Genomic DNA, 72,089 nt, shown 5'->3' with positions numbered 1-72,089 from the left:
CGCCTAGGGGTGTAAGACAATGGGCTACGGCGCAGCGATCACTTACGAGGCGCCCCGCATCGGACGCGGTGAGCGTCGAGCAACGCAACGTTCGGCGCGGCAAGGAAACGTGCGCCTGAGCAAGCGGCGCAAGCCTGAAACTTAGAAATAGCTCGTTTCTAAGGCAACACGGCATTCACTAAAGGCGCTTTTGTACCGCTCTGAAGCATCGAACTCGTGGCTGAGTGGTAGCATCTCCGTCTCACACTCCGTGGACTCTGGTTCGATTCCCACCCAGCCCATCTTGCAAGTTGTTTTTCATTCATGAAGTGCCTGCCGGGATTTATCGCTCACGGCCAATGCCGCCGACGCCGAAGACACCGGCTTTTCTGTGACACGAGCTCCTTAACGCTATCGCGTTAATACAATTCTGTGGCGCCGGAAACTCAAACGCAAATGCCTTTTCCAGCTGCCATTTCAGGTCTGTCTTAGGAGTCGCACGCCCTAGAAAACTCGCCTTCATGCATAGCGTTCGCCGCCAGCATTTCCACGGAAACATTACAGAAGCATAAGCTGCAGCTGCCTGGAAGCGTGAGAAGCAACCAGGGATCTTTTAATGCTATCATGTTCAACTCTTAAAGGAGCAGCTTAAGTGTTCCCCAATCTTTTTTTTTCGCTGTTTGGGGACTGCCTTCTTGAAGGTGTTACTATGTTTCCTTTCTGCTGGAGGGCGAATGCAATATCTTCTTTGAACAACAGCAAAGCCACATTTTGATAGCACTTGATGCTGGCTGCACTAGCGTGGCATCTCTCCTGAACACTATTTAACAGCTCACTATGATGTTATCACTGAAATAGAATACACAGGACACCTTCGTGTACCACTTCATCTACCTGGAAGTAATATCCTTAACGTCTACTTTCTTGGATTCATTGCAGATAGCTCGAATGTACAGAGCTAAGAAAGCTCGGAAGCGCTTGCACTCTTTGGAGAATTTTGTATGAGCATTTTCAGGCTGTTCTGGTGACACTAAAAAATACTGGCTCTCCTGTAATCCAGAGTAGATGTAAGCATGAAATGGCTGCTGACAAAGCAGATTGATTGTAGATGATACTAGCCATAATCTTAAAATGGGCGTAGCGCATATTCGCAATGGCACACCCCATCACACCGCACCACGCATACTGTACACTGGTCCATATGGAAGCAAGTTTCCTGCCAAAGACAGAACCCCATTGCAAGTCTTGTCTCGATCTACCAGACGCACCGTGGACCTCACAGACTGCTGGCATTGAAAGGAGCACAAGCAACTGTGTCTCAGTGCCAAAAAATGACAATCAAGTGTACAGTGTCTTGTATCTGCCTCTGAACGTCGCTATTACAAGTGACAAATAAAAGTTCAGCGTACTAGAAGTTACAGCTTGAGTGATATTGTGAGCAAATATTTAGGAGAACTCGGAAGCAATATTTTTTGTAACATGTTTGGGAAGTAACTAGCGTATGTATTGCAGTCTTGACTGTTTGCCCGGTTGATCTGGTTTGAGTGCCAGGATAATGTCTCTGGCTTTTGGTTCATTGAAGGTGGCTGACAACAGGAGCTAAAATCATTTCATGCTTAAAATGTCTGCAACAGTGGCACTGTTCGGTTATTCAAGGACCTCATTCCATGGCCCTCATTCTTCGAACACTTTCGAACACTGTTTCTGCCTTTGTAGCACTTCATAGAATTTATCCTTCAAATTCTGATGTGAACGAACCATGCATCAATTGTGGCATATTTCTCAAACTGTACGAGCAGAATTGCTGCTATTTTCATAAATCCAACCTGTATGTCAACACAGCAGAATTGTTAGTTGAAATATGTAATCCAAATCAAGGCGCCATTCTCAAGACGATGTTCCCGCTGGCACTGATGCGTGGCATTTCTGGCGTTGGTGATATCTTTATTCTACATTATAAAGCATGAAACGTTCGCACATGCTCTTCTTTCCTTCTTTTTTGGGCTTTCCTGTTTCAAAGAGCTTTGCCTTTTGAGTGGCAGCAGCCTGATTGGCATAACTTCTGACTCGCATGTTTTTCATTTTTGCACAGTTTGGTCAAGGAGTACCAGATTTTGAGAAGTGCATCTTTAGCAGAGTCTATAGGTGCTGGCTTTTTGTGTGAAGAGACAAGCAGCTTCATAGCTTCCCTCCTGTCTGTTGTCACTATGTCAGAAACTCAAATCAAATATCCTAAGCAGTATATTTGTTAATGAGGAATCTTTGCAAGGCACATTGTGAAGCACATGTCGATGAATTGCTTCAACCTTTTACATTAACCTAATTATCTCATGTGCTGTCGTGAGGCAAAGAAAGCTGTTCGCTTTAAAAATCAGCAATAATCTGCTGAATTTGTGAAGTGATTGAGATATTGTTACCCAGTGCCTTCAACAAAGATGTTATGGGAAACAGTGCCAGGAACTAGCATACTTACATTAATTGCAGGTATTTGGCGGAGTTTTTCAGGTAGCGGATAAAGAATGTGTGGCAACATGAAATGGCCTTTGAAGACACAGGGGAGTAGTGGATGCCACACTTCAGTTCCAATTAAAGTTACATCAGCACAGAGCATGTATGCTACGACGAAGTTGGGTCCATACATTGGATTATACTTTGGAAGCCCGCTGAGTTACGTAAAGTGTCAACTTCGCAGAAAGGGAGTAAAACATTAGCAAGCAGCAAAATTCAAAATAACTTTTGGTTTGGTCCCTGTGTTTATTATGCCAAAATGAGTGCACTGTGTCCGCTAAGAACTCCCTGTGCACATATGATGGCATCTGCAGCAAAAATGTTTTTGTAATCAGGACAAATGCTACACTAATCGCTAAGTTCTTCTGAGTGACTTGGCGGCACAATGGTACTCTTTCATTATACATGCCCAACAATCCTGGACTGCCCGAGCTTGTGTTTTTAGCCAATGAGCATCGTATATGCAGTTTTTCGGACGGTCCTGAACATTTCAAGATGACAAATTGAAAAGGCCTCGTGAGTACCTGAGAAACTGGTAAATATTTGCAACATTCATCAGCATCTATCCCATTGATCCTACAATTGCATACATTCCTGATATTCTATAACTACAAAGACAGAAATATTCAGGTCGTAGTATAACTTCATTGGAACACATCTGGTTGCAACATATATTAGGATATAACATACTAAATTGCACTGCTCGTTTGGTATTCCTATCTCTGTGGTTGATTAGGCTTTATTCTTAGTACGTTCTGGTACAAGATGCATTCATTCATAATGGACTGAATTGGAAGGCTAATAACAGTTTGCCATCTTGTTCAGTGAGTTTTTGTCAACAGATGCCTCAGTTTCAAACATAATAAGGCATACATTCATGATGGCAAAAACACCAATAGAAATAAAAGATGGTGGCTACGTTTAGTATCATGAATACATAATTAAGTCTCTCTGTATATGTAGTCATATGCATGACTTGTGAGGAACATCAGATGTATAACTGACTTGCACTCTTGTGAACAGGTCAATATCTTTGGTAATAGCACTTCAACCCTGCATACTTCTTTTATGGTACACTGAAATATTGGTCATAATTAGGGTCTGCCTTAGCAATTTATTTCACATTTCAATGATTCACTCAGCTTTACCAAAAATTATCCATTTGGTGATCCAACTTACTCTTGCATCAAATCAGCAAGCGAGCCTCATGTGTCACAAACGAGTTTAACATGGCCTAACGCACCACAACTCACAGTTATGTGCCAAAGCCTGGTGATTCAGCTACCTTATATAAGTTGATCCCAGTCTGCCCTAGGCAACCTTTCTTAAGTTGGCTTTACCAGGCACATGAACGTAGCTCAATTTTACAAAAGTAAATCCCAGAATAAATCAATATAACGTCGCTTAACCACAGATCAGCTAGTGCTAGTGAGACCTGGCATCACTCATGATGAGCTAGCCTAAACCAGCTAGAGCTGATATACGGTAACTGTAACTAAGGTAAGCTGCTGAAACATTTTACAAACATTGATTATAACCGCATAAACTCAACCTTGCGCAATGTACAGTGGGCCCACCTAACTGAATCAACTTGAAATGATTAATAATTAACTAAAAAAATTTGGTCACATCAGGATGCCTTACTTTATGTATGTGTGCACATTAGACTTACCATAATGAGATTTTAGCTTTAGAGAATTCATGCAGAATGATAAGTGACAATGTTTGGCCTCCAAAATAAGCACTATAGGCAGGTTGCGAACGTAGTTCCCGCGCCTACTAGGGCGCCCCTCGCGGCGGCGATCGCGAAACCGGCAGAATACGACCGGCCCGCTTGCGTTCGGAAAGCCTGTATGTGCACTGTTTCGCGCGTAGCTGTTGCCTTTTCTGAGCAATGCCGAAGTGCAATCCGAGCTATTGAGTAGTGGGCTGCAACAGCATGTACACCAACTCACGAGGAACAAAGTTTTATAGGTTTCCAAGTCGAACCGTATGAAGTCGAAGGGCGTCAACACTGGATAGCGCTCGTCCGACGGCATAAGCTGTTTTATGTTCCGGCGTTATGCCAAGTGCGTTATAACGCTGAATTCTTTGCTTTTACAGCAATGATGGCAGCAACGGACACCTACAGTCAGTGGCGTAGCTAGGTCGTCTGGCACCCGGGGCCCATAGGTCTTCTGCCCGCCCCTCCCCTTCCCCCGAGCTCTAGTTTATTGGAGGAAGGCGAGGATATCAACAAATTCCGTGTGTCTCCAGATGTATATGACATCCCCGCCCCCCACTGGCCCCTTGCACCCGGAGCCCACGCGCCCCCCCCCCCCTTCCTACGCCACTACCTGAAGTGCGTACCAGGATATGCATCAAACAAAATAGTTTGTTCCTACACTGTACCGCAGTAAAGCTGTGGAACTCTTTCCCAATCCTCTCCCATACAAACAGTGCTAGGGCATGCTGAGAGATTTGAGGAGCGGTTGCAGCCGGCTGAGCTGGCATACACCCTTCTGCGCCCAGCATATCAACGAAGGGGCAGATGAGATCACCAAAATTTTTGACAACGTGGTTTATTGGAACCTCCTTTGCACGTACTGAAAAATTGCAACATAAAAGTATCGCACTTCCTGTAGCTAGGGCGAAAATATTTTCCCAGCATAGTCTAACACAACTGGTAAGTTCATCCCCTTTTTTTGTGTTTGGGGAGAGCAACGTTAGAATACCTCTGGTAGGTCTTACGAGTCGTTCATACGCCCGACGTTCTTGAATGAGATGTTTTGGTTTCGTATTTGCCGTCCTGTATGTACAGGGAAACTACCGCGGCGTCCTTGCACTTCCCTGTGATGCCAGCACGGCAATCGCAGCTCCCCGCTAGGATTTGTCTGCTGTCGCCAATCTTCAAGAATCAATTTGACCTACAATTTCATGCGTCCACACCGTAGATAATCAAGTAACTTACGCTGAGCTTCACGCATCTCGCTGGTGCATTATTTTTCGTTTGCGAAATAAACCTAGCAGTCACTTCCGATCAGTCCGAGTTCAACACTTCCCTCACGTCGTAGACGTGCCCCACTTCAAATAGACGACTTCCTTTCTTTAAATTCTTTTCACGAAAAAAGCTATGAAGATCTTGTAGTTTCCGAAACTCGGTTAAAATTATTATGGGCACGCTGTTTCGCGCCATCGCTACCGTTTGACAGGACGCCAAACACGCAGCGCGGGCTGCTGACGCCGTGAGTAACCCTACCACATTCGCGCAACTATTCGTCAGATGGCGCTAAGGGTCGGAAAGACAGGGCGCCGCCTAGCACTTGCAATGTGCCCATGTCCATAAGGGGGGCCCAAGTGCGCGGCTGTGGAATAATTATGGTAACCTGTTGTTCGTTAATGCTTAGTGTACCTGAATATAAGCATGTCAGCATTCTTGCATTACGTCTTTATCGAAATGCAACTGCTGTTTAGATTTGATTGCATGGCCTCATACTAAGCAGCAGAATTTCATGACGACAGAGTTACTGTGGTGGTTAAATTCGTGCATAAAAGTAGCAAACAATGTGCAGAGCTATTTTCTAGTAACCATAATTATGAGCAGCACTGTACATTGTTTCTCTTCAGAAGAAGCAAATTGTGTGAGTTTTTTTCCCTGCAGTGTTCAGTATAAAGAGGGCAATATGCAGCATTGATTATATCCGTTTCAGTGAATTTGACTTTGCTGCCCAACTGAATGGATGCTGTAAGTGAAATCTTCATCAAACCACATGCTATATAGAGGTAAAAAAATTGTGTTCATAGAAACAAGGAACTGCAACTAGCTTTATCAGCTGTATGTTTGACTGTAGGTTGAATATGCATAATCCATATGGCATTCACCTTAATCCTATCTCAGTTTCGTTATAGGAGACAAACAAAAATGTGCAGCATGTTTTATATAAATCCTGTCAGTATTCTAGACATGTGAGTATTACTGAACTGAAACAGACCCCCTTCCTCCCAACACTTGAATCCTGTCGCATAAAAAATAGCCTGTCTCTGCCTGCTTCATTCTTTCTTCTAGTAACTCAGACACCAGTCACACACTACTAAACCTGCCACTGAGGCTGTCCTTTCAATTATCACACAACTGATCCCTTCCACATATACAAGCTCAAAGGCAGCTATGAGTAACATTGTTTACGTAATAGTTCTGCGGAAACCCATCAGCGCTTAGCACTTGTAGCGCTTAGGTACGTTTGGGTGGATGTCTCATTTTCCCTGTATTATTTACTTCTCTCCACCTTGCGGGTTTCCGCTGAACTATTACGTCAAACTCTTCCCTTTGCTTGCGCGTTGTTGATAAATTCGACCTCGCCTGCCGTATACTAGCCGCCTGGTTAGCTCAGATGGTAGACCGGCTGCCCCAGAAAGGCGGTGGTCGCGGATTCGCGTACAGGATCAGGACACTCTTTTCTACAACTGCGAAGCCTTTCTTTTGGGGGACCCGTATGGGTTTCCTTTGTAGCACTTAGCTGCATTTGAGTGGATGTCTCATTTTCCCTTCAATGTAACTTTATTTACAAAAATGATAACAATCTAGAACGTTTCTCCACAACATAGTTTCGTGATCAAATTGAGTGAAATTTGTAGAGAAACTAACCAGCCATTTCATACCGCAAGAAACACCACAGTATCTGTATTTGTACCTTTTCAACACCTACAGGAAGAGCAGTGAAAATTCAACATGGCCGGGATTTGCAAACTGATTTTGCTGATTTAGCAATGGTGGGTTATTTGGTTAATTATCAAAAGTTAATAAATGAGAAAAGAAGGTCAAAGTTGATTTTTTTGAAAATTTTTCGCTGAAAGCTTAGCGACAGCATGTCAGCGTCAGGTCACGGATCTCAAAGTATTGTTTTTGCAAGCTTCAGGAACTTTACCAAGCCATCCTCGATTTTTGGCTCCTTTATAACACAATGTAATGCAGTTCTACCGATTAGCATTTAACTCAACTAGGTCCAAGAAGGCACTGTCAAAATCTATGACTTCATGGTGAACTGGTGCAAGAACTTCAAGGCTGCATTGCCATCCATCTTGCCTTTTTGCATCTTCTCTAGCTTGCCAAGTCCCTTCTCATAGTAATATTGGCAGTTTCGGAATTGTAGACAGGTAGTTTACTAATGCACGTGGAATTACTTTTGTCGACAATTGCAATGCTGGTGAGCAAGAGGCCATGTGTTCTCTCGCAACTGCGGCAGCCATATTTCCTTTTTTGGGGGAGGAGGCATGCAAACACTTGTGGATTCGTGCTTTAGATTCATGTTTAGGCGACGCCAGGAGGTCAAAACTAATCCGGAGCCTACTCGTAAGGCATCTCTCATACTCCACTGGACGGTTTCAATATGTTAAAACACCATAATTTAGTACTTTAACTATCGATCATCATCATGCAAACGCACAAGACACACATTATTATATAATTCACTATAAGCAGTAACATTACTGCACCCGATACCTGCAACATGTTTTCTGCATAATAGCATAATGATTGTGCCATAAAAGTGTGCCTAACAAAATTACAAACAGGAAAGTTGGTTGCTTTACTTTGGATCCATGACGTCTGCTATGAAAGACAATTGAGCGGATCAGGTTTTGTGCATTCCCTGTAACGAGATGCAAGCCGGTCAAACAAAAAGAAGTCGATCGCTCCCAGAGAATGCTCTTTAAAAGTAACACCTGATTTTATTCCCTGATTTTTAAGATATATAAAACCCACAAATAAAGGACTCTGCTTATAACACAATGTTAAGACATGACCAAGGGTGGAAAGAAGTTCAGGACAAAAAAGAGCACCACTTGCAGCTAAGTTTATTGGAAGCAGATGGCATCTCTACTCATAACTTCATAAGATCTCTGCTCATAAGAGGACTCTACTCATAAGTGAATAGAATGCTGCAGTATTAATGAAGTCACAAGTTTGTCACCAAGTTTCCCATTTGGGGACCAGTTCACCATTTCCACAGACGTCCAGCAGGTATGGCTCGTATATCTCACTAGCCTCTTGAATTTTCTGTTCATCTGATCTCTGGGTACAATAGCAGTACCTGTGCCTGTCAAAGTACTCCGCAACCAGTGTTCTCGTGAGTGTATAGAGCACTCCTCTTGCCACAAGTAGTCGCTCAATCTCATAAAACTCTGGACTATCCTCCGTTTTCATGACTAGAACACTACCAGCCTTGTAAGTGCGTCGATCAAACATTGCACTTCTGACTTCATGGACTGTCGTTGGCAGAACTGCTCTGGCACAAGTTGGGAGTGTGCTCCATTCAATAGGCCTGCTTCCTGCTGTTTCGAGTTCTTGGTATAATCGAAATGTGTGCAGTTTACAGCTCTGTTTTATCTGGTGCCTTTAGGCTAGAGTATGCATCAAATTTCCAAAATTCTTGACAGTTGCTGCCTGTCTCTTGAAGCTCTGGTGCTTAGCGTCAAATCTCATTGACCAGAAGTTTTTCAGAGGCCAACCTCACGCACAAACCTGGCATAGTGCACGATGTAATGCAGCTTGGGGATGAGCACTTCAGGGCCATACTTTTCTACAAACTCAACCAAAAAGCTTTGTACAAGGACATCCAAATATGCAAGGCGTGAAGATGAGATTTCTGAGGCAAAGATGATATCAATGATCTCACGAAACTTCAAAAGTACCTCCCAAGCTTCATTTCCTTCCGGGACTCTTGCTCCAGAGATCAGTGGGAAAAATCTCAAACAGCATTTGCTCAATGCAGCTCCTGCCAAGACAGAATTAGGTTTAAGAAATGAGGTGTTTATCGGTGGAGGTTTGTTTTTTGCGTCATTTTGCCCATACTCAAATGACGACACTTCATCAAGATCTTGCTTAGACAGCAATTTACAAAATAAGAGTGATTTTAGGACTTGTCGAAGGATACATTCTGCTCCACTTTCCAAGACATCGTGCATGATATCCGGGGGTAACTGCCGAGTCACATCAAAGTACGGAAGCTGAAGTAGAGGAGAGGCCTCATTGACACCATAAAGCCGTCTGTTGGTTATGTTTACAGCAACAGCTGCTAGGTGCAACTCATGCCTGCCCAATGTGCGTGCTTGACACATTACTTTGCAGGTCTTTTCTGCTAGGTGCTTTGCTGATATCATGCAGTAACGACAAACTCGTCCGTTGCTGAAGCAGCAGGCGAAACCACCTAGGCGGTTCAACGACAGATTGTCTCCACAAAAGGCAAACACAACTACTCTGGCACTTATGTCATATCCTGCAACACTTAATGTGAGGCCCTCCTCGTGCATCTTCTTCAATTCATCCAAGAGTGGCTGCAGTATGCTGCCCAGACCATGAATCTTGACATGCACATAGCGCACAAGCCTGATCAAATAGATATTGTCAAGCTGGGATCTATACTTGACGTGCAGGTTCAACACGCCACAGTATACAGCAAGGAGCTTGTGCTTGCCTCGTTTTGCTCCGAGGGGATTTACTACTTCTATCTCATCTGTGTAAAATAAAAGAATAATACTGTGTGTGCTGGTCTCCAGAATGACAGATCGCAGGTGGTCCCTGTACACCAGGCTATCTGTGTAATCTTTGTACACTGAGGGTGCATGCCTCTCAATATTTGGCGTCGTCAAATGAGCTGCAAGGTGAGGGAGCTGACAAATTACGGTCAGGAACGTTTGCAATGGGACGTAATGATACTCTGCAGCATTTCCTACGTAGTGCTCTTCAGCTGGCACAAATGTAAAATTCTGCATTACATATTTTTCCTGTTTCCATTTGCTGTCAATTCCATCAAACAGTTCAGGCAGAAATGAGCAGTCAAGAAGACTCTGTAATTCAGGGCCCATTGCTACTGCCTTCATTGCGTGCACAAGCTCTTTGCCATATGCCTTCAGCACAAGCTCAAACACTACTTTCAATTCAGTAAATATCTTCCCAGCTGCAACATGCGGCAAGCTATGTTGTGCTGTAACGGAAAAGAAGAAATTCCATATGGCAGATTTCGCTTGTTGCAGAAAGCACTCAAAGTTATTTCGAGCTGTCCTCTGCTGTGATGGCAAATTTTTCGCGGAGGCTTCTTTCTGCGGATTACCGCTGTCATTGTCTGACATGTCAGCTCTGTCCATTTCTTGCAGAAACTCTTCGCTTGATGGCACTTCAGCGCCACATCCAACACTTGGAAGCTCGAAGGACCGCTGATGACAATTGCTGCCATTGTCTTCAAGCACGGCTGTGTGGCGGCGATATAGGTAGGTGTGACCTATACGAGGAAAAGTTTCTGTACGTGTTGGTACAGCCTTCAATGCCGCACAACATGCTGAAGTTTGGCTCTCCACTGTGCACTAAACCTATGTGCCCTATAACTATTGTTAGCTGGTAAGAGAAGAATGGGCACCTCGGGCAGTACTTCACATTCATCGTTGTATTTACACACCCCCAGACCGTTTCCGTGCGTTAGAAACGTGCTCCGTTGCTCTCGAGAAAGCCACGTGTCCTTGCTGTTCATCCAAATAACGGGCGAGAGCCCTCAGGAGCGTGAACAAGTTCTTGATAATCGGAGACTTCACACACATCCACAAGCAATACGAGTATTACCATTTGGCACGGAAGATACGAGCACGCCGCAACGCCGCTGAAAGCATGGCTGAGTAGCTTCACCTTTCGCTGTAGGCTTCGTGAACAAAACAAACAAACAACGGACAAGCACGGGCCGCTAACATGTCATTTAATAGCGCGTTTTGTAACACGACGGGGTTGGTTAGAAATTTTCAAAAGCAAATCATGGCAGAAAAATCGTTTTAGTTACAGTATTCTTCATTATTTACGTACCACAGAGTTAAAAAAAAACTATTATTTTGTCTGTTTGGTCCGTCTGGCCACGCGAGGTCGCTGTCACTGAGCGGACTGGGCGAAAACTAGTTTAAGGCGAAGGGGATAAGAAAAAAAAGGAGGGGGAGCAAAAGGCCAGGTGGCGCCAGCCGCCGCCTGTTTCAAAGGATGTAGCTTCTATGGTGCAGCCGCCATCTATCCATCCACCAAATCCACGTGTGTATATTGACACGTGTACTTATCTTTATCGGGCGACCACGTTTCGCCGCTTAAGAAATGTAATCGCATACCGCCGCATGCACCTGCATGTATCCGAAGTTTCTGGAAGGTTATCGAGGCTTCTACCCGGCTGTCTGTTGTCGCCGAACCTTGTGTTATCTATTTTCATCGCGTGACGCGAATGGTGTAGAACTTTGTGGAAGGCACGCGGGCCCGAACGATTAGTCTGGAACATTCGACGACTGCTGTATAAAAGCCGACGCGCTTTGCCCGCTGATCAGATTTTCGACGATTGCCGACTGTGTTCGCCGCTCTCGTTGTGCTGTAAGTGTAGCCTGTTTTGTGGGCACAGGTTCGCCCAATAAAAGCTAATTTTGTATTCCACCGTACTGCTTCTTTCTTCACCGTCACTACCACATGACATCTGGTGGAGCTGCTTTTCGTTCATGTACGGGACGCCCCCCACAAGCCGTGATCCCAGCCCAGAGCGCAAACAGAACACCAACGTAGTCCCGGACCACTGAGCAAGCCGCCGTCTTCAACAGCTGCCCCCGGAGCACGGACTTCTACCTGAGAAGACCAAGAAGATTGTGGCCAAGGCAACCCCAATGGCGGCTCCAGCGTCTCCCATCGTGCTGCAGCAGCCCAGGGAACCACCGACGTTCCGCGGTTCCACATTTGAGGACCCGGAAACCTGCCTGGAAACGTATGAGAGGGTCGCTACATTTAACAACTGGGCTAGCGACGACAAGCTACGACATGTCTATTTCGCATTGGAGGACGCCGCCAAGACGTGGTTCGAGAATCGAAAAGCCACCTTGACGACGTGGGACCTGTTCCGAAGCGGCTTTCTGCAAACGTTTACAAGCGTCGTGCGAAAAGAGCGAGCCCAAGCTCTACTGGAGACAAGAGCGCAGCTGCCGAATGAGACGATCGCGATCTTCACTGAGGAAATGAGCCGTCTGTTCCGCCACGCCGACCCCGAAATGTCCGAGGAAAAGAAAGTACGTCTACTGATGCGTGGTGTAAAAGAGGAACTTTTCGCCGGTATGGTAAGAAGCCCACCGAAGACGGTCGACGAGTTTCTTCGTGAGGCGACGAGCATCGAGAAGACACTGGAATTGCGGAACCGGCAATTCGACCGACGCAGCAAGCCAACAAGCTACTCCGGAATTCAATCACTGGCCACGTACGATCTATGCGAGACCATCAGGGCCATTGTGCGCGAAGAACTGCGCAAAGTCTTGCCATCGTCGCAGCCTCAAGTGGCCTTGATCGCCGACATCGCGAAAGAGGCGCACCAATCGCTAGGAGTTCCTGAGCTGCAACCACAATCGCCGCAGCCCCAGCCAGAAGCGATGACATACGCCGCCGTCGCACGCCGTTCAGGTCCCCCTCCGCGACCACGCCAGGGCCCTGCAACGACGCAATTCCCTCGTCCACCGCCGCCGCCGCCAGCACGCCCACCCGTCGCCCAGCGCACCTACGCGAGGAAGACGGACATTCGGCGCGCCCCCGACCACCGCCCGCTCTGTTACCACTGCGGCGAAGCCGGCCACGTGTACCGCCGATGCCCATACCGCGACCTGGGATTGCGAGGCTTCGCCGTCAACGCACAACGCCCCAAGGAAGGTGAACGACCTCGTGACATCGCCGACTACCTCGGCGCTACTTAGTGGAGCCCTCGACGACCGTCGCGTTCGCCATCACTAGGCCGCTACCTGTCGCCGCAGCGCCGACCCTACACTGGCCCAGCCCGGGGCCGGTCAGCGAGCCCATATCCGGAAAACTAAAAGCAGCAACCGATGAAGGTGCGGTTGCTGTTCGTCGAACTGACGAAGATCCTCCGCCGCCGACGAAGACGACGAAGAAACAATCTCGACGACATAACAACGACACGCCGCCGTCCCGACGAAGTCAGGAAGGCAAGACTACACCGACGAACGACGACTTGACGACGCGACGTTCCAACTTCAGTTCAATACGACGCAGCCGTGATGCGACGCCACGACCTAACTGCAACGCCAGACAAGGAACCACCGACCTCGACGTGCTTCTCGACGGCCACGCAGTCACTGCCTTAGTCGACACAGGGGCCGATTACTCCGTAATCAGTGGACACATCGCCGCCCAGTTGAAGACGGTTAAGACTGCATGGGAGGGCCCCCAAATTCGGACCGCTGGAGGGCACCTCATTACGCCGAATAAAATCTGCACGGCAAGAATTACCATTCATGTCCGGACTTACCCTGCCACCTTCGTTCACGAGACGTCATTCTCGGCATGGACTTCCTGAATCAACATGGCGCAGTCATCGACCTGAAGTCGAAATCGATAACGCTGTGACAAGATCAAGCGATACCGCCGGAGAGCTGTCGTAGTCACCACGCCTTGAGTGTGCTCGAAGATCAAGTGAGCATCCCGCCGCGTTCCAGCATTATTATTTCCGTCGGCACTGAAACACCCGCTGACGTAGAAGGCGTCGTCGAGGGCGACCAACATCTACGGCTCGACCGTGAAATTTGCGTCGCAAGAGGGATCGCTCGACTCCACGGAGGGCCAGTGGAAGTTATGCTAACCAACTTCAGCCAAGAGTTCAAGCACATCAACAAGGGCACGACAATCTCATACATCGAGGAAATTGTGGAAACCAGCAATGCCTTTGTTCTCTCGGATTCAGCCGCATCTACCCCGATGAGCATTATCCCCGAACAAGACTTCGACGTGAATCCAAGTCTTCCTATGAGTAAGCAGCAACAGATCAGAAGTCTTCTCCGACGATACAAAGACTGCTTTTCAACGTCATCGAGGATTCGACAAACACCAGTTGCAAAGCATCGCATAATAACCGAAGAGAGCGCTCGACCACTCCGCCAGAGCCGTTACAGAGTTTCGACGCGAGAACGTGAAGCTATTAGGCAACAAGGCGACGAAATGCTGCGCGACGACATCATAAAGCCGTCGAAAAGCCCGTGGGCCTCTCCTGTAGTCCTGGTAAAGAAAAAGGACGGAACCCTACGCTCTGCGTCGATTATCGTCGACTGACGAAGACCACGAAGAAGGATGTATACCCCCTTCCACGGATAGATGACGCATTGGATCGGCTCTGCAACGCGAAGTACTTCTCGTCGATGGACCTCAAGTCTGGCTACTGGGAAATAGAAGTCGACGAGAGAGATCGCGAAAAGACTGCCTTGATCACGCCAGACGGCCTCTACGAGTTCAAGGTCATGCCATTCGGACTGTGCTCGGCGCCTGCAACGTTTCAGCGCGTCATGGACACGGTGTTAGCCGGACTGAAGGGGCAAACGTGCCTTGTTTACCTGGATGACGTCGTTGTCTTCGCCGGAAGTTTCGACGATCACCTTAGGCGGCTTGCGACAGTGTTAGAAGCCATCAAGTCATCAGGGCTCACTCTGAAGCCGGAAAAGTGCCATTTCGCTTACGATGAGCTGTTGTTCCTAGGCCACGTGATCAGCAAATCAGGAGTGCGCCTCGACCCACAGAAGACAGCTGCCATCACAAAGTTCAGGCAGCCAACCGACAATAAGGCAGTGCGCAGATTCCTTGGCATGTGTGCCTACTATAGGCGCTTTGTCAAGGATTTTTCACGCATCGCGGAGCCGCTAACACATCTAACCAAATGTGATGTCGCGTTCAAGTGGGAAACGCCTCAGGCCAAGGCATTTCAAGAACTCAAACGACGCATGCAGTCGCCGCCGGTACTTGCACACTTCGACGAGGACGCCGATACCGAAATCCACACTGACGCCAGTAGCCTAAGCCTCGGTGCCGTCCTAGTCCAGAGGAAAGAAGGACTTGAAAGGGTGATATCGTATGCTAGCCGGTCGCTGTCAAAAGCGGAAAGCAACTATTCTACGACTGAAAAGGAATGCCTCGCCATCATTTGGGCTACAGCTAAATTCCGCCCTTACCTCTATGGCAGGCCATTCAAAGTCGTCAGTGACCATCACGCATCGTGTTGGCTAGCTAACTTAAAGGACCCTTCAGGACGGCTGGCGTGATGGAGCCTCAGACTACAAGAATATGACGTCACGGTAATATACAAGTCCGGAAGAAAACACTCGGACGCCGACTGCTTATCGCGCGCCCCCATCGATCCCCCGCCGCAAGACTACGAGGACGACGACGCCTTCCTTGGGATAATAAGCGCGGAAGACTTCACTAAACAGCAACGAGCCGACCCGGAGCTAAAAGGCCTCGTCGAGTATTTGGAAGGGCACACCGACGTTGTCCCCAGGGCATTTAAGCGCGGATTATCTTCCTTCACGCTTCAAAACAATCCACTCGTGAAGAACTTCTCACCAGTCCGCGCCAATTACCATCTTGTCCGGTCGGGACTTCGTCCAGAAGTATTGCACGCCCTACATGACGATCTGACCGCTGGACACCTCGGATTTTCCCGGACACTATCGAGGATACAAGCAAAGTAATGTTGGCCGCACCTGACCGCCGACGTCACCCGTTATGTCAGAACATGCCGAGACTGTCAACGACGCAAGACACCGCCGACGAGGCAAGCCGGATTACTACAGCCAATCGAGCCTCCTTGCCGACCATTCCAGCAGATCAGGATGGACTTGCTGGGACCCTTTCCGACGTCAATAACCGGAAATACGTGGATCGTCGTGGCGACGGTCTACCTCACCCGCTTCGCTGAAACAAAAGCACTGCCGAAAGGTAGCGCAGCCGAAGTGGCGAAATTCTTTGTCGAAAACATCCTGCTGCGACATGGCGCCCCCGAAGTCCTCATCACCGACGGAGGAACGGCCTTTACAGCGGAGCTCACCCTAGCTATTCTGAAATACGGTCAGACAAGGCACAGGAGGACAACGGCCTACCACCCGCAGACGAATGGTCTTACGGAGCGGCTGAATAAGACGCTCGCCGACATGCTAGCGATGTACGTCAACGTCGAACACAAGACCTGCGATGCCGTGCTGCCGTACGTAACATTCGCTTACAACACGGCGGTGCAAGAAACAACACAGATCACGCCGTTCAAGCTGGTCTACGGCAGGAACCCGACGACGATGCTCGACGCCATGCTGCCGCACGTCACTGACGAGGAGAACCTTGACGTCGCTACCTACCTCCAGCGCGCCGAAGAAGCCCGACAGCTCGCCCGCCTGCGGATCAAGAACCAGCAGAAGACCGACAGCCGACACTACAACCTCCGACGACGCTTCGTCGAGTACCAGCCCGGCTACAATGTTTGGGTATGGACCCCGATACGCCAACGAGGACTGAGTGAGAAACTACTGCGACGCTATTTCGGACCCTACAAGGTCATCCGACGTATTGGTGCACTGGACTATGAGGTCGTGCCAGACGGCATTTCGCATTCACAGCGGCGCCGCGCTCGATCTGAACTGGTCCACGTGGTGCGCCTTAAACCCTTTTACGGACGCTGACAAACTTCGCCATTTTTGTTCTTTTCTTTATTACGTGTGCCTTTGTTTATTACCTTCGTTTGTTTGCAGCATCGGGTCGATGCTTTTTAAGAGGCGGGTATTGACACGTGTACTTATCTTTATCGGGCGACCACGTTTCGCCGCTTAAGAAATGTAATCGCACAGCGCGGCACGCACCTGCATGTATCCGAAGTTTCTGGATAGTTATCGATGTTTCTACCCGGCTGTCTGTTGGCGCCGTACCTTGTGTTATCTATTTTCATCTCGTGACGCGGATGGTGTAGAACTTTGTGGAAGGCACGCGGGCCCGAACTATAAGTCTGGAACATTCGACTACTGCTGTATAAAAGCCGACGCGCTTTGCCCGCTGATCAGATTTTCGACGATTGCCGACTGTGTTCGCCGCTCTCGTTGTGCTATAAGTGTAGCCTGTTTTGTGGGCACAGGTTAAAAGCTAATTTTGTATTCCACCGTACTGCTTCTTTCTTCACCGTCACTACCACGTGACAATATTTAGAGCCATGTAGAGCACATGTGCTGCGGTAGGCTTGTGCGAAGCATTCTTCCGATTTGACAAGGACGCCACGCTTGTACGCAGTCCTTGGCCCTAGATAAAACGATGGGATCCACGTGTCTCTTAACCTACGGTGACAGAACTGTCGTCGTCACTTTCGACGAGCCGTGGACGGGTGGCCAGTTGATCGAGCACATGAAGGAACTGGATATGTTCCAAGGAGTTTGCTTCTCTGCCCTCGTCTTAAGGTGAGTGCTTACTGGTTAACTTATGTGAATAATACATGCATGGTGCACAATCGTTTTTTTTTTACTTCTAAATCGTCAGGTCGCGTTTGCAGCTGCGTTTTTAACTGAGTTTTGTGCGTCCTAGTGCCTCGTTCTTGTGCGTATCACATTAAAACCCGGCAGCGCTATCTTTTACATAATGTTCCAACTAGATTGCTTTCAAACCTCGTTGACAATCATTGTTACACCAAATTTCAGCCTCTGTTGTCGTCATAGCATCCGCGGAAGGAATTTCCTTTGTGCAGAGAAGCCTGCTTCGGGGCTACGCGAAGTGTTCATTCCAGTAGTTTTGGGCCTCTAGCTCTGCTACGCGTGTAGGAGCAGCCTGCGCTACCAGAAGTGGACAGATCGCGTTAGTGTGTTAACTTTAGGTGTAGTAAAACGTCGCACTTATTACTTGCTATTGCGCTAGTTCGAGATATAGAAATAAACGCCGTTGGCAACAGGAGGCAGCGAATATTCATGTTGGCAAACTGGACTTGCAAACTGTGAAGCCCTGTGTAAAGTAGTTCTTTTTCTTAGTTGTGGCATTCTTATTTTTGTAGCGTTTTCACGAGGACTTTCAAGTCTATGTGGACGTCGCGGTTGAAGACGCGATTGAAAATAAATCGAAAATAAAAGTCAGAGAGACCAGCCAAGTCCGGTGAGTGGTTTTACATATTTATTAGTTCCTTTACAGGCGTCTTGTAACACACTGCGTTGAAAAATCCAGCGGTGAAAGTTGCCTAATAAATGAGGCTTCTCAATCGAGAAGCCTCTTTTCTCAATTGGTAGTTGCTACTGAAACAGATGAGACGGCATCTCGGGACATCTCAGGAATATATTTTCTTTATTGCCATCACAGAATAGCAGATGTCCTACGAGAGCCACAATCGACGCAGCCAGCACGAGGCAGTGTGTACTGCCTTCCGGCTGTACCACCAGACATCCTGATGGCACAAAGGCACCAGGCTGGGAAGCACTTTGCAGGTCGCCAGAGGATACTACAGTGGCTGCACCATGACCTCTACTTATATGATGTGTGAGTTGCATCTAAAGATACATCCTTGAAAAGCATGTTTGAGGTGTCCTGAAAGTTCCTTTCATGTTAGCATGTTCACTGCAGCTTGGGTCACGGCACTTGTTCCCCGTGTAGCAGCGTACAAGTAACATATTCCTTAGCAATCAATGGAAAGGAATAGTTGACCGTGGATGGATGGATGGATGTTATGAGCGTCCCCTTTGGAACAGGGCTGTGGCTTGCACCACCAAGCTCTTGCTATTATACTGCATAATGTCCTACCTAGGTTAAAAGAGTGAACAAGAAAAAAACACTAACTCCCAAACCAAATTTTCTGACCCCCTATTGCGAATTTTGCTTTTCTACGTCTCCATTTTATGTCGTTTCCCTACTTCCACCAATCTCCAATCGCCTCTTACTAATCCCTTTCGCGGACATGTTTACTTTCCCCCTGCTCTCGCTGAACCCAAGGGCTCCAAGGAGGCCAGTGGTGCCTAAATAGATGTCTTCACATTCTAATAAAACATGCTCTATTGTTTCGCCAGCTTTCCCGCAGAAAACACCTGCTTCTCCCTTCTTATATCGCTTTGTAAGTGCGTGATCTAAGGCATCCAGATCTCGCTTCGAAAAGTAATGAGCTTCCCTTTGAGTTACCATAAATTGTTTCTTTCCTTATTTCATTTTTTCCTCTTAAGTAGTTACTCATGGCAGGTTTCTTTTCCATTGCCGCCATTCATGAGATTATTTCAGCCTCTGACCTTCCGCTTGACGTCCTTTGTTGTTGTGTTGCCCACCCTACAGGCTGCACACTTGTAGGTAAGCTTCCTAGTTCTTTTGCTGCTTTGTGAGTCAATGTTTTCACTGTACAATTATCTGAGCACTCTAGCAACCCAATTTACTTTTTTCCATATTCCTCAGTCGTTCTTCAAAATTAATTTTACTGCGAGCTTCCCTCACTTCAAAACTAGTTCAGCCCATATCACCCTGCACAGCTTCATTCGTCGTCTTCCTGTGAGCGCCCAATGCGAGGTGTCCCACTGACCTTTGGTTCCCATCTAGTCCCAATTGTACCCCTGATTTCAAGCAAACAACCACATTTCCACATAGCTCGGAGGACCTCGTACCTATTGTATCCCCATAGCGCTCTGTGCTTCATTACGGCTGCCTTTCTCTTCCCCTTTACTGTTATTGTTTTTCCCTGTGTCTCCATATAACTATTGCCTTCGTTTATCCCCATACCGGGGATTTATATTCTTACCTGAGGTATGTACTGGCCCTGTATTGTCACTGTCTGTTCACTGTTTTCATTGAATACCATAACAACCGATTTTCTAACACTAAATTTCACACCTAAATTCTTGCCTTCCTGTCCACAGATATTAGCCTGACGTTGCAAATCGCTTCGCTTGTTAGCTAGCAACACAGTGTCGTCCGCATAAAATATACCTGGAAGCTGCTGCTCTACTGCTCCACCTGCCTGCTTATATGAGAGATTAAGCCCGATATTACTTCCTTCTAGCACTCTCTCCATCCTCGCCATGTACATCATAAACAACAGTGGAGATAAAGGGCACCCCTGCCTCAGTCCCTTGTTGATATCAACTTTCTCCTCATTCCTCATCCCTTCCCATTCAATGCAAACAGTATTTCCTAGGTAAATCTCTCTCAAAAGGTGTAGACAATTGCCGCCTAAGTTTTCCTTCCAGAATATCCCACAAAATGTTGCGGGCTACATTGTCATTCGCTCATGTAATGTCTAAAAAGGCCACATATAGCAGTCTGCTTTCTACTCTTGATATTTCAATACGCCGAGTAAGAACAAATATGTTATCATCCAAACGCCAACGTATACTGAAGTCATTCTGAAGTTCTCCCAAAATGTCATTATTCTCTGCCCATGCTTGCAGCTTTAATTTGATTGCATGCATTACTAGCCCTGTATATTACTGAGGTACTAATGGTCAATCGTCTATACGACTGAATTTTATCTTTCTCCCCCTTACCTTTATAAATTAAATTCATTCTCATTTGTCGCCAACTGTCGGGTATTTGTCTATCTTTCAAACTTTTTTTCCACTGTTTTCACCAGAGCTTCCTTACTTTTTGGTCCTAGTTCATTAATCAGTCTAACGGGAACCTCGTCTATCCCTGTGGCTGTGCGCTTAAAAATTTTCTCTTCTGCTTGCTTCCAGTTGAAATTTGTCAGCACGAGCTCCTTTTCCACCTGGTTTTCTTTCATGCTGTTTTTTTCACCAAATACAACCTCTTCATTGCCTTGGCAACATTCGGCTGTTATTTTTCGGATGTAATTTAATGCCGCTTTCTCTTCCAGTTTTGCTTCCATCGTCGTCTAGGATATGTTGTTGTATGGTTGTTGACTTTCTGCCTAATAATTTTATGTGGTTCCAAAATATTCGAGGTGTGGCCTTCTCTTTCTTGCGTATTTCTGACAAGCAGCGTTCACTTTCGCCTTTTATCTTTACCCGCCGTGGTTGCTCAGTGGCGATGGTGTTGGGCTGCTTAGCGTGAAGTCGCATTGTGAAACCTGCAACTCAAGAAGCGCGCCAAAATACTGAATTGAAGACAACTTAAACCCGCCAGTAGTGGGCGCTTTCCGCAAGCAACACTGCTCATTGCAGTGGCGGACGTCGCCAGATGGAACAAATTTACCCAAACTATGTTTCAGCACTTATGCCCTGCTAGAAATTTGGAAAGATACATACCTTTTGCTGTACAACGTGCCTTACGCTAATAAATTTATTATTAACCTCGAACACGGACAAGCAACCAGCTTTTGCATTGAAGCAAAGTCTTCACGAAGCAAGTCAGCTTGAGCGTCTATGAAACGCGAAAGCAGACGTGGGTGTTTTGAAGTCTGCTTCTTGTTTCGAGCCGACTTCGTCAACTACAAGCATGATTCAACTTGGATCTCTGCATTCAGGGGTTAGAAGCTCACTATATTCCGACTCCTTACTTGGCCATTTGCCAAGTTTTTCCTCGATTCTAGTGACTATATTTGTTAATTGTTCAGCGTTCAAATTTGGACTCGCCATTTGGCACTTCTTGCCCTCTTTCCCAACTACATATCCCATTTTCAAAATCACGCTTTTATAGTCACTCCCTATGCTGCTATACCCTTCCTCATCAGTGACCATTTCTCTTAACTTATCATAAGTTCCTTGCCATCAGACAGTAATCAATGGTTGATTGCCGGTTTCCCACTTCCCATGCAATTTGCCCTTCACACTTCGGCTTTGACTGTTCGTCAGGTGCATCAAGGCTGGGCGCTGCATGATGAAGGCTACAGGGCAAATCAAATTATAAGCTTCCCCATAGCATATTCAGAAGGTGGGCTGACTGGTACGAGCGACGTGCAAGCCATCCATGAAGACAAGCAGCGTGTACGTGATGTCGGCGTGGTATATGGCCGGAACCTGTATTGGCAGCTCCTGTGCAGTTTATACATACCACAATATGTTTTATATAGCCAAGCAACAATGTTTACATACCTTTAGGAATTGTGAAAGTAACGTCAAAAATTCTGTATACACAGGTCATTGACTACTCTATTAAAATAACACATCTTTGCTGCCTTAAGTTTCAGGTCATGATAACTTTACAGTAAGTGGAAATGCTAGTGGGCCACATTGTTGCACAGCAGTGTAATTATATGTTTCTATTACAAGCACATACAGTTAACTGCGCAATTTAGTACGTCAGCTCCATGAAATAACTTGCGTGCTGCATTTACATGAGAAAATAACAGCAGTGTAGCTGCATTCATCTCAAAGCAGCAGTGCATGCACAAAAACAAAAGAGCGGGAAAAAAGGAAAAGAGGGTGGGGGTTCGCCTCGCGCTGTCCTTTTAGTGTGCATAACAAGGAAACGTACAAAACACGGCCAGCGATGGTGCATGCATTAAATCACGCAGAATATGAGTGGCGGATAACAAGCTAGCCGACGTGACGAAGAACCACATTCACGTCAGCACAACATGTTGTAGACCTTATGCAAGCATCTACGGTAACAAGGCAGCCAAACTAGTAACAACACTACACAGATTCAAAGCTGAGCAACTCTAATAAACACAATGACAGGATCCTACACTCCTTTCGCTGTCCCTATGCATAGTGACGTAATATTGTGACCCTCAGGGCAGCAATAATAATTTTCTTCACAGGATATTCGTCTCTTAAGAGCTGCAGTCCCTTTGCCTTTTCACGCAGCAGTTGTGTCGCTGTACAGCAGCCTCACCCAGAGTCTGTCGGCACATAGTCCGGATGATTTATCAGCTTCGACGGCAGGTGTACGTTTTACAGAGGAAGGTTACGACAAAGGCTTTTTTTTATAAACAAGACTTGCCGGTGAAATGCACCCCACAGATGCGAGAATGCTCTGCTGGCTGCCACAATGACCCATCCGGGTTTACATGCCTCGCTGCTGATATCCACAGAGCCCTCTTTGCATCCATTTTTGCTGGTCGAAATCGGAAGAAGCTCACGTTTGCATTTCCATAGTAGTAGTTCTTGCACCCAAAGGTAACACAATGAACTGGCATACTCAAAAAAAGGGGAAAAAAATGCGCAACTTCCACCTGTTTCATAGCAATACCGCCCGAAGCAGCCGCGTTGCTTTCCAACCAACTCTAATTACGATAACCAACGCAAGGGGAACACATGCCGTGCCGGTCTGGCGCAAGCGCAGAAATATTTTTGTAATTGGTCAATTGTTGCTTATGAGGATGGTGCCCTTTCATTGGGCAGGCATTCAGAAATGCCCTAGCCACTGAAACTTAAAACCCCTGTCACACGGCAGATCTAATGTCATTTACAACGAATGACATTTGTTGAGGTTTAATGTCATTATCGCCGCGTGCTGTCACACGGCGAAAACGAATGTCATTCGAAAATGATGACAATGACGATATTAAAAAACAGGCAAACAGCGTCATACCTAACGTTGTTCAGTGATTATTTTCTAATATGCTAAAATACGTCGGAATGAGTGACCCTCCATTTCACACCGTACTTCGGATCACTAACTCGTCGACACTGGCAACTAAAAGCCGAGTCAAGCCAAGCCAAGCCCAAGATCAGGTAAACAACATGGCGGGAAGCATGACGGGCGCTACCGTTACCTCTGCTGAAGAGGCAAGAGAAAGGCAATTGCGTGTCATCGCTGCTCTGATGTGCATGCGGGCCAAACATCGTAGCGAAGAAAGGCAGCTTACACTGGAGTTGGAAGCGCAGGAAGCCATTTCCAGGGAGTATGAAGAGCGACTTTGCGCAAACCGGTTCGCAATGGCTGCCATTGTGGCTGCTTCGTCTCCGATACATCGGGAACGATAGGCTTTTCAGCGCAACGAGAGGTGGTTCGAGGACACACTACCGCACTTGGGCGAAGCGCACTTCAAACAGTCGTTCCGCGTGACACCTTCCACGTTCCGCTACCTTGTGGACTCATTGCGGGGTGAATTGGAATGCCAGGATACACATATGCCTCTGGCTATGACCGTGGACAAACGAGTCGCCATCGGATTGTACCGTCTTCGCTCGACAGCAGAACATGCTACCATCGCACATCTGTTTGGCGTCGGGCGTTCTAAAGTAAACGTTGCTTATCGCGAATTTTTCGCGGCCGTCATTAAGGTGCTGGAGCATGGCTGGCTTCGTATGGTCCGTCGGGAAGAAATGCAAGAACATATAAAACGGTTCTAAGCTTTGAGCGGGTTTCTACAAGCCATCGGCGCCTTGGATGGCTGCCATATTGCTATATCGCCACCAACAGAGCACGCCGCTGACTACTACAACTACAAAGGGTGGGAAGCTGTCTTCATATATTTCGTCCACCTTTGTGCACGTTAAAAAGCACTACATACCTGTTTCAAAGCCAACTATTTGCTGTTTTCAACAGCCTTGCTACTATGTATTCACCAGTACCTGTGATGAATAATAAATACCTTTCTGAGCAAACTGTGACACTCATTTCTGCATTTAAGGTGGCTACAGATTGCTTATGAAGGCTTATTCTTTTCTTTTTCCTTTTATGCAGGCACAGCATCATACTGTTGGCACTGGTAGATCATCAGTACCTGTTCCGATACATCAATGTAGGGAGCCCCGGCAAGTGCCATTATGCCTATGTTTACGGCCGCTCCGAGCTCCACAACTTGGTGGAAAGTGATTTTTTCAAGTCACCTGCATCACGAATTGAGGGCACAGGAGTGCGTCCTCTAATACTTTGTGACCAGGCGTTCCCTTTGACCCCGAACCTCCTCAAGCCATTTGCAAATGCTGTTGCAGGATCTCGGGAAGCAGTTTTTAATTACTATTTGTCAAAAACGAGGAGGATAGTTGAAAAGGCCTTTGGACGACTGAAAGCCCGTTTCAGATATACTTCAAAGAGGATGGAGTGCAAGATCAGGACGGCGAAACCAGCCATCCGAGCTGCTTGCGTTCTCCACAACATTTGTGAAATGCTGAAAGACCCGATCGAACAACAATGGGAGCAAGAGTTGCACAACTTCAACCAGCACTACCCTCAGCCTATGCACAGCACTGAAGCTGTCAGTGGTGAAGGTAGAGAAGTCAGGGCCGCGCTGGCAAATTATTTTTGCAAGCTGGCCCAATAAAATGCACACTGCAATGATGGCGTTGCAGCAGGCGTTCCGTTTGCTGATGAACAGCACTTGTTGGAACAGAAGGGACCAAGTGGACTAGAAAATGTCATTGTTTTACACGTTGTGATCTAACCCACCGTCTGTGTCTAGGTCTGCGATGCTGGATCTACCATTAACAGTTCACTTGTCCCCAGAATCCCACAGTGCATTGGATCTAAAATTTTTTGTAGCAACTAAAATCATTGTATTGTGCGTAATGTTAGCAAATGTCAGCACCAAATGGTTTTATTTTTCGAGTGTTTTGCGTGTCAAGAGACCATCCAGAGAGAAGTGTAGTTTTTAGCTTCCAGTTGTCACTATTGTGCGGTCTGCTTGGTTGTTTGTTATGGTGCACCACTGAGTCTACAGGCTGTATCAATGGCATTGGAACTGATAGTTGCACTTGAGCATAAAAGTTTGTCAGATGGGGAAGATACAGCAGCAATCAGTGTGCGAAGAGTTAACAAGCATAAGACGGGTAGTTGAGATCTATTTTTATGTGAATATCACCTGGTATTCACATTAGCAATGCACCAGATCTCAACTACACATTTTATGCTCATTAACTTTTTGCTCACGAATTTCTGCTGCATCTTCCCCATCTGGCAAACTCTTGTGCTGTAGTGCAACTTTCAGTTCCAATGTGAATATCACACGTGCACTTCATACATATTATGTGATTAGCAACTAGGGAAGTTAAACATCAGTACATCTTGCTTCCAACAGTTGTTAGTAATTGGTCATTTGAAGCTATGTACAAGCCAGTTGCTCAACATGTATGTGCAGTCATTACACGTTTCTCGCAAAAGAATAACAGAAGAAAGTGGAACGGCTCAGAAGGCATTTATTTTTTGCTGAGGTCTGCTAAGATCGAAATCAATCTTTCTTCTCGCTCGGCAGCCTTCTCGTGCAGCACAATAACACGTTCGCGATAGGAGTTTTCTTTTTCTTTAGATCTCTCGTACGCCAGTCTCATTTTCTTTTGCTCTTCAATCATTTGTGCCAGTAGGGATTCCCTCTGAGGTCTTCTTCCTACTGGCGTTTTCCTGCCAATGCCAGGCGCATTGGCAGGAAAGGCAGTAGAATTGGCAGGTGGCACATCCGTTTCTGCTACTGGCGCATCCATTTCTGTTATTGGCACAACGGCATCACCACTGTGCCGTGATGCCTCTGGCGATGGTGGATGGCTGGAGATGTCATCCAGCACATCCTCAGAGTCGCAGTGTGTGCCATGCACCATGTCATGAGCGAGCTGAAACACACCAAAACATTCCGTTCCAAAACGAACGCGAATTTGTTTGGCGAACTCATTTGATTGAAAATGTCATTTTCGACGAATGTCATTACATTTTCCCGTGTGACAGTAAACAAATGAGATTCGGTGTGAATGTCATTCGTTGGAAATGACAATAGATCTGCCGTGTGACTGGGGTAATAAAAATAAAAAGAAACACTTAATCTGTCCACTGTGTGTCAACACACTACAGAAACATTATTCCAACAGTATTGGAAATAACTGAAGTGCCATGGTTCCTTCCCTGCACTTTGAGGAAGTTTCAAAGGAGCACAGCTCCCTGTTGACACACCGTGGGTCATGATTAGAAACCACAACATTAGGGAAAATGCCTATTTTTTCCTCACATCCTTATCTAACATGTAAGCACCAACTATGAGTCTAGAAACATTAGTGGCACCTTTATTGTGCCTTTAAATGCCTGTTTCAATGCATTGGATTTTCAGAGCCTACAGATCCTTTTTTACTTTCTGTCCCTAGCCTTACTTTGCTTGTGATGTTATCACCCACTAGAGAACTTGGCTGAAGGCAACCTACTTTACTACATATACTTCGCCAGTGTAAAATTTCTTATTAATAGCTTCGTAGCAACGAGAACATCGTTGTGGGAAAGGGCTCAAACTCCATTATACACTATGATACATTTAAAGGTGACTCAGTGCTAACTTCACATATTTAGCCGATATCATTGAGAAACATTAATGCTTGGGTGCAATGTTGACCTTGAATGCGGGGCTCATTTATGATTTCCAAGAAAGGTTGGCCACCATCTTCAATGAACCTGTTGCCTATACACTTAGTTCGAAAGTTCAATCTGCCTCGTACAAAAAAGCCTGGCTTTTTGGTACTGAAAGAACTATGAAAGGGTCTGACCCGTGAACATTCCGCAATGCCATAGAGCATTGGATCATTGGAGATTCCAGTACCGTATCTACTTGTATAATGATTGCACCCCTTAATTCTGTTGTCAAAATCAGATTTTTGTTCTTTCGCGCGTAATGATCACACCCCAAACTTGCCGCAGTGATATGTTGTGTGCCAAGTCTAGCTACTAATTATGATCGCACTTACCATCTGTCGAATGCTATGTGAACGACTCTTCAAGAGATACCATGCGGTCTGCACACGCCAGACAGATTCTTAAGCAGATGCCCCATTTCATTCCTTTCATCACTTTCCGCCCTCCCACGAAAAAAAAAATGCTGCAGCCAAACTTGCCTTGGCTTTATTATTTGTAGACTTTGTAATGGTTGTGGTCAACAACAAAAGGCACCGTTTGATTCCTCTCATCTGCACTTCGTGGGCATGCAACAAATTGCAAGCGGCATCAATAATAGCCACGTTTACACTGATATGTTAAACGTGTACCCTATTCATACGCTCACACTTCTAACACAGCTAAGATATTTGCCCACCCTTGACGGAAACATGCTGTATTAGGATAGTAGTGAAGACAAATGCTGCAGTTTTTGCAGCATGCCTGCCCGTCTGTTTCTGTCCCCTCAAATGGGACATGGCTATGTTATTGCCAAACACTTGTCAATATTAATTATATTATTCATTACTGATACGGAAGAAATTGTTTCAATGCGCGATTTGTACTCGCAAGAAGGAAAAAATAGTGTTAGGCTTGCTTTTCCAGCCGCCATTTCTTCTTGGTGTCCCACACTGTTACAGCGGCAGCCGGCTGTTTGTTGACCTGTTGTGATCCGACAGCAAATGTGGCATGAAAAAATTTTCGCAGAACATTTAACTCGCTAATGATCGCACCCTTGAATTTGCGTGAATTTTTTTTTACACAAAAGTGGGATCATTATGCGAGTGCATACAGTGTACAAATATGTGCCCCTAACTTTGGTGGTTGTTGAGCATTTCCTTTCTGTACACAAACCAATACTCAGTGAAAAAAGGCACGGAAACCAAATAACCTTGCGATCACATTTGCCAACACTTTCACAACTTTTCTCGTGGTGCCTTAGGCACAGTAACTTTCAGATAAATCTTTTATCCTAAGCAACTTAGCTAAATTTGTTTTATCGAGAGAGTGAAGTGAATGTCGCTAAAGAGGGATTTAGTGAGCTGTTTCTTAAAAAACGAATTTATCCTCAATTGCTCTGCAAATGCGCTTATTTGTTACTATACATTCCGATAAGATGGTGCATATATACGCTTATAATGACAGCTTTAGTGCCTGTTCTAGCTGCCTAAAGGAGCATTTTTCTTTATTGCTAAACATTGGTTTCTAGTCATGATGCACAGAAATCAAGAGTTCAGTAAGTGCTGCTGCAGTGAACATGTTAAAAGGAGCCTAATGCAGTGTGTGTTTACATTTAGCATTTGATCTGAAAGCTCTTTAAGACACTGTTTGGCGTATTGGGAAAGGTCCAAGTCTGTCATAATTTCATTTGTGTGCGAATAATTGCTGCTTTTGCTCTCTTATTCTTTCCTGCCAAACTCTCAATAGATAAAGCTTGGGTCTGCTAGAAAGTGCCTTGCATTATTGTTTTTGTAATGTACGATTTCTACCAGGTACCCAGGGAGATACCTGGGTAACCAGGGAGTACCCACTGAGGCAGCACGGGCACTGACTACCAAGTTCCCCAACCTGGCTGATGCCACGGGGACCGGCTATGTGAGTGACATATTATTGGGAACTAATTTGTACTGTAAAGCCTGCCTAATGAATACCTACTTTAAAGGACCAACAGTGAAGCAAACTCTGTTATGACATTTGAATGGAAATGAAAAGGTAGGTCTGTAGAATTCTTAAAATCGAACACGGCACTACCTGTTCAATTAGCTAGTCTAAATCAGCAAAGGCATTTGCATAGAAGTGATCGCTGCAACATTCTATGGTGAAATGCTGCCACCCCCCCTCGTAATAGTAAAGATGCGGGCATAACTTTGCTGTTATTATATTCATTGTACTTTGGTAAAAAAGCTGTTTGTTGTAATCTATTAACAACTGCATTTTTTCATTCTTCATATGTGTTTTTTGATGTAAACAAAGTTGCACTGTCTTCATGCCACAAAGTGAACAGGCAGGTCACTGCATGGCGGCTTGAATTGTGATTTTGTATGTTCTAGCTTCGAAGTGTCCCCCGCGCTACAAAAGGCTATCCGGGTGTCTAAAAAATATGTACTTGTGGCTGCAACAGGCTTTTGCTTCCTCATACTCGGTAACACATAGCACTAGTGTGTAGCCACATCTAATTTTGTTATTTCAGCTGTGAAGACTTGCTTGCATAGCAAATTACCAATACTGTTGCATGCCAGAGGATGACATCTGGGGTCCATGGTATGGTGCAACCCTGAGACACCTCGCTTGTCACAGGCAATTTTAATTGAGGGAAAGTTGTGTGGCCCCTTGCAATTTTTTTCTGGTACTGAGTGATGTCTTGGAATGAGCAAACATTTCGAGCTTTCATGAATGAGGTTGACAGTATGAATTGGTTCGATATTTACCTGCAGTTTCCTTTTAAAATCTTAACAAACCTTGTATATCAGCACAACAATTTGTTCCTGAGGGCTTGAGCTGTAATGGCGATTGCCTTGATAAACAAATTCGCTTCTTACGGCTTGCTAAGCGCTGGTGCTACTATTTGATTTCCCACTTAAGCCAGCTTGCGATACTTATAGAATTCGCTTATAACGTTTACAGGATTGTATTCATGAATACAATGATGCCCACAGGTTTAAGTATTTTGTTCTTCAAAATTTACCCATAGTGGTTTTAGAGCGCAGCTCTTTGGCGTCCGTTCCTGGGTTTCGCGTCGTCGTCGTTGTTGTCGTCGGCCTCGTAACCAGCTCGCCGACGAATCTGCTGCTCCGCCGCCGCGCATGCGCGCTGTCGGCTCTCCGGGCGAGGGAGGATGATGGAAGGGAGGAGGAGCGACTGTGGAGGAGGGCTGGCTACACAAATGGCTCTTTGGCGTCCGTTCCTGGGTTTCGCGTCGTCGTCGGCGTCGTCGTCGGCGTTGTCGTCGGCCTCGTAACCAGCTCGCCGACGAATCTGCTCCGCCGCCGCGCATGCGCGCTGTCGGCTCTCCGGGCGAGGGAGGATGATGGAAGGGAGGAGGAGAGACTGTGGAGGAGGGCTGGCTACACAAATGGCTCTTTGGCGTCCGTTCCTGGGTTTCGCGTCGTCGTTGGCGTTATCGTCGGCCTCGTAACCAGCTCCGCCCCCCTTTCATCCCCCCAGCGCTAGCAGCGACCGACTGATACCGCTTTCGTGAGTCCGCTACCGCACTCACGAAAGACGTCGTGCACTTCCTGCAACTCGCATTAACCGTCCATCGATCCACACCGATGTTAGTAGTGGGGGACTTTAATGTTGACATAAAGACAAACAGCAATTTCCTAACACTTATGCGGGAGAACATCCCGTTCCTCTCGCTCGTAACGCGTCCCACGGCTGTGACAACCTCGCGAGGCACTTGTATAGATCTCGTCTTTGAGAATCAAGCATTGGTGTACCAAGTCGAACATATATCAGTCTATTTCTCCGACCACAAAGCTTCCTTCATCACTGTCAAGAACTGTTAGTGGAGTCTTTGTTAAAGGAATACGTGTGAAAAATAAAAAAAAAATCTGTGATAGCGCATACATGTGTTGCTCGATTTCTTTGCCTCAATCTATCGAAAAGGTGAAACAGCTTATTTGCTGCGCTCAAATTTCGCATTAGGAAGTAACGTAATAGTCGGTAATTTTTTTTTATTTGACTATGGGAATGGGCATTAGATAAAATAAGCCTTCATTTGCATTAAAAAGAAATTGTCTACAAAAACTCAGTTGTCATTTTAAGCCATGTTTTGACTTATTTGGAGTCCTCTGCTTAACTTATCTAGCTTAGATGTAAGAATTTTTCTTTAGCTTGCTGTGTGTGCTCAAGAATGGGTGCAGTGTACTTGAAGTGTATGTGCTGGGTGCATTGCTGTTGTTACATTTGTAAGCATGTATGATCTTGCTATCTTAAAAATTAGGCTACAACACAGTGGTTTTGGGACAAGCTAAGCTTAGCCATATCTACCTGTTGCACCAGTTTCACTTCGTTGGAACGGGGATGTAAAAACACTGGTTTAGTGGCCATTGGCTGCACATTAAAGAACCCCATGTGGTCAAAATCAGTCCAAAGCTCCCCTCCCCCCTTTCCCACTACGCCACACCTAAATGTCTTGGCACATTAAACAGTTCAATTCAGTAGTCATGTCTATACCACAGAAACATGAAAACTTACTTATGGTGGATAATTACATTGACAACCCACTTGTTGGCATGGAATTGGGAGTTCTCAGCCATGAAAAGCATGCATATTTGGTTGAAGACTGACTTGTTGCCCTGCTGCAGCAGTGTGGAGGAGACCACAGTTCTCAGCATTATATGGAGGCTTTCCTAACATGTCGTGATTACTGAGTCATTCCCTTTTGGTACGGAAATTCACAGCTGTGGTCTCCTAAGCTTATGTAGAAATTTCGTGAGCAATACAAATTATAAGTAACATCTTTTACCACAGCATAAGCATGTGTTGATGCAGTGAGCGTGTGTCAATAAATGATTGTACATTCTGATAATTTGCACATTCTTTCCTGTCCCATTTAACATAAAAGAAGTTTTCATGTAATGACTTAAATTATTGTGCATATGCAGGCACACCCTGGCAAGCCACCTGTTGACAATAAGCTTACGCGCACCATTGCATTCATTCTTCCTTCTTAACCTTCATGGTTCATATATGCAGTCGCCACTCAATTTTCATATTCTCGCATAACCACGATATCTGCAAGCAATATTTCACTCATTAGGAACTGACTTCATGGCAGTTAAGGTGTCTGAAGTTCTAATTGCATAGATAAGCTCATTAAGTGAATTTGCGTGAGATCATATAAAAAAAGAAAGAGTAGGTGGGAGGGGGTAAATTTCTTTTTTTTTCTTCTTGCTTCTTAGTGACGAAGGCAGTGGTTGTTTTTTAAAAATGAAACAAGCCTCCTAAGCCATGTTCATTAAGTGATCTAACTTTCAATCCAAAGATGACAGCAGTGCCTGCGCTTTGAGTGGTGTCACTCATGCTTTATACTTTTTGCTGCTGGCCAATAGTTCCTTGTGCGATATGATGAAAAGTCACAGAATTGCAGTTGCCTATTTAAATAGCACATCTATTAAGTCTCTATGGTGCCTTACAGGATTCATGGCGAGAAGCTTTGAGGTACAAAGCAAAATATGAAAGAAAGAAGGTCAAAGCACTGACAAAAGAAGATACCGAAAATTTGCAGCCAAGAAAGAGGGCTGCAGTGGAGGAATGTGCTGCCCCTGTACGGTGTGAAAAACCATGTACGGTACGTATTTTAAATTTTGCGTAGCCCTGCAGGCAGCAAGCCTGCTTTCGCCACCTGGCCAACAAAATTGATGTTTGCTTTCAGGCAACTGCCATGGCCGAAGGTGAAGATGTGGAGGCAATTGCCTCTCACATTTCGGCCATGGCGAAAGAATCTTCAAAGGCCAGGCCAGACATGGCCTATATTGAAGATTCTATGAAGAGGACGTTGGCCAACAGAAGAGAATGGGTGGCTGTTGCGGAGATGCTGGAGAAGTATCCCGTGCTCTCCATCAGCTCAATTGTAAGTGTTTCAATGAATACATCTCTGAATCACGAATGACAGAAAAATTTGCAGAGGAACTGAGTACTACGCTGTTTTGCTCACGTCGGTCCATCTTTAAATCCTCATTTTGCATAATACTCATGCATTCATGCTAAGTTTATTATTTCGTCATGCTTTTTTAATCCTCGTTCTGCACTTTAGGTGACAAAACCTATTGAATAGTTGCTGACTGTTTGAAATGCTCATGCTCCCATGATGCATAGAATGGCTTCAATCACAATACAGCAAACTTAACCCTGCAATGCCAAGCATGGTCTGTGTGGTGCGTTGAATTACCAATCCTAAACATGTGGCATTTGATGCATGCAGCAAGTAAATTACAGGGACTGTACTAAAGCTTACCATTTGTACTTGTTCATGCATTCTAGTGCACTGAGTTTAAGTAAAGCCTTTTAAATTGTTTTCATGTCAGGAAGTTTATGTATCACGTGTGAATTGTACAGTGGTATTATAGGGTTAACCACTGCAGCCTTCTCATGGTAATACCCTTGTCATATGAGCACCCGCAAACTACTTTTAACTCCGTTGTCTTTATCTCGAGGGAGATGCACTGTATATATCACCATCGCCTTTCCGATTGGGGAGTTTATAGGAGCTTTTAATCTAGGGATATCGGCAATCTCTGTCGGCGGCTCAAAGGAGTTTTCACATGCCAATACTTGTAACACTGAGAATTCAATTATTGTTTGCATTGCAATTCATCTTAAAACTTTTTGTGTGCAAATAAACAGGGACGAAGAATAGGAGCAACACAAGGACGAGCGCTCGTCCTTGTGTTGCCCCTATTCTTCGTACCTGTTTCTTTGCACACAAAAAGTTTTAAGATAAATCTGTTCCATGTAGGCCAACTTGCAGTTATTTTACAATTAATGTTGAGTGTGTTTAGAATGTTTATATTGAACTATATAAAAGTTAAAGCCCAATCCAGCAAAAGTTGTGCTTGCTGCTGCACAATACTCTCGGCCTAGGCGACTTAGCGTCGCTTTCAGGGTGTTTGCATGAATCCGACAGCGTCGGCTTGAGTCGGCTTGTCGGGCTGAAATATGCCTGTAAAATTCATGTAAGCACTAGCCAGTTGGGCTGAACAAGCATCGAGTTGGGCTCAGTCAGCCTGACTACATGGGATAGCTTGATCCAGCCCAACCTGTTTGCAGCATGCATGTACACGCAGCCTGCACTGAGGCTTGTACGGGAACACTGACATTGCAATTTAAGTGCCCGCAGTGGAAATAGCATTAGGACGAGGCCAAGACAAGCAATGTGCAGTACAACCTTATAGCAGCGATGAGACCCACGAAATAGAGCTGTTGGCAGATGGCATCGGGCACCCGAAACCCAGTTCAAACGCACTAATGTTTCAGCTCGACGCTGTGTACGGTCGTTGTCGAGGCTTGTCAGAAGAGAGTTCATCTAAAAGTAGTCGTGCTGGGCTCGATCCACCTGATTCCCGACTCGACTTGCTTGTGTCAAGTTCATGTAAACATAGCCTTTGTCATGCTAATTGTGCAGTGGTTGGCGTGGTCACTAATGATTGACACCGGCACAGTAGACAAAATAAAAGGAACGCTCACAAGGTCACCGTGTACAATATGTTTGGTTTAATGTACTTTGGAGCAGTTCGGGTAGCGGAATGCAGGGCCTACTTGTCTAGCGTCCAAGGAAAACACATAAGCACAGGGTGGTTAGCATCGCTGTATGCACTGCTATGTTTAGCGAGTGCACTTTGATTTTGAACGAGGTGTATGTTTTCACCTCAATATGTTGAGTAATGTTTTTTATAGAATGAGCGTTAACCCTAATATCTACAAGCATGATAGAAATTACATTCATGTACTTGAAGAAAAACCAAACACAACTGAATGCGCCTCTGGCGGCTTCTTTTAAAAACTGGTTATTTCCTGTACGACATGACCACAACTTCCTTGAGGCCGAACTCCATTAGTAAGTTTCGGGCTTCCTTATCCTAAAGGAGTTTGTGGGTGCCTGCGTGATGCAGATATAAAGCGGCCTTGCTCTGTTAGCCTTAATGTGCACATGAGTGCCTGCTTCTGGCTGAGAGCTGTAGTACTGAAAGAATGTCTTCCTCGTGAACCGAAGGAAAGCAATGAAGCTTTGAAAAATTACCGACGATTACGTTACTTCCTAATGCGAAATTTGAGCGCAGCAAATAAGCTGTTTCACCTTTTCGATAGATTGAGGCAAAGAAATCGAGCAACACATGTATGCGCTATCACAGAATTTTTTTTTATTTTTCACACGTATTCTTTTAACAAAGACTCCACTAACAGTTCTTGACAGTCATGAAGGAAGCTTTGTGGTCGGAGAAATAGGCTGATATATGTTCGACTTGGTACACCAATGCTTGATTCTCAAAGACGAGATCTATACAAGTGCCTCGCGAGGTTGTCACAGCCGTGGGACGCGTTACGAGTGAGAGGAACGGGATGTTCTACCGCATTCTCCCACAACCCGAGACTCGCAGAAAGAGGGGGGAGGGGGGCGGCGTGTACACCCAGCGGCAAACGATGGGGGCAGAAGCGCGCGCAGCAAGCGGACAACACGATAAAGGAAGAAGGGAAGAGATAGCAGCGACTGACTGATGCCGCTGACGCCGATAGTGAGTCAACCCCTATCCGCCACACAAGAACAGGGGGGGGGGGACCCTTTCCTCCTATTTCTGCATGGCGGCGACGGTGTTCTATGCAGTTACGTTATCTTGAATCTCTAGCGGCGTCAGCGGCATCCAGCGGTATCAGTCGGTCGCTGCTAGCGCTGGGGGGATGAAAGGGGGGCGGAGCTGGTTACGAGGCCGACGACGACGCGAAACCCAGGAACGGACGCCAAAGAGCTGCGCTCTAAAAGAAAAATAGAGAAAAAGCTCCATGATGCACCAATGAATGAAATAATTGCAGTACAGATAGATGGAAAGAACAGAATATAGAGATCAAGTAAAAAAGACGTTTTGGGGGAACGCAGGACATTTCACCTGGAGAAATGAAAACATGTAAATCCAGGTTCGCGATCTTGCATCTAGATGTTTCACTCTGAAAGTTTAAACCCCTTATAAGCGATCTTGTGCACGGTGGCGACAAGGAACGTGATCGAGATGGCTGTCATGTCTACTTGAACCCCACGTGAGCACTGACATTGAGGGATGTTTCCCTGGTGTTCCTGGTATGAGGGCAGCAAATATGCGCAGAGACTGGCATGACGCATGGTGTAATAATTCAAGCTGATTTGTTTTGCTGTACAGAGCAGTTTAAAATATTTGGAGAGGTGTTGTAGTAAGCTTTTTATCATTGCATGTATAAAAATTCGGTCGTTTGCTTGTTCCAAGTGAGAACAGATAGCATGCCACTGATGTACATCCTGTTCGGCTTCACGCTATTGGCTAGTCGCTCGTAGCACTTATGGGTGACGAGCTCTGAATTCTAAATTTCCTGTTGAATTTTCAGAACCAAGCAGCAAGAATGAGTAATCTCTTTGCACGGCAGCTCATTTCGTCGCTTGTTGCAGCCGTGCACAGAATTGCTTGGCAGGGCTATTGGAAGAACATGTCCTGCTGTATTTTTAGTGTGTGAATGTGGTAGATAGTAACCCTGCCATTTAATATTTTATTTACTCTTTTCCAAAGTAGAAGTCGTATTTAAATGTGTCTCTCTTGGTCCCTTTGTAAACTTGAGAAAGGGTTGGTCTTATAAAAGATTGGCAGTAAATAGGAAGATTTGGACAGTGTAACAGCATTCTATTCCATAGCAGTAAATGATAAGAATGTTACAAGGAAGTATAGGTGGAGCCAGATCAAATATGTTGGTTAGCAGTTTCATCTCGCATCTATGGCATTGTGGTGCTAACCTGAAATCTGGCACTGCTATGTCCCACATTGATAAAAAGGTTTAGTTACCATGAATAACTTGCATGTACACTATTACAAGGTCTGAGGATGGTGCTTCAAAGCCTTTTTACACATTTGAGACCCAGTTTCTTTATCTGAATTTTTGTATTTGGTGCATAACAACTTTGACTGCATACGTATGCGAGCACATCTGCAACTCCCTTATCCATCTTAGTGAAATCATCAACCTGACTACACATCTTGCAGAGGTGCTGCCCTGTGCGATATTGTATGGTAGATGAAGCATGACTACAGAGCTCAATGTCATTAAAGTGCTTCATGAATTTTTTTATACGTGCTGCTGGAATTCAGGCTCTTAACAAACACACCCATATTGCCAAAGCTGGAGCACGTGCTGCAACCTGTTGCCAAAAAGATAATCAAGACAGCGAGGAAAAAGCGGCACACAGAAAATATTTTTGAAGAATTTGACACCTTAATGAATTCCACCACTGAAGATGCTGCAGGAGGTAATTTTCATTATCACTAAACCAACATTAGGGCTTCACTCTGTGCTTAGCTTCTGGCGTTGCCATTCCTCTGATTTTACATCTGGATAATTGGATGCTGTATAACAGAATATATTGGGCAACCTTTGTTTCCACAGTTCTTTTATGGTGGTGTAAGAACATGCATTTCCTTTGGCATTCTCTAAGTGAAAATGCTTGCAATGGCTGCAAACACACACCAAAGAATGAAAAAAAAATGGTCTCAATCCCTTCAGTCTCGTGCTTGCCTTGAATTGCAATGCCATCCGTGCAAAAGGGAAGCTATCAGTGGCCATTTCACAGGACCATGAAACGACAGTTATACTCTCCTTTTAATGGTACTCTGTTGCAGTACTTTGTCAGTTATGTCTGATGACACTTTAAACAGTATGTTGGGCGGCACATGAACTACTTGCTTTGAGCGTTGTCTGATGATACTCTGATGGTTGATGCAATTTCCTTTTAATGCAAAGCATTATGTGGAAAGTAGGTAGAAAAATTTCATGTGAAGCCAGACAACCCCTTTGGTACTACAAGATGAGAATGCACAGTTCAAGCCCATTGAATGCACGGTTGATAGCTACCATCCAGAGTACAGTGACAAAGGACCCATTGTCCACGATAACAATAAGTGTGCCTGTGCAAAATATTCCAGAAGTCTGTCCGCCTTTGCCATTTCCCATATGCCATAAGTGGAAAGGACACCCGTGTACTTAGATTTAGGTGCAAACCTGAGAATAAAACATTGAAGCAGGCAAGATGGGTGCCACAATGTTTCCTGAACTTGTTCTTGAGTGTTCACATTATTTCTGTGCATTACAGTTTTGGCAATAGCAGGGATGAACATTCGTGCATAATGTTTTCACATGTGAAAATATTAAAGTGGGACCTGACTGCGTCATTTCAAGATGCAGTCAAACTTGAGCTATGTCTCGTACTGCTATCGCACGTGTGGATTTGGTCCTGCCGCTTTCACTGCAGTGACATGCAGAAATTTGTTCACATGTGTAGTCATAAGTCCATGTATACTTTCTCACTACACATGTTGTGTCAGGCGCAGGTCCGTGGTGGGCTGTGGCAGTGAACATTGCATGGCTGGGTGTAGTTACCGTGACTGCCCCACAAAACATCATGAGTTGTGTGTTTTGAAAGGTTTCTATATGCTGAATGCAGTAAATAGTGGCTAAAACAAGGCTTTCAAACTGAAGCAAGCAGCATTCACTTTTAGTTCAACTCTATCTGCTTTTTGAGACAGTGTAATTAATGTCTCTTTCAGAGCTGACGCACACTGCTGCTCTTTGTGTGCTCCCTACACTGGTCAAAGAGAGAGTTGATGCATTGACCTGCCATTCTGTAAGTCCATCACCATAATTTATAGCTTGTGGTTTACTGGCCATATGAACTGGAATTATGAGGATGCCCGCTGTATTAAATTTTTACAATCTCTTTCGCATGTAAGTTATCGAAAAGCGTCAACAGTGCATCCATGTCCAGGATGAGTTTTAAAAATGTACAGTGCACAGCTTACATAGTTCGTAGAATGCTAGCATGAATCATGAAATATTGCCTGAATACAGAAAATCTCTAGCGTTTCACAGGGTTTCATAAAAAAGACAGTTGCTAACCTGTGGATAAGTTTGTGGCCTTCCTGCGAGCAGTATTTAAATTGAGCAAGTTCCCTCCAATGTAACAAAAATTAAGCTGTTGACTATTGTTTATATTCAATATGCAGATTATTTTTCAAGTGTATTTAAGGGGAGACGCTCCTCAAGACAATTTTTAAATATTTGTATTGGAGATATGAAAATTCATCCACTTATAGGGCATTACAAGCACATTTCGAATAGGTCATTAGTTTTTGTGCAGCCGCTATATTTGAGTTATTTCCTACATAGTGACAAAGTAGTGTCATGCAATCTAATAAAACGCCAAACAACAATCCATTCTGGAACCCGCCCTCGCGTTTATCTCGGCCCCTTCTGAGCACGTGTTGGTGGGCTGCCTCTTCAAACAAGAAAAATATCCAAGACTGAAGTTTCCGCCTTTTATGTTGGCCTGAGCTTGCCCTGGCGCTATCGAATTATCATGTGGCGGGTGTACCACCCCAGTAAACTTTATATCTGTTGGCCTATTGTGAGGTATATATGGTGAAATAGACGCGGCAGCGCGCTTGACACCTTTGTCCGGTCACGCACTCTAATAAAACGCCATACAACAATCCTTTAGGAACCCGTCCTCGCGTTTATCTCTGCCCCTTCAAACAAGAAAAATATCCAAGACTGAAGTTTGCGCCTCGTATGTTGGGCTGAGCTTGCCCTGGCGCTATCGAATTATCATGTGGCTGGTGCAGCGCCCCGGACAGCTACTTCCCCGTCCACCTGAAAGCAAAGTCAAAAATAAAGGTTAGGGATACCTGCAAGAGTGCATACCAGGTTTAAAGCCAATTGAAAATAAATGAATAGGGCTTGTCAATAATACCCAAAGCGCAAAATTTTAATGATAGAAAGCCAGTAAAAACAAATATAATGTGGGCAAGGTAACGCGTCAATGTCCCCAAGGCATCTCATCGAGTTCAGAAGCCCTTGCACCGGGCTTTTTAATGATGAGGCAGAGACGAGGTGGCATGGGCATGCCATAAAAAATGTGAGAAATCCCCACCTATTCCCGATGCAAACCAAATAAACAAACACAGTAGAACTGAAAGTAAAAAGAAAGAGAAAAAACAGGAAATAAACGTGCACGAAATGAAAGTCATGAATAAGTGATACGATGGTGGGTGCACGAGACAAGTCTGTCAAGCGAACAAAAAGAAAAGAAACGAATGAAGAAGAATTAAGAACAGGAAAAAAACGCTGCCTTGGACACACAGCGGCGCACTCAGTGCCGACACTGCTGCAAATCCCTTAATGTTTCTGCTCGGTAGGTCTACACATGGCTTGTTCTTGTGCAGCCGTCTAAGTTGCCACAAGAAGTTCCAACGGCGGCAGGCACACACACCGTTGCGCTCGGTGCCAACGCTGCTGCAGGTCCCGTGATGCCCTTGTTCTAGAAGTCTGCAGAGTATTTATTGTTTTGCGGCCGTCAAAGTGACCGCCTTCTTCGTACACGCACACGCAGGCACGGATCGACGGTCAAGTGTTTACCATCACTGACCTACGCCACACTGTAAACGGAAATAACTCCCAGGTAGGAGTATATTGCTTGTCCTCTAGCGACCCCCCGGTTGGCGGCTTATTATGCTTCGTATGATCATAGTAGAATTTTTACTCCGTGCGAGCGGAATTTTTTCGTGGAAACAATGGGAGTTGCTTTTCTGTCTTCTTTTACTTTTTTTTTTACTTTGGACTGGACGGAGATTTTTCGAGGTGCAACGGGAGCATAAAGAAGGATACGTATACGTGTTAGTTCGCGTGAAACTTCTATATGCAGAGGCTACTGTTCAAATTTCGAAATAGCCTCGAGGCCGCCTCAAATTCAACGAAACAAGTCGATGAAAGCACATAAATGATGACATGCATAAACATTTGAGAAACGCCAATGCAGAACTCTGAAAGATATCGAACATGCACGCGACACAAATGAAGCAACGCTGCCGGTATATATAGCCACGATACTGTGTGCCTCAAAGCGGCCTAGTGAGCAGCTGTGCTGTTTTCATAATTACGACTCACACGCTCGGCCATACAAGATCTGCCTCTCTGAAATTAACAGAACACCTTAATCAACACAAAACTGTTATTTCAAAATAGCGAGAAAAAGTTAACAGCGTAATTTTTCACAATTAGCATGCCATTCTGTGAGTGCTGGGGCGACTTTGCACACCGCCGGCGTTCGCGGCCAAAAAGTGATGTGCTAGTTAAAGTAAGCAAGAAAAATGTAAGTGCATGCGCTGCATGGCAAAATTCACTTTGTGCAAGATAGTGGTAGCATAGCAAGACTTAAGTGTGAGCATGACCCGAGCCGACGTAACACTGAAAAGTGCGCAGTTATACAGTTTCTAGACCGTACTACTTGCTCAGCGTCCAAGCAATTTCTCTCGGTTGCAAAAAGGAGCTACAGCTGTGAGCTGTCGAGCGAATCCTCAAACGCGGAGCCAGCCGGCATGCTTCTTAACCCTTTACTGCACCTTGTTGCATTTACGCAACATTTTGATGAACGGCGTTAAAAACCGAAGCAAAGTCAGTTTCGAGCTTCCTGTACATGTTGTTGCATATCCGCAACATTGGTCTGTAAAACGCGGCACCTTGTGCTGCAATCTGTGCTAATTCTTTGCATCTTCTACCAAAACAAACGTGGCGGAGGCTGCGCGCGCCCAGGAGCAGTGATATAGGTGTGTTTTACAAATTGTAAATGTATTTCTCCATACGACAAAGCGCAATAAAAATTGTTTCGCTATGCTCCACATCCTTCTGACTCTGTAGGTTCAAAAAAATATTGTAATTTCGGAATAGTTTGTTTCTGGCGACAGAACGTTGCTATGTTGCACAAATGCAACAACGTGTACATGGTTTATTTTCTTCGGAATAATGAAATGGCTCCGAAACGCTGGTATGGCCCAGCGATTCCTCCTGATAGTGAAGGCAGTGACTATTCAATTAGTCACGACAGCCACGAGTGTAAGTCCGTTTCGATTCAATATGTGGACAAGATGTTCTCTGGTCAAATTTCCTTTTTTCTTTTCAAAAGTACGCTGTGCCTCCGCACGTTGCCGTGTCACGTCGTCACGGGCACAGCTTTACGTCTGTGCTTCGATGTTCTACATTTTGTCAATAACCCGAAAACACTGCATTGTTTCCTGGCTGGACGGGAATCTGCATGACGTACTGCACGTAGTGTGGGAACCACCTGTGCTGCACAAACATGTACAAGTGCTTCTTTTTGTTCCACACTAAATCATAGGTGCACCAATGATTGTCTTGTGCAAATAAGCATCTGAGTATGAATCGCACTAAATCTATCTTTTACTTTCAACTTCTTCTTTATTTGCACATTGTTGCAAATATGCAACATACCCTTTTTCTACAAATTGAAACCACAGACATTCGCTAAAGTAAGTTTCCATGGGAGTACAGGTACTATTATGCTTCCCTACAACGCCATAAATAATATTTTGAGGAAACAGAAAATTGTGCAGTAAAGGGTTAATCAGTGTCTAGGATATCGTAGCGCAATATCGGAAGCAACGACGTGGCCAAAACCAGAATGCACGATAACAATTCGATCCCAAGGCTAGTAAGAAGCTGTATTTACAGTACAGATACCGTCTTACCGTTTCTTCTTGCGGCGCGGATATCCGTACACAGATATATAAGAACAGTTGCTTGCATTCCGGTCTTCTCACTGGCAAAATAGCACGGCAACGAACATGGAGCATGCCATTCATGTGCGACGAGCATGGACGTCGTCGCTCGAACAGTTACTGCTGTTGCCATTGCTACGCGGACCTTTCATACATTACACCGGACGTTGTCAGCATCTACTCACAAGGACACACAAGTCGCATTTCACGTACTGAAGAACACAAGCCATGGTCACGCAGCACGAAAACACAGTCAGAACCTTAGCCAACATCACAAGTCAGTGAGCAGCTCCGAGGTATACCTAAGCCTTTTTCCGCTCTTGAGAACGTTCCATTTGCATTCATTGTTGCCAGCAAAGTGAACACAGCTAACGCAGTTGAAGGTGAGATACAGTGAGCTTCAGACATGATCGCTGTATCGAGCAGCGCCATCGCACTTACACTTGACACTAGCGTAGACATGTCATATTTATTTCAAGCCTACTAAATTTGAAATGCTTGAGAACGATGCCGGCGTATCAGAAATATTGGATAGCGCCTGGAACTAAGAAGTTTCGGGGTTGCCTTAGGTTTCCCGCACACGAGAATGCGCGCTTATGTTTTAGTTACTGCGCCAAGCGAACAGATATTGAGCAGATCTTCCATTTCCTGGCAATTCAAAGAGGCCGGTTCTCTTGGTATGATCAAAACCGATTCACGAGAAATAGTTCACAATAGCTCTCAACAGATGTATTTCCGCATATTGTAGGGACCGGCGCACCGAAAGGCTACACGCCGGGTCCGCGATGACCTTGTATGAAGGGACATTGCATAAGCTTCACAAAGTGCGAACTAAAACATCTCCAAAGTGTTCCCCAGCGCGCAACAGCACTACTTTCAACCAGCGCCGTGGCGGATCGCAAAAGCCAGAGAGTAGGCAATAGCTTGCCCTTTCCTCCTCGCCCGATGAAAAGGTCTACACATTGGAACCGTATATGACTTTCTCACCTTCTTCCGTGCCAGTGAGCAAGCATACCAAAACACACAAACTCCCGTTTGCCTGATCTTGATCATGGGGCTTCAACCTAATAATCATGACTAACGGAATAATCGACTGAAGAGAAAGCTAATAATAAATCGTCCTGCGCTCGGCATTGAACATTAAAAAATGTGTTAATCATCCAAGTCATTCCTCCGCTTGCTGCACCAATCTAACAATATACCGATTCCAGTATCCTTGTGATGCTTATTATGACGTGAGAGATCAAGAGCACATTGCGGTCAGATTCAAACAAGAAATTATTGAATACCTGGAGCTCCTTATCATATATGGCCAGTTGCAGAATCGAATCAAATTTTGCAAGTAGATTTTCCTTCGGAAGAGCAAGAAGTTGGATCGGTGGAGCAGTGCTCTGTCCAGCTTCTCCAAATTGAAGAAAAACTGTTTAAATAAAACACACACACAGGTCTGCCACTGTTTGTAAAACATTTATTAGAGTCGAAAGTGGAAAACTCACTAGAACACATCAACGTAACAGATTGAACAAACATGGAGCGTGCAAAATTCACGCAAAACAATAGTTCATTTTGCAGGCAGGTTACATTCTTGCTGGCAACACATGGAATTTCATGCACACTTATACACAACAACGGCACGGTGTAAACAATTTATACTTTTACTCGCTCATCTGCTCTAGCGCTGCAAAGGTTGCAAATAAATATTCATGGATGTAGTCACTACACTTGTTCATTTACAGAGTTCTGTGCAGAAAATTTACACTTTTACTCGCTCGTCTGATCTATAGCGCTGCAAAGGTTTCAAATATTCACCGATGTATACAGAACACCTGCTCATTTACAGTGCGGTGCGTAGAGAATGTACACCTTTACTCGCTCGTCATTAATAGCGCTGCCAACACTGCACTTGAACATTCACCGGAATTAGCAGAGTACTGTACACAGTACATACACAAAATTACAAACAAGCTTGGACACATGCGAATTCGCACACTGCATTCAACGGCCACATTCCCAAGGGGCCGGAAGGCAAGAGCGCTATTATACTTAGATGTAGGTGCACGTTATAGAACCACGCTTGACTGAAATTTGTTCCACGGTCCTGAACAGCAGCGTCGATCCTAGCCGTACATTTACATTTGGATGTTAAAGTTCTTAAAAAATGAAACGAAAAATATTTCACGGCAATTTCAATGTGGGTATCCAATTAAATGAAAGAGGTGGGGATGTGGTCTAGCAAAATCTGTGGACGGTTGTTCCGTGCATAATTAGGCAATGAACGAACGTCAAAATAACTTGCTGACTCGCTGTCAGATCAGATGTTGTAGATCTTTCGCGTGTTATCTCGCACTGCGCCAAGAATTTCTTCAACGGGGATCCGGCGTATGTGGGACACTCGGGTGGCCACGTGGATAGCCATGCCGGGGTGTGAATGCGCGAGACGCCCGGACTCCTGCGAATGATAGAGGAATGAGTATACGCAAAACTTCAGGTGTTTCCAGCAAGTATATATAAAATATTGCTGGTTCGCCCGATCTATTGCGACAGAAGCTATAACTCAGCTACACGAAATGCGCGCTATAGAATACGACGCGAATCCTCCCGTGCGCGCAAGAGATCGAGCCGCCATCTTCGGTTTAACCTGGCACTCACAGGATACGGCGCTCGGCCGCGCTGCTATGGCACTTCGACTTTGTTCGGAACATTAAGACAACGGCGGAAATATACCTGAAATGTCCGTGTAATTGCTATCGCAATTATAGCTGAAATATTCTTTTCATACAAGTGTAAAGGAGGGCGCTTATCACTATAGCATCAATCAGCATAACAACATCCTCTCTTGTATTATTATGCTGTGACCCGTGATCCAAAGAGGGCTGGGCAGGGCAAACTATGACCAGTGGCATGTCTTCAATTACTCCATTACCCCGGTGTAGGGCAGCCAACCGGACGTTATTCTGGTTACCCTCCCTGCATTCTACTTATCTCTTTCCGTACTTGATGCTGCTACGTCACCATAATGAGCCCATTAATCACACTAATAAAAAAAACGCCAGCTTTATGTTCAGTAACTACTACATCGTTCTTTAGGTTAAATCGAGAATACAGTCTATTAAAAGATTAATGCGCCAGCCTGACATTGTGCCTCTTTCGCGAACTCGCTACAACCACACCTCATGTTAAAAGTGCACTTAACTCACCAAGTTCACACGTACCCTTTTATATTAAGCCATTTCTATCGACATCTTCTTTCTCCTTACCCTTTATGCTACAAGAACGGCTATGTTACTTCACGGAAATACCGGTGTAACTCCGTTCTAAGACGTAGCCAATATTTCAACGCCAGACCTCGGAAGTGCAATGCATTCGATTACAATTAGTACAACCTAGCTGATATTTGAACATATATATGCAGCCTGCTATACACCGAATCGTTACCTCATTAACTTATCGTGGTGACACAGAGAGCTAGTGACTGTTTTTCTCACTTGGGAAGGACATCTGCCGTATCAGAGTTACTCTGGAAAGCAGATCACTCACCATGGCTGTTCGAAGCATTGTTATCATTATTAATTACCAACAATACACGCGCAAAGTCACATTATCAATAGGGCTGGCATCTTCGTGGTTGGAAGATGACCCGGTTATTAAAATCGCTGCAACTAAAACACCACCCTTTCCTTCGTACTACTATGAAAGAAGCATGTTGTACAATAGGTTATCCATTCAGAAATATGTGCGAGTTTAAATGCGTAAACAGAGTACATTTATTCTGAGCTCTAATGCGCACCAAGTTATTGCAGTGATCGAGCCGCACTAAACGTCATGCGACCGAACTTATCCTTCCCACTCAAATTATGTGGTAGCTTTACATAACAAGATCTTTAAAAATATTCAGTTTGCATTCGCCAATACATTGATAGCAGTGAAACAATTTGCAATTGAGTGCGACGAAAGTGAAAAAAAAAGTGGTCTCTGACATGAGCAGAATCGATGAGCATCGCGTACACTGAACGATATTTCGTAACTTGGCCATCAACCATAGCAGCTGATCAAGAGGTTGACACGTACGCTTTTCGGGAGGAAGTACGGTGCGTCCGTCTCCAGCAGCAGCCGGTCCAGAGGAATCTTGCGGCCGACCTCAGCAACCGGACCCGCGTTCGGAAATCCCACCAGCGGAGTCAGCCCGAGGCACAATTTGTGGAATGTGTCCATCCACAGCTGCGCCTCGGACCAGTCCCCGGTGAAACAGTGGTGGTGTATGGGCCAGTCACCTGGTAGCATCTGATTGGGCGAGAAGATAGCAGCTAATGGTTAGCACTGCCACGGACGATGCTCGAGTGTGTGGGTGTCATGTGACACTATGTTGAGAACAATTGTGACGATGAAATATATGAGGCAGTTCTCGCTGATGAAAACAGACCAGCAGGTAGGACCAACGCCAAACAAATGAGATTTAGAGAGAATACAAAAAACGCGCTCCTGAAGCAGAAGTATGTTAAGTCCTGCATATATTGTGAGTGCACAACGTACGACTATTTCAACTAATTGGTGATGGAAACAGTGCTGAAATATTGGCTGGAAAAGTTAAATAATTTATCCAGATATAGCGTTAGTAATCTTCGAATTGTACGCCTACAGCATACTTACCGTAGCTCTACGAAGTAAATCAAGAAAGTGAAAATCCGGTGCCATAGCCACATGTTACTTCACGCAGTATGCCATTAGCATGGCATCACCTTACCCTGAGCTCTAGTAAAAATGAGGGACTCATCCTCTCCCGAACAAATGGCTGAGTCGAATCTTTACATATAATTGGGAGATATCTTATAACAAGAAAATACGCGCTGGCGTAATCAGGTTCGTAACGTCATGCCCCAAGGCAGTGCTGCCGACATTGAAGTTTCCGGATAGGCTGTAAGAAGCCACGAATCCTTCCGTATAACGAGTCACAACAATGCTCGGGTATCAACAACGTGCTAGTCTATAGATAATCCCTGTAATAAAGAGTAGTCAAGCTAGCAGTGCTGCAGGGATGCCGCCTTACCTCCTTGAGGATTCTCAGCGTATCCAATGAAGAGTCCCTGGAATGAATTGCAAGGGGCAGCCGCCCATTCCTTCCCAGTTTCAGCTGGCGCCGAAACACGTGCTGCTGTAAGGCCCGGTCGCATTTGTTCCTGCAACGTGCAAACACACAGGTAAGCGACTCGCTATAGAATTAGTTGTCACCATTAAGCATGCACTGAATTCAGACAAATGCTACTCTTGATTTGAAAAGTCTACTTTGTTGCTTAATTTACTACAAACCAACCAGGGAAGGCATGGAATAAGCTTATGGTAGACTTTTTATCATGCAAGCTTCACAGACTAAAACACAGATTCGGCATGACAACGCTTTTACAACCCTGTGGTTTTGAAATATCAAAACCAAGCATTTTATTTTAACTTTGCAGTCCGCACCCAATCGCAGTGTGGTCATGCCTCCCAAATGAAATGAAATGAAAAAAGGCTACGCTCTGCAATGTCGAGCAATTCTGATTGAGCAGCGCTACAAACATTTTTTTTTTGAAGAAATGATTAATTTTTCTTGAAGAAATGAATGAATCGACTACTTCCAAAACAGAAAAGAGGAATGGGCACACACTCGCTAAACTCGGTGAGCCTAAGGTCCACCCACACTAAATTCATGGCAGAGAGAACTCACTTGCTGGAATAATCAAGTCCAATTTCGCCCAGTGCGACGACGCATGGCTGCTCCAGGGCCGCGATGAGGTCGTCGTCGATGTCCTCATCGTACTGTCGGGACATGTGTGGGTGGCGTCCGAAAGCTGCCCAGACACCTTCCTCGGACAGGAGTCCCTCCCACACGTGGCGCTGCGTAGATTTCAGACCTCGGCCTCCATTTCAAGTCATCAGTTCACGAGTAGAAAATACGGCATTTGCGGGGGAGCTTAACCGTAGATTTGCGTGATTATTTCATTAACGCAAAGCATTATTTGGCCAGTCGATCGAAACCTACTGAGTACAACTAGACTCCCTTTTCCGTTAAAGAGTGAGAATGCGCAAATTAAGCCCTTCGTGCGCGCGATTCAGAGCTCCCATCCGGAGTACAGTGACAAATGAGTCAATACGCACGATTACAATAGGCGCGGCGGAGCAACAAATTCTACGAACCCGTCCGGTTTCGCTCTTCCCCATACGCCATAGGTAGAAATGGGGCGGTAAGCCTAGGCCAGAAATGTTTAAACTTATACTAAAAGGCGCAAAGCAAGCAGTATGTTAAGGCTTGCTAAAAACACGACCCGTGACGATTCGAGGTCAAAAGAGAGGGCCCAAAACGAGAGGATGCGCCACTCGAGCATTAAATACGCGTGCACGGGCTGCCGTCCCCCGCCACTGCCTAAGACTGCATTAACCCGTGCGGGTTCGTAACTGAAACGAGAAAATATATAGGAACGCTGCTCACTGTTTGCAATCTACGGTAGAGAACAAAATGATAGTACCTATTCAATGCTGTAAAACGATTAAGTGCAATCTCTCTGAACCGGCACTGTTGAACATGCGCGCATCATTATATAACGGCTGTGGTGGTGGGGAACAAGTATGTTCAGGAATGCATATATGTGCATATTCCAGCTTGTACTGCTAACGCATATATAAATGCACACCGCATCTCACATCGCTATAACCCCATGTGCATGATTGCTGCGAATAACAAATTCCGCACATCAACGACCGCTTTAGATTCTTCGCGTATCTTGGACAGTTTCCGTATAGGAACTTTCCCCTGATCTCTTCATAAAGCGCTGCGAATCTACCATTATATTTCTTTATAATCTATACTGGAAAACGTAAGCGACATTACCAATATATTTTCGAGTGAGCTCATTGAAATCCGCCCCTTCGTGGCGGCGATTTATACCTGTAGTCGAAACAGCTGTTACCGATTTTCAGAACTGCGAATTTTCCCAGAGCAACTGCAATTTTATAGAAAACGTCTACGTGGCCGAAGGAAAGCAAACATGTATGTTAAAGCTATCCGTGTTTCCATACAATGATAACTGGATTATTGATTACGGGCTGTCACTATTTGAAAACTTGATTTGCCTTTCATTGATCTACGCATTCCAAAGCCGTCTGAAAACATTAGGGTATCGAAAATAGTACCGTCTTGAATGTGGCGGGGTCGCAGAAAATGGCGACGCAACCTTCGTAGCATGTGGGGAATGTTTCCCAATTCCTCGTCCTGAACTGGGCGTAGGAACCGTGGTGGGCCGTTCTCCGAAAAAGAAAATCCAAGTGACAGTGTGTGTCGATTAGGCCTATTTTAGAAGAGAGCGTGTATGGCCACTGCTTGACGACTGGTGACGTCATCGTGGCTGTCCTTGAGGTTGGGAGTTTGAGACGACTCCCCCCATTTGCAGCACGACATCACTTGGCGCAGTAGTTGGTGTCCTGCAGGCAAAGGATATAATAACTTACTGTTGTTACTCACTCATAAACAAGAAAGCATAAATCAATGTGAAAAAGAAAGCAGTAAAAATATCATTAAACACTGCACAAGCGCTGACGTTTCCATTAAATAAGTTATTGCAAAAAAGGACTTCCCATTATCGATACCGTTAAGACCGCTTAGCACTGGGTAGCGATGTTCTAACTTCATGGCACTAAAATTGAGCATGCGATAATCAGTTGCCTATCGAAATAGAAAAGATAAATCTGAGGTAAAACGTTTGCTTCAGCAAGGTAAATTACTCTGGTGCTATACATTCGCGTCACTTGACTATCAAACATTTTCATCTTTTGAAAGGATTCATTGAAGCAAGCAGGGGTGATGAGTAAGGCGAATCTAACCTGCGAATAACTGAGCAACAGTCTCCAACGGCGTCTCTGCTTCGTCCTAAGCTCGCACCACTACAAGTCGGTTCAGAGTACAAATACACGTGGTCGTCGGACGTGCACTGTCGACAATGCTACTCCAACGATTTGGTAGCGAATGTTCCTTCGCGCAGATGGCCGCGAATATATGGGCGGGAAAGAAAGAGGTTCGAAGGGGGAGAGGAGGTGGCGCTTGTAGAGGTTTCCCCTCCACGAATTTCTTTACGCCGGGTGGACAACAGCCAATTGTAAGCCTCGAAAGTGCAGAGGAGAAGGCAGGCAGGAACTGCTTCTTCCTTTCTAAACACGCTACCGAGAACTAATGGTGGGGTAACAACAAAGGCACGGGATCCATGGAGGGTCTTCAGAAAAATAAAAAAAAGAGGCAAGCCCAATAAGTCTTGGAGTGGAATGCTTCTCGAGAAAGGGTATTTTACGGAAGCGTTTAGGTGCCGCCATCTTGGGCTGTTAACGCCACAGTTTTCTGTCTTTTAACGACGAAGTGTACGTTGCTACAGTCAATTCGCAAGTTCGAGCATTGTAGTACAAATGCGTTCACCGTTTCATGACCATGTTACCTCACTTCTAACAAAAATTAGAAATAGCTTGCCTAATAGTCCAAGATTGCGGCGCCCATGAAGCCAATATAAAATCATATATACGAAAGCGGATTGATTACAGTGTGACGGGGGATGGATGGATACATCTTATAGTTTGACCAAACGTTACGGCGAGCCCGATTCAAGGGCCCCATTGATTTTAGCGATATTTCGAGGCCACTTTGATGTGTCGGCTACCAGAAAACGACTGTAACATGCTATTTACTTCAAGTAAAGTACTAAAAACTGACATGCCATAGGGCGGCTGTGAAGGTGGATTAGCAGTCAAGCTGTTTTGCACACGACATAAAGGTGACACACAATTTCGATCAAAGGTATAAGCAAATGTTATTTCTATTGAACGGTACCAGCGGACATCCCGAATAAAGACAGAAACACACTTAGAAATTTATTCTGGATCGGTGGAACACGAACGAACACACACTTTTTTATCACTGTGCCTTAGTCGGTGGTCTTGTCAGGATCATGTTCGTATCAGCCGCTTCATTCTATCCTGAAGCTTATACGTGACATCACTTGGATATGCATTTATTGCCCTTATCGGTGGTCATCGCGACTATAGTACACACACACATTCTCTCAGCAGCGCTCTTATTATATGCCTGCGCAACGAGAAATGTATCGGTCAAGTAAGATAATTAATGGCTCATACCACTGTAAGCAAGAAAAAATATACATTTCACAAAGTACTCTGATATTGAAGAGAATGCCTATTAATAACTAATCCACTGAAAATACATATCCAAGTGATGAGACGTATAAGCTTTTTCATTGAAGGCAGCGATTTTAATCAAATTCGGGAGCTGTGTTCTTGCACACAAATATTTGTAGACGGACACGGCAAATCCACGGAACGCTGGCCATAAATCAGGCTATTAGGATAATTACATTCAGCCCATATTACCACACCGCCTCGAATTTTTTTACGAGGTAATCACATTCTTTCAGTCACACAACCCGTTAAATATAACCCAGCTGCCCTTTTGTTCCGTCAAGTCAATTACGTTTACATTGTAAAGACGGTCCCATTGCAGTCTTAGACTTCGGGACCTTCTTCTGTATATTAGGATATTGTAATCTTTTTAATCATCTCAATAAAAGCCGAATATGATTCTAATTCTGATAAAGAGCTTCGCTGCAATAAGTGATTCAGAAATATGCATCAGGAAACTGAAAAGGGATACCAAGCCAGTTACCGTAGTGGGGAATTTCTATCTGCTTTGTGATAAGTGTAGCCGAAGCATTCTCAGTGAGCTCAATACCACGCTCTGATGAGACTTGACGCTTAGCATGCTTTTTGACCAGTAATAAGTAAGAAGGACATGCGTATAACTAAACTAAAATGCAGTATACCCCCTCCCCCCTCCGCAAGATAATAAGGGTTAGCTCAAAGGCTTTCGGAGCAGTTCTCCAAACATTGCATCTCATCGTATTGTTGATAACTCTCCCATACCCCTCTCGTGGCGTCGAGATAGAAGGTATTGGTTTTGTTACAGACTTTTGCCCAGAACAGAACCAGCTTGTATAATAGAAGGGTGCTCAGGGTTCGGCAATACTGTGGTTGAAAGTATATATGGTTATAAAAATACGTTTAATTGGCGCAACATTTGAGCAAATGCACAATTATCAGGAAAATGCTAACTGCCCAACTTTTCTGTTGAGTGACATCATATAACGAATCCAGCATTTGATTATCCATGGTTGTGACATTCGCGGGCGCATTTTTTGGTAACATGAAGCAATGCAGAGTGACATGTGCAAGTAGCGTCCTCGCATGTTTTCTTGTTGTTGATGTTTCTCGCGTGTTCATGACCACGTTGGTTCCAATGCGCATCATTTTTTTACCTCAGGAACCATTTTAAGTTGTTCATTATGAGGGCCTCTTGCGGTTAAAATTTTTAATGCCGGCTAGGGGCGGGTAATTGCTCAATAGGCAATTAAATCTTTTGTAATGAGAGCCATGGCCGCAGACAACTTCATGCGCAGTCTTCATTGTGCTTATGCGACAATGGAAATGCAGACGTTTTAAGAAAGCGCAAATTTGCCTTCATGTTAACTAGTCGAGCAAGCTGTCAAAGGCCTCTCGCGCAGGTAGCGAAATGCCGTGCAATTCACGAGTTCCCAGTACGTGGCTACCGTGACGAATGCACGTGTATCAAAGCATCAAGCCCGCCGTGGTTGCTCAGTGGCTATGGTGTTGGGCTGCTGAACACGAGGTCGCGGGATCGAATCCCGGCCACGGCGGCCGCATTTCGGTGGGGGCGAAATGCGAAAACACCCGTGTGCTTAGATTTAGGTGCACGGTAAAGAACCCCAGGTGGTCAAAATTTCCGCAGTCCTCCACTACGGCGTGCCTCATAATCAGAAAGTGGTTTTGGCACGTGTAGTGTAGTTTCGCCCCCAGTCAGATCTATGTGCCATCGCACATGTATGTTTTGTAGTTGTTGAGCTAGATGGCGCACCCCCCTTCTGTCATGTGACAAGCATTGGACCAATTGGGAGGTGTCATCTGGCGTGTGAACCCTTTATTAGCAATAAACGGCCAAGGGTGGCGGAGTCTTCGTTCCGGTTTTCAACGGGAGCAGTTCGCTCCGCGTCTCCTTTACTGCGCCGGCGTTAGCCGCGCGTTCGCTGGTCGGGGCCCCCCGCTTGCCTGCCGCTGCCGACACATCTTTTGGCGACAAAGATGGGATTCCCGCAACGGTTCCGACCGAAGCCCCGGGAAACGAACGAGCTTCGTGAGTGAAGCGTCCGTTCCTGTGTCTGCACGGCCGGCAAACGCCGCCGACGCACTTGGCGTCGCGAGGCTTCCGAGCCTAGGCCTACTCTCCCCCTTGCTCTTCCTTGCCTATTCCTGCGGAGAGCTCCGGCTTGCCTCCTGCACGCTACCCGGCATGGCATTTACGGCGAACCTTCCCGTTTTTCTTGAAGTGCCCGGCCCTCCGTTAATTCCCTGGTACCGCTGGAAAAAAATTTTTCAGGCCCACCTCGAAGCGGCCGGCGGCGGCGACTGGACGGACGCACGGCGAACGTCTGCGCTCGTCAGCGCTCTCGGGCGTGAGGGACAACGGAAGCACTTTGCAGCCGAGGAGCAGGAAGCAGCAAGGCAGTTAATCAGCGCAGCGTCAGCTTCAAGCGAAGCAGCAAGGCAGTCGTCCGGCGCAGCGTCAACGTCAAGTGATGCGGTCCTGCCAGCGTCAGAGTTTCCGAGACTCTTGCAGCGGCTCGACCGGCTGTTCGCCGCGTCAACAAATGTCCTGGCGGAACGGCACGAATTCACCAGCCGAAAGCAGTTTGAAGGAGAAGGATTCCTGGAATTCGTGACCGCATTGAAGGAGAAGGCGGTACAGTGCAACTTCGGCACAAGCTATGACGAGCGCGTCCGAGACCAAATCATACATGGGGTAGCGAACGCCAGCGTTCGCGAAAAGTTGCTGGCTCATGGCGAAACCCTGTCCCTGGACAAGGCAGAAGAAATTGGACGCTCGTTAGAAGCCTTGCATCGAGCGAACCGCGCGTTCGGCTCCGAAAACGTACGAAGAATCGAGGCATCGCAACTTGGCGTTCCGTCGACGAGCCAAGACGGCCGACTTCTTCCGGGGAGCCGCCAAGATGGCCGACGTAGCCCGGGAGGCCATGAAGACGTCCGACTTCTTCCGAGAGGCCGCCAAGACGTTCGACTTCTTCCGAGAGGCCGCCAAGACGTCCGACTTCTTCCGAGAGGCCGCCAAGACGTCCGACTTCTTCCGAGAGGCCGCCAAGACGTCCGACTTCTTCCGAGAGGCCGCCAAGACGTCCGACTTCTTCCGAGAGGCCGCCAAGACGTTCGACTTCTTCCGAGAGGCCGCCAAGACGTCCGACTTCTTCCGAGAGGCCGCCAAGACGTCCGACTTCTTCCGAGAGGCCGCCAAGACGTCCGACTTCTTCCGAGAGGCCGCCAAGACGTTCGACTTCTTCCGAGAGGCCGCCAAGACGTCCGACTTCTTCCGAGAGGCCGCCAAGACGTCCGACTTCTTCCGAGAGGCCGCCAAGATGTTCGACTTCTTCCGAGAGGCCGCCAAGACGTCCGACTTCTTCCGAGAGGCCGCCAAGACGTCCGACTTCTTCCGAGAGGCCGCCAAGACGTCCGACTTCTTCCGAGAGGCCGCCAAGATGTTCGACTTCTTCCGAGAGGCCGCCAAGAGGGCCGACAATGCGCACGTGGCTCCTCCGGGAACCGTGGTGCATGCGACCGGTGTGGCAGCACGAAACATATTGCAACGGACAGGAATTGTCGAGCAAGGAACCGGCGGTGCAACGCCTGCCACACGTTGGGCCATTTTGCATCCGTATGCCGAAAAACCCGTATTGTTCAACACGTCTCTTCCGCAGAGACGCTGTCTTCAACTTCCGCAGGGCAGCCGACCGCGTCTGTCTTGACGGTAAGCGCTTTTGAAACTAAAGGTTTGGAAGTTCCGGTCGTAGTTAACGGCGTCTCCATGCGACTGCCGGTGGATACGGGAGCGTCTGTCTCATTGATGACGGCTGAGGATTTTGGAAAGCACTTTGGTCGACAGCACAGACTGTCACAAACAACAGTGGACTTGAAAAATTTCTCCAAGCAACGCATCGACATTCAAGGCCTGTTTCAAGCCACTGTCCAGTTTTTCCAAAGGTCATGCTCCGTCACGTTCCACGTAACGACTACAGGAACATCACTGCTGGGTTTAGACGCCATCCAACGTTTGGGCATACAGATCGACGGTACGTCGCTGACATGTCATCTACCATCACTTCCTTCAGTACAGAGCCCCACAGGTGTGCCTCCGGGTTTTGAGCACCTTTCCAGTGACGAGTTTGGTCTCGTCAACAACTTTGTGCACCGAATTCATCGGCAGCAAGATGCGAAACCAGTATCTTCAAAGTTGCGCCGACTACCCCTGGCTCTCCGTGACCAGGTCACAAATGAATTGCGACGTCTCGAGGACTGCGACGTCATAGAGCGCGTCGACGCTTCTGAGTGGGTGTCTCCACTCGTGGTGGTGCACAAGAAGGATGGAACCATGCGGCTCTGTGTAGATTCTCGGGAACAGGGCAGTCTTGTGTCTCACGTTCACGAAAGGGTCTTGCAGAAACAGTGGCAAATTAAGCAGTGTATAGACAAACGTTGTCGTTTCTTGTCACTCATATAAAATTAATTAGGCATTTTACTTTCGTTGTATGAATCTGTCTCGCTTTAAGTTAGAAAAAACGCTTTTTCGTTTCCCAATGTTTGTTCCCTCCTCGCATATTTGCACTTCAATCGCTGCTCCTGCCCTTGCTGATGTCGGTGACAATTTGTTCTGAACTGCTTTTTGCCCGAAGCTTGGTGGTCTATTTGGATCGACCTTGCAAGTGGCGGAAACATTGACTGTGGTAGCCGTAGTGAGAGTGCGACCTTTCATAAGAGAACTTGTTCCGACGACTTCAACGTGCATGTAGCAGTCTGCAGTGTCTTTTTTTTCTGCGTCTTATTATTTCTAGTAGTGCGAGAGCTGTGCAAAGACTGAAGTGGACAGCTTGCATCTTGACTGGGCAGCACAGTCAGCATGCCGATCGGCTGTTTGAGCAAAACTGGATGACGTAATGCTCAACCAGCCAATGAGCCTGCACCTGATAGCCAAGGCAATAGTATCGTCCAAGTGGATCTTTGCAGAATACATCCCCTAGGTTGGCTTACAACTGAAGAGATTGAGTCATGGCAGCTGCATATGTAAAGCCGCTTCAAGGATCTGTTGTCGGCAGGAGCCAACTGAAATTCTTAACCCAGACGACTATGTGGCACCCAAGTGTGCAAGCTGCACGTTCAGGTTTGTAGGCGCATGTGCGCCTTGACTGGTGGAGAAAATTCGTCAGAAGTTGCGTATATGCAGGAGTTAACTACTATGTTATAATAATTCGATTGTGACTAACCAGCACACGGGTCTTCGACTGTTCAGGTTACATCATCTGCCTCGAGGATCACCTTCGAGCTCTCATGTGCCTAAAGCACACATGCACCAATTCCTTTGTCCAACGGGATGTTCCTGAAAAAAAAAAAACTCATGAGAGTCGCAAATACCTCCTATATGTTCCATTGTTGATGTGCATCTTTACAACAGTTGTCGGTGGCACTGCAGGGAACTGCACATTTCGCCGATGACCTGAACTGCGGTGTACAGTGGCATTCACCTCACGACCAATCCTGAACACTGCTTAAGTAACCACCATTCATTTGTTTGCAAGACTGGGTCTTGTCAAGGGGTGCATTGCAATGTATGTGCTTATTACATGATTTAGCCTGGGATAGAGTGTGGGGTTCAAGGATACTCAGGACTTCCCAAGAATTACTGAATAAGAATGGCGCTTCAGTAGGACAATTTAATTAAGCTGATAAAGTAAAAGCATGTCACTCGTATCATTGGCCATTTTATGTGTTTTGGCCAGCAAAGGCAATTTTACTTAACTTCTGCTTCTACTTAACGGTGGTGGATACACTCCAAAGCCAACTTTCTTTTTTAAAGCATGTCTCAGGGACAAAAAACAAAACCTAAAGGAGATGGTGCTTCAAAAAAAGAAAAATTACTAAATGTAAATGCGATTGTAGGGCCAATTTCTGGCCAAGTTCATCTGCCCCCTCCCCCCCGCCCTTAATGTCGTCTAGCATTGAAAAAGTGTCATTGGAGATTTGGCTATGGCTGGCTAAAGCAGGGATAAGCACCAAAATTGAGGAAGAAATTTTTAGTTTTTTAAACAATATTGCAGCATATTCGGCACATATCTCAAGTGGCAAGTGTGTCTAGACACTGGAGACAATTTAAAAATGGTGCTAAAGATGCCACCTATTTCTCTGTCTACTGGCTTTACAAGCTTGAGCAATGCTTCATTTTCTGCAATTCTGGGGCCTAAAATCTGTTTCTTGGGTGTGGATTCAGACAAATTTTGAATCCCTGACATTTCCATTAGTCAATTACGTGCCGCAAAAGCCCCTGAATAAGTTTTGCAGGAATCGTTTGTTGCCACTGGTTATTACTAGTGCCATATTTTCAGGTATATAAAGCGAGGGTCGACCATCAGTCTCTGCGTAGAAAAAAGTATTTTACCGTTATGTACATCTCACCAACCCAAAATTAGTGGTAGGTGCGTTCCGAGGCTGGCAATTTCAAAAAAAAAAAAAAACTTGCTATGTTTGTACCACTGTCCGAATCGCCATGCCTCTTGCTGGAACCTCAACATTTATCTCTTCTGAAGGTTGTGAACTGCTTTCTTTCATGAATGCTAGGCAAAACCAGATATGCAATTCCACCCTGCAGAAAGTGCCTAAATGGGTGGAACGAGATCACAAATGAGCCTTCAATAAAATTCATTTGGTATGCTTGCCAGTTATGGTATGCCTTTATTCATTGTACAGCTAATGTCCATAGGGCATTGATGTAGTGAGGTACATGACATTGTAAGACACAAATTTTATACATCAACAAGCAGTCAACAAAAAATGCGCGGGGAATACAAATTCAATACAACTGGTGCTATGCTTGTGCAGCCTTAAAAGAATGAATTAAAACATTTCTTGGAGCATACACTGAAAACTGTTGTGCACGTCTCCATTAGATATTGTGACACACATGCTCATACTGAGTTTCTCATACATGGCATACAGTTTGTGCCGTCGAAAGCACACACTAATTGGTTGCTTGGCAGTCAGCTGGGCAATGTTCTTGGTGAACGAATAAAGAGCACCTACACATAAAATGAAACAGAAAAAATACAGCATAGAAATGTGCTTTCTAATCGCCATTGTTCTAGTTTTTCAGTCCACGTAAAATGTAATGCTATGTTGCCTTACATATGAGAGCACAATAAGAACATTTTGTAACAGCACAGCCTTTGACAATATGACGAAAACAAAGATTTCAGGTACACCGCAGTGCTGATGACACTTGGGACAAATTGTTGGCCGAACTCTTGCCGTGGGCAGTTTCCACTAGTACAGAGAAAACAACACCACTGCGCATTTCAATGGCCTATCCTGACCAGACATTTCGTCTTCCGCCACCCACAAATACAATGAAGTGCATCGTCTTCAGTACTATCCTAAGCAAGTACACAATAAAAGGCACATACAAAAACAATTGTGTTGCCTGATGCATAAGCAATAAATAAAAAAATATTACAAGAACGGCTATTGCAAAATTACTAAGTGACCACAGCAACACGCCATTTCCTAATATAACAGCGAAGGTGCCAGAAAGAAATTCTGAGACCTTTGGTAATGCACTAGAGGTTGGCCTTTGAGAAAGGTTTAGCTCAGGGGCTTGTGTAAGCGCATAGAAACAGTGCGCTAGTTTCTCTCAGCAATCACTGCATGAACTTCGAAGGGATTTTTCACAATAAAAGAAAAACATAACTAGAGTGGCTTTAGGACGCGGTTTTTATGTTTCGTCTGTAGTTCTAGAAAAAAATTTGTCATGCTTACAGCTCTAACTCTGCAACAAAAGTGATGTCACAATTATGCAAAGTATGCCTAAAGCAAACGAAACATTGATGTTAAGTACAGTGCTCTGAACTATACTACTAATCTGTAAGAATTTTGAAAAATCCCCCCATATCTGTTACAGCTGTTGCACTTAACTGGCACATTCATATATCAAATTTGCCCATTTTGCTGTACTAACGGATGAAGTTTAGAGAACTGCAATATCTTTTTGTTTGGTAGTAATTTGTAAATTTTTCACAACTTTTCCGGCAGTCTTTGTAAAATATGCAAGATAAAATCGAAATCCTGCTTGTTACAATCACTAGCATTTAACTTTTAGTGTCAACGTGCCATGTCTGCTTATGGCTGGTCGAGAGAGCAAATCCCGGCCATGGTGACCGCATTTCAATGGGGGCAAAATCAGCAGTTAGATACCCATGTACTTAGGATTACGTGCTTATTAATGAACCCTAGGCGATGAAAATTAATCTGAAGTGTCCCACTAAGGCATGCCTCATATTCAGATCGAGGTTTTGGCACGTAAAAACAATAATTTAATTTATATTTTTGTCTCAAATTTAACATTTAAAACATTTTTTCTCTCAATTTCGACATATGGTGTTCAAATCAGTCTAGTGCTTGCTTTTAAGACGAATTTATGCCTGAGCTAAAGCTTTCACTGCATTAATACGGGCTGTGCTTCGCTCAGGAAGGTTTTGCAGCTGCCATTGTAATGCCCGTTGGCCTTGCAGGCTGTACAGTGCAATACCTTCCACAGCTGTGGCACAACCCCCGTGTCAACTGGCTGCCACTCATCCCGGAATGCAGCCCTGACGGCCAGGCTCAATGATCTGGCCAGGGCCTTTATTCCGGCTCCCCTTGAGACGTGGTAGCCATCTGCCCCATAGTGGTTCTCGTTCCCAGTCTTTCTTCTGCCAAGGAACCTGTCCTGCAATAGTGAACAATACTTATTAGCATTTCATTTGCAGGTGAACCCTGTGAAGTTAATCCTAGCAAGCAAAATAGATCATGGAGAGATGCTGACTTGAGCTGACCAATATTAAGCGTATAAGAAAAGTCTTTCGCTGGAGCCAATGTGACACTGATGGTTCCTGGCTTTGTCAGGGAAACGCTGACAAACACAGATTTCCTTGGGAGCTTGTCAGCACCAGGCTGAGGCTTCCCTTGTTGGCCAGCTATACCTAGACTCATAATCTTCAAAAAATTCGAATTGTTAAATTTGCAGAAGTTATAAACATGCTGTAACGTCATTCTCTGTTAAGTGTAACATTACAGTTGTGCTGCATATGTTTACATTTGCACATTTCTCTATGAAACAACCAGACAAATAAAGTATGTATTTTCATTAGAAACGACAGAATTGTAGAGACGTTATTGTCCTGACGAATATAGATTCTAAGCCTAGTGGCTCCCAGCGGTACCAGCGGCTGCAAGGGGAGCCTAAATAGACGGCAGTCCGCTGCAGCGACACTCGCGTTGATATACTTTTAGTAACATCGTTTGTGTAAAACGAAGGAGTGCTGAGCATAGACGTTTGTTTGCAGCTCCTTGGCTGCGAAGTATTCTGGTCGTCCTTGCGTGGGCTTGTTCGTATACCACACTAATCGCCGCGGAAACCACTCCGACGCGTTGCACGGCGGATCGCGCGCGAAGCAAGTGTTTCCCGAACGCGACGGAGAGCACCGCCGCACAAGTGTGTTGCTTGCCCTATTGCAAAAACCTGCGTCTTCCAGTGTGAAGCCAGCACGTTTTTTGACACTGGATCGCACTGGGGACGCTGGCGCTCGCTGGGACTGACTGGGTCACCAGTAAGAACGCTGGGTCCCACTGGACGAGACGCTGGTTCCACTGGCATGACGCTGGGGCGCACTGGTTTGTGCTGTACAGGCGCTGGTTCTCGCTGCAGTTCGCTGGTTCGCACTGGAAACTGCGCTGGTTGTGTTTGTGCCGCCCTGGTTCCAGTGCGCGAGGACGATCGCTGCTGAATATTAAATGCCTTTACAATTTCATCGCTTAATACTAGTCTCTTGTCCTAAATAACGTTACATCTTGGGGTCATAACACTCTGTATCGTGTCGCAGCTTGGAATAAAGGTGCGTAAGCTGCCTTTTTTATGCATGCACATTTCACAGTGAAGATCACCCATTTGAAAATGACAACAGAGGTTGTGTTCAGTACTACAGAAATTTCTGTTGTACAACAGGATTTTTCTGTAGTAACTACAGATTCCTGATGGAGCGACAGACTTTTCTGATGTACAACAGACATTTCTTGTTGTGACTACAGAAGTACACTCTGTCGTATGTCTGTTGGTACAACAGAAAGCTGAAGCTCTACAACAGATTTTTGTAGGAGTACAGAAAAATTTGTCACCACTACAGGCACCATGTTGTCCCAACAGAAATGTTCCTGAAGTAACCCGAAAAACGTCTGCAGTGCTACAGAGAGCTGTTGAAATACTACAGAAACCTATTGTGGCAACAGGCCCCCAATCGTCACAACAGAAGTGTTCCTGAAGTAATGCGACCAACTTCTGTTGTACTACAGAAAAAGGTTGTACGACAGAAACCTATCATTGCAACAGGCCCCCAGTTGTCATAACAGAAGTGTTCCTGAAGTAATGGACAAACTTCTGTTGTACTACAGAGAAATGTTCCACAACAGACACCTATCGTCGCAACATGTACGCAATGATGACAACAGAAGTGCACTGAAATTGTGCGATGCGACAAGCTTCCGTAGTGCCCAGTTGAAAAAGACAAGAGGAATTCCTGTCCCAACTACAGAAATTCTGTTGTAAGACAGAAGTTCTTGACATTTCTTAATTGAGAGACATTTCTGACGTTACGACAGAAATTTTGATGTCGCAACAGAAGCATTCTGTCGCGAAGGCCAATAGTTATGAAGTCGCAGCAGGAAGGTTCTGTCGCGACAACAAGAGTTCTAAAGTCGGAACAACAGCTTTATATCCTGGCAGCGACTCCGACGTTACGACACCAATTCTGACGTCGCAGCAGAAACATTCGGTCGCGACGGCCAAGAGTTCCGAAGTCGCAACAGAAGCGCTTTCCGTCGCGGCCCTTTAAAATTGTATGTTAGTTTCGCATCGGTGGTGTACACTACTTTTCTCTTGCGCGGTATTCAATCGCGCTTCTCTGAAGCCGGCAATGCTGATGGCACCGACACCGGTATTAAAGTCGACGTGGCGAATAGTTATAATTGTACCGTGACAACGCGGCAGCAGCAACGCCTTACCGGCCTCCTCAAAATCGGCCGCTGATCAAAATCATACCATCTGCGGGAGTGGCTGCGTATCCGTTTTCTTTTTGGTAAGATGTGGCATACAGGCCTGTGGACTTACATGTGCTATTACACTGACACATTAGTTAATTTCCCAGGAATATTTCACAAGCTTATGCGAAGCGGAAAAGAAGATTTGGGTTGTTCCACAAAGTTGCGTGAAAAGCTGTCTCGCTCGGGTTTCATTAATCTGGTACAGTGCTGCCGTGAGAAGCCAGTATGCTGTCAGAAAGAACTCTCATCCACGAATGTTTATGTAGCTATTTAGCATTGAACACACGAATTATATGCGCGCTCAAAAGTGTAAAGAACGAGCGACAACTGTCGAAAGTAGCAGTAATAACCCTAAAAGTCAACGTTGTCTATTTCTGAATTTCTTATTTAATATGGATATCGTACATCAAAATCGATGTTCTAGCACTCCACGATGTACCTGTCGATGGTACGAACACTCTTGCTCTTCTAGAGATGCGGCACTTGACGCGGTGGAGTGATAGCGGATCTTGGCTCTTAAAATGCAAATGTAAACTGTAAAGGATGTTGCCAAACGGCATGGACGCTGAGAGGTCATTTCCCTTCCTAGAATTGTGGGAGATCGCCGTTTTCGGGCTTAGCCGGGAGTAAAGCCAGCCGGGCGCTTTGTTAATAGACAGTTTTAGTACTGCGTACGTAGCGTACGCAACGGCGTTGCGTACGTAAGATCGCTGCGTTCTGCAAACTGCGCATGTGCAGAACGCAACACAAACGCTACGAGATGCGTACGCGGCCGCTGCGTACGCACGCATCCGATTCTTGCGTGCGTACGTAGCGAGCCTTGCGTGCTGCTCTTGTGGTTCTCGTTCGTTCGGGAGAGCGTGAGACAAGAGTTTCGAAAAATGGCGGTGTTGAAGGCGACCAGCGGAAGACTGTTCTTTCCCGTGGCGTACGACTTGGCTTTGCTGCGCGAAGTAAACGCGCAGAACCCTTTCCAGGATCCTGCAAAGTGGGAATGTATAACCAAAAATATGAATTTTGCTTTTACGAAAGTCTTCAGCGTGCGCTGTTTGCGCGAAAGGCTCGACCTACTCTTGGCGCAGTTCATCGGAAATGACCGTGCCAGCCCCAGAAAGCAAGTGTTTGGTCTTTATTTTTCTCTATGTGATTCGTGCATTTCATCCGCATTAAAGTAGAGTCTCTTAAAGGCCTAAATATAGTTCGACGAAGCGGGAACGCGCCGACACGTCACATCTAGTTAGTCAGATCAACAGCGTCTAGTTTAGCCGACGGTTCGACGTACTATATTATGAAGGACACGGCCAATGCGCTCCGACGCGCCCGGCGTCTAACGCTCGCCCTCTTACGTACGTAGGCATTTCGCAGTACTAAAAGCCCCAACGCGACACGCGCTCTTACGTTCCGCAAAGCCCTTGCGTGCTGCGTACGTATCGTCATGACGCAGTACTAAAACTGTCTAATGAGTCGGGAGACGCTCCTTGACGGCAGATAGCCCGCGCCGACGCGTCGGGACATTTTAACCTGTCACGCGTGCGGGCAAAGCGTCGTTAGGATGTCAATGGTCATGCCGGGGGGGTACAAAGCGGCAGCTTATAACCCGAGGGATCGGTGACCCGACGCGCAGTCTCTTGAAAGGTAGGCTGGCGCCACCGAGACAAATCCAACGGTGCACTTAGCTTTGCGGGCCCGCCGGACGAGACGAACAATGCGCAAGACGGCATTGCGAATCGGCGGGCGCACGTCGGCAGGGGTGTCCTTCGCGGCACGCAGTGCGCGATGGGATTAGTGAAAGCGCGAGGACGGGGCGACGCAGATGGCCGTTTCCCCGTAGTGTTTTTCAAGGTGTCGGGAGACTTTTCCATGTATGTCGCGGAGGCGAAACGGTTGGGATGTTATTTGTTTATTTGTTGTTGGTGGTTACTTTCTCTCCCTCTATCTATCTGAATGTTCCGAGGAACGCAGGGAGAGGGTGAGAGAGAGAGTGCCCAATGAGTGACAGCCCAGTTGACCCAATCAGGTCACTGGGGTGTCGTGATTTGCCGTGAGGGGATTCGGGAGGGGCAACCGAAGGTTTAAAACCTGGCTCCCGACCTCTCACAGGGGTTCCGGGCGCAAGAAAGGTGCTCTGCACTTTCGGCTCTGCCGAGTTAAGGCGCCGGTCCCAGTGTAACCCAAGGTTCTTGACGTACGAACGGTGCTATGTACTATCGGCTATGTCGAGTTGATACGTCGGACCCACTGTAAATAGCTGTCAATGTATATAATGTGTACATAAAGTCTATTCTCCAAGTTCAACGTCTATGGCGTCCCATCTCTGATGGAAGAGGAGAAACGGCGACAGCTGAAGCAAAGTTTTCTCTACCAAGTAAGCTGGTTACGCCAGCTTGGAGCACTCTGTGCCACGAAAGTAAGAAGAGAAGGTTAAGACCATTCACTGGCGCAGTCTGGACAGGATCGAAACAGTCGACGACAAGGAACGCTCTGCATTCCGACTGAGGCGTCGCAGACAGCGAGGAAGTTCGCCGAAGACTGCAAGAAGCAACTCGGCAACGACATCGAACTTCGGCCTGGGCAAGAAAATCCGCAGCTGAGGCGAAGCAAGCCGTCAATCCAAGGGCATCGACGATCCCTGGCCATCTCCACTTCGGGCAAGGTCCCGTGAGGACATTGGAACTTTGGTGCGACCGACGGTGCCGACTCCGCAACGGGCAAGGCGTGGCAGCAGCGACGAGCAGCATCTCAGCAAGTGGTGAGTCCTCTCGTTCTTACACCTCGGGGGTACCGCTGCCTGGTCGTACTGTAGCGTATGAATACGAGGTTCGGTCACTTGAACCCCGACAGGAGAAATCAGCCCACGATGAGTGAATCGGAAGCCGAGAATGTCGACGACCACTCAGAGGGGTCTGTCGCATCAGAGAGCCAGAGGGAAATGGACCTCAGAGCCCTCGCGGATCGGCGCCGGGTGCTTGAGTTGGAGGTGGAGCTTGCGCGACTTAGGCAGAACGGAAGTGGGAGCTCACGGGAAAGCGGACACGCGTTCGGTGTGCAGGATCGCTGCAGTGAGCTGAGACGCTATTCCAAGTGTCTCACTGGAGTGCTTCCCAAATTTCCGTCAGAGGCCGAGGCTCCGGTGTGGTTTGAGTCGGTTGAGAGCGCCCTGACGGCGTATGAAGTGCCGAGGGGGTTTTGGGGACAGATTGTTTTCCCGTTGGTGGCGGAGAAGGTTCCGTTTTTGTCCACAAGACTTAGCCCGGCGGAACATAAGGAGTATGGGAAAATCAAGGAAACAGTACTTGACGAGCTCAAACTTTCCGCAGGAGAGTACCTCAAAAGGCTCTTGGGGTCAGGAAAGCGCATGAACGAAGGGTGGAGACCTTACGCAACTCGCCTTCAAAGCTACCTGCACTTCTACCTTGACTCGAGAGGCGTGTCGACGTTTGAGGAGCTCGTTAAACTGTTGGTTGCAGACCAATTGAAGAAAAACCTGTCAGATGACGCACTCCGGTACGTCACGCTGCAGGAAGGGAAAACGTGGCTAAAAGCACCGGACCTGGCCGCGCTACTACGGACATTCGAGGAGGCGCAAGGCAAAAACAGCGCAGGGAAGCAGCTGAAACAAATGACGGCAGAGTCGCAAGGCCAGAGTGTTAAGCCAGGCGTACCGCAAGGTAGTCGCGGCGGTGGGAAAGCTCAAGGTGCGGAGACAAAACCAAAGTTTAGAGGTTGCTTCTCGTGCGGCTCTAGTGGGCATATGAAGTTGAATTGCCCCCTAGGCCCGGGGCAGCAAACACCGAAGGTTCCGAGTGCTAAGAGTGATAACTTGGCAGCGCACGTCGCGATAGGAGAGCCAGCAGCTGGGCATGCCGACCTCATTCCCGTTGTTCTGGACTGTAAGGATAGACATATCGACGCAATTTTGGACACGGGAGCGGAAATTACAGTGTTGCGTGAGAGCGTATTGCCGCCAGAGATCGTACAGTCGCATGGAACGATCAGCCTAACATCCGCCTTCGGAGAAAAGGTGAGGGCGAAACTCGCCATGGTTCCGCTGACCATGCCCCGCGATTGTAGCGTTTTCGCAGACGTAAATGAGTCGGTGCCGGTGCTGTGTGCTTTAACTGACAAGCTGACAGCACGGACCGATTGCCTCCTGTCGGAGGAAGCCTGGCAATTGCTTAAAGCCGAGCGCGATTTTGAGGGGGTAGTGAAAATCAGAGACCAAAAGGCAGATGGCGCCCAGCCAGAACTCGAAGGCGTTCCATCGGACACAGGAGCTGTGAGGGCAAACAAGAGGTTTGCGTCCGACGTAGTCCGCGAGAAGCCAGTGGCGTGCCTTTCTGGGGAGTGCGGCGCAGCCGCGCAGACTTCCGTTTCAGCTTCGCTTGCGGAGGCGCAGCGGCGACAGTCGGGTGCGGCTGAGTTGTCGAGAGAGGGTGACGGGGTTAATCCCGAAGTGTCGCTAAGCGGCCAGGCCAATGACGACAAATCCGGTCAGGAGACCGTGAAGGGAGAGCCAGGAGGATCGAGTGTCTCCGAATTCGGGGCTGATGGCTGTGTTGACAGAGAGTGCGACGGCGCTGCGGTTGCGATGCAAGCATGCACTGAGGTTGCAGAAAAGCAGCAGCCGACAGCTACATCGTCTGGGGGCTCATCAGCGGTCGATCAGGTTCTGGCAATGGGCGACGTCACTCTGGTGAAAGTACCAGATGTCCCAAAAGAAGAGAAGACTCCAGGTGGAATGGTTTCCACTAATGGCGACGTTGCGGAGTGTCGTTGTGAGGCGCGTGGTGGCCAGAAACGCAGTGGGATCTCGGCGGGGTCTCAGGGTGTAGAGCTAAATGTAGTCCCGCTCGAAGATCCTGAATTTATAACGGAACCAAGCGAGGGTTGTGCTCCCATTCGCGAGACACAAGTGACGGCCGTGCTGAAGTTAAGCGCCGCCGTCAGTGTTCACGTGGCGACAGCTGCGGTGTTGAGAAAAGCAGACGAGGGCGCCATGTGCGAACCACCCGAGGTGTCGGCTCGATTCTCGATGCCTCCGAGAGGGCGAGCGTGCAGGGCTGGTCAGGCGGTTTCTATCGTAGCACTGAATCCAGGTGCACTCAGGCCGATGGGGAGCAAGAGTTTTTCGAAGCGGTCGTGGCGCGATGGAAACGTCGTTTCTCGACAGACGGGTTGTCGCAGAGCGCGCTGTGAGATCACCCGTACATGCCGCGGGGATCAACCATTCGACCCCGGCGGCTAAGTATGAGAGGTGAGGGGTTTTCACTCCACCTATGTTTCACCTTAGTTTAAGGTGTAGGATGCTCATGGCATAGTTGAAGGCATGCTTGGGTAAAGGCAGCGGTGCTTCCGAGGCAGTTAAGATACGGGAGGACTATGCAGTGAACACTCGCGCGGAAAGGAGTGACGTGCGGAACTATTGAACTATAGAACAGAACTGTGCGAAGAAGTGTGTTCTTCAGTGAAATAAGCGTTTTCCTGTCGCATTATTGCATGCGTTCAAGGAGTTTTTCTTGTTCTGTTGTGTGTCTTTTTTTTGTTTTGTGTGTGCGGTCATTATAGTGACACCGTTACTCGCGATGCTGTGCATGAGCCATGTTCGGTGTTTGTTATTACTTTGTCCTTTTTCATTCGTTAGTGCTTGTGCATTTTATATGCCTGTACGGCCTTTCGTTCAGGTAGAGTTATTGTATGACCATTGTGCGCTTGCATTCAGTGTTAGCGCAGAGGGGCTCGGTTGTTAAGGAGCGATGCTAGTTCAGGCCGCCCGGGCAGGGACATAGAAATCCTAGTGCCGAAAGCGTGACATTTACTTTACTTTCTTTGCACCATCCTTTTTGTTTTGTTAGTATTCAGGTACCCGCATTTGAGCGCGTACATGAATCTTAGGGAGGACGTGTAAAGGATGTTGCCAAACGGCATGGACGCTGAGAGGTCATTTCCCTTCCTAGAATTGTGGGAGATCGCCGTTTTCGGGCTTAGCCGGGAGTAAAGCCAGCCGGGCGCTTTGTTAATGAGTCGGGAGACGCTCCTTGACGGCAGATAGCCCGCGCCGACGCGTCGGGACATTTTAACCTGTCACGCATGCGGGCAAAGCGTCGTTAGGATGTCAATGGTCATGCCGGGGGGGTACAAAGCGGCAGCTTATAACCCGAGGGATCGGTGACCCGACGCGCAGTCTCTTGAAAGGTAGGCTGGCGCCACCGAGACAAATCCAACGGTGCACTTAGCTTTGCGGGCCCGCCGGACGAGACGAACAATGCGCAAGACGGCATTGCGAATCGGCGGGCGCACGTCGGCAGGGGTGTCCTTCGCGGCACGCAGTGCGCGATGGGATTAGTGAAAGCGCGAGGACGGGGCGACGCAGATGGCCGTTTCCCCGTAGTGTTTTTCAAGGTGTCGGGAGACTTTTCCATGTATGTCGCGGAGGCGAAACGGTTGGGATGTTATTTGTTTATTTGTTGTTGGTGGTTACTTTCTCTCCCTCTATCTATCTGAATGTTCCGAGGAACGCAGGGAGAGGGTGAGAGAGAGAGTGCCCAATGAGTGACAGCCCAGTTGACCCAATCAGGTCACTGGAGTGTCGTGATTTGCCGTGAGGGGATTCGGGAGGGGCAACCGAAGGTTTAAAACCTGGCTCCCGACCTCTCACAGGGGTTCCGGGCGCAAGAAAGGTGCTCTGCACTTTCGGCTCTGCCGAGTTAAGGCGCCGGTCCCAGTGTAACCCAAGGGTCTTGACGTACGAACGGTGCTATGTACTATCGGCTATGTCGAGTTGATACGTCGGACCCACTGTAAATAGCTGTCAATGTATATAATGTGTACATAAAGTCTATTCTCCAAGTTCAACGTCTATGGCGTCCCATCTCTGATGGAAGAGGAGAAACGGCGACAGCTGAAGCAAAGTTTTCTCTACCAAGTAAGCTGGTTACGCCAGCTTGGAGGCACTCTGTGCCACGAAAGTAAGAAGAGAAGGTAAAGAAAATTCACTTAAACATCAGCGCATCAGCACGTCGTACTATCGACATGGCCAAAATGTACACTGGTAAAGCATGTCAGGGGCGGTGACGCACGCCGATGTGAATGCTCGCTCAGCGCGAGAAAATTTTGTTGAAAGCATTATTTTCATACGTGGGATATATCGTGTACAGGCAGATCCGCCTGACTGGTTGGGTATTCTTGATGAATTAGTGAATTTCAATAAATTTTAAATTGTCCCGTTGGTCCAAGTAGACCAACGTGTTTTTTTGTATGTATTTCATTTTGTGAATAAAGAAAAAAACAAGGGGTGGTGCAGTGGTCCACCTCACCTTGAACCTCACCTTGAACCACGACGCGTTGAAGAGGCGTTCCAGGCCTATGGTCAGGTGAAGTCGGTGGAGAGAGAAGTATGGAGATGCACTGGCATGGAACAGTGGGTGACAACAAACCGGGAGGTTTCCTTGGTGCTCAAGGACACTATCACCGTAACCTCAATACCGCACATTATGTCCATTTACGGACACCAGTGCCTCGTACTTATCCCCGGTAGGCCTCCGCTGTGCCTTCGTTGCAAGCGAGTGGGACACGTTCGACGACAATGCAGAACACCGAGATGCTTACAGTGCCACCGATTTGGTCACTCAGCGGACGCCTGCGTGTCCACCTACGCCAATAAGCTTCGTTCTGGGCAATATAGCGCAGACGAGCCACAACTGGACCACCTCATGGATTCTACAGAGATAGTAGATGCCACCGGAGAGACTACAGGTGGCATTAGGGACGAGGACCAGGAGTCCTTGAAGGCAATGTCAACCAGTCACAACACCTCAAGTTATACTAGCGAAGCTACCGGCGAGGATGACTCAGTTTGCCCACCTGGCGTAACAAGCCTTAAAGAAAAGCCCCCTGATGACAAGGAGGAAGACGAAGAGGCGATGGACATAAGTCAGGCAAGGAAACGTCGGGCACCATGCAACGACGAAGCAACAGAAAGTGCACTACAGGCGCCCGAGAAAGTGTCTCCTAGTGCTCAGCGAACTCCCTCTCCTGGTGATAATGTGCCACGCCGGTTTTATCAGCGTAGTCAGGAGAGTGCCACAAAGAAGTCCAAAGGGAGCAAGACCACATATTTACCTGTGGCCAAGGGCGATGAAACACAAAAACTTTAGGTGAGCAAAATGGCTACCGCCTTCTCCCTCCCCTTATGTGTAGCGACACTCAACGTACGTGGGCTAAGGCATATAAGGCGTCAGCAGTAGTTACTACACGTGCTTAGACAGCATGAAGTTGATGTTGGTGCAGTGCAAGAGACAAAGATATCGTCTGCTGGTGATGTCAACCTTGCGCTGCAAACTTTTCAACCTGATTACGAGGTGTGTATTAGCCAAGCATGTGGTGCTTCCGCTGGATGCTTTTTGTTAGTCAGAAAGCAGTTAAATCATTCTTCATTGTCGCTGCGTGTTGATGGGGAAGGCCGCCTTATATGCTGTGACCTCACTTTTCATTCATGTAATTGGCGATTTATTTGCGTTTATGCTCCCTCAAAAGTGAGTGACAGGAAGGCTTTCTTCCTCTCGCTTGCTCCGCTCCTAGATACTGACAGAGATTTGGTACTGTTGGGAGACTTCAACTGTGTTTATCATTCCAGAGACCACTCATGCCTAACTAATCGTTATCATGCAAGTGCTACTTTCCTGCATCAGTTAACGGAAGATCACAATCTAATAGACGTGGGCGCCTACACATCATCTTGGGTGCGGTTCACG

At 46.5% G+C, this 72,089-nt stretch overlaps 1 protein-coding gene across 3 annotated transcripts; it reads right to left on the bottom strand.

Annotated features, from left to right (window-relative positions):
• Positions 1 to 44,546: 44,546 nt before the first annotated feature.
• On the bottom strand, positions 44,547 to 61,069 carry LOC139051862 (putative deoxyribonuclease TATDN2). Of its 3 annotated transcripts, XM_070528893.1 has the most exons (7): positions 60,794 to 61,069; positions 57,483 to 57,595; positions 50,221 to 50,508; positions 48,758 to 48,927; positions 48,101 to 48,230; positions 47,125 to 47,337; positions 44,547 to 45,505 (listed from the first exon to the last, which is right to left on the bottom strand). In XM_070528893.1, exons 3-7 carry the CDS (start codon positions 50,425 to 50,427, stop codon positions 45,368 to 45,370), a joined length of 858 nt encoding a protein of 285 aa, XP_070384994.1. In that variant the 5' UTR covers positions 50,428 to 50,508; positions 57,483 to 57,595; positions 60,794 to 61,069; the 3' UTR covers positions 44,547 to 45,367. The 3 variants fall into 3 exon arrangements, with proteins under 3 accessions (XP_070384994.1, XP_070384995.1, XP_070384996.1); XM_070528894.1 differs by lacking the exons at positions 57,483 to 57,595; positions 60,794 to 61,069 and adding an exon at positions 50,908 to 51,041; XM_070528895.1 differs by lacking the exons at positions 57,483 to 57,595; positions 60,794 to 61,069 and having other exon boundaries at positions 50,221 to 50,874.
• Positions 61,070 to 72,089: the final 11,020 nt, after the last annotated feature.

This window comes from Dermacentor albipictus, unplaced genomic scaffold, assembly GCF_038994185.2.
Source record: "Dermacentor albipictus isolate Rhodes 1998 colony unplaced genomic scaffold, USDA_Dalb.pri_finalv2 scaffold_15, whole genome shotgun sequence".
In the NCBI taxonomy this organism is placed as follows: domain Eukaryota; kingdom Metazoa; phylum Arthropoda; class Arachnida; order Ixodida; family Ixodidae; genus Dermacentor; species Dermacentor albipictus.
This window is presented reverse-complemented; position numbering and strand designations above follow the sequence as displayed.

What these genes read in the sequence shown, in the direction of transcription:
- LOC139051862 (XM_070528893.1), bottom strand. Translation starts at nt 50,427, where the DNA reads ATGACGTCACCAGTCGTCAAGCAGTGGCCATACACGCTCTCTTCTAAA. An exon ending in CGCTGAGAATCCTCAAGGAG is followed by an intron (nt 47,338 to 48,100) that starts GTAAGGCGGCAT and finishes TCGCCCAATCAG; the next exon opens with ATGCTACCAGGTGACTGGCC. An exon ending in CGTACTTCCTCCCGAAAAGC is followed by an intron (nt 45,506 to 47,124) that starts GTACGTGTCAAC and finishes TATCATTCGCAG; the next exon opens with GAGTCCGGGCGTCTCGCGCA.